Source organism: Lepisma saccharinum, chromosome 17 (assembly GCF_977018435.1).
Source record: "Lepisma saccharinum chromosome 17, izLepSacc3.1, whole genome shotgun sequence".
NCBI lineage: Eukaryota > Metazoa > Arthropoda > Insecta > Zygentoma > Lepismatidae > Lepisma > Lepisma saccharinum.
In genome coordinates this window covers 60,936,494-61,008,582 of record NC_139245.1, presented here as the reverse complement: position 1 = coordinate 61,008,582, position 72,089 = coordinate 60,936,494, and the positions used below count along the sequence as shown (strand labels likewise).

The window sequence follows — 72,089 nt, the reverse complement described above, 5'->3', positions numbered from 1 at the left end:
AGACAGTCCTTACCTCCCTAATATGTATGATAGTCTTTGAAGCATTTGGGATGTAACCCTACATCACACTTTTGACACATGTATTTAGCTTTTCCTGCGCAATAACGACACAGGAATGATCCAATGACTGCATTCGTCGAAACGAATATCTGTATTGGGAGCACCAGGCTGTCTTCCTCTTCGTGATTCTGTTCCGTAGCTTTTCAGTAGGCTGACACGAAGACTACTAAAAGGAAAGGCTGGGGTCAGACATGCCTCTTTTCGCAACTGCCGCGGGTGTGACGTCATGGGCAGACAAAACCCAGCTGAGTCTTTACCCCATACGGAAAGAAACGTGGAAAGACTGATCTGTTTTGTTCTTTTCGCTCCTTTTTTCTTGTATTTCTGGATTGTTGGGTTCAGGGTGCGAAATCCTGGAGGGGACGAGGGTGATTTCCATCCACCAACAATCTTGGCCTCAAAAATCCCCCCTTCTAAAATTTGCCGGGGGAAAGAGTTTTAGTTATAACAATGAAAATATAAGCAATTACTTTTAATTTCAAATATACTTTACTAAGAATAATATCGAAAACACACACAAATTAGTGTGGTTGTGCGTGTTGAATGCTTTCTGTTTCAAGAGATCATTAACAAATCTACATCAATACGCACAGTAAAAGTAAAACAAGAATGCAAAACAATAATAATTATGAAATCTAATTGATTTATATTAACATAGTGCACAAACTAAACAAAAACTTACACATAGTAAAACCACTTCAACTATGTCATAGTTTATTAACATCTTTAACCGGTTAGTAATGCAATTAGTTAGCTGCTTTACACTATCTGATATGTATGACAGTAACAAATTAATTTCTAATTAATAATCATAATAATTATTTTAATTGAGTAATTTATTTTTACTCTTAATAACATTACAAATATGTACATCGTATAATTCACACATATGTTTGTGGGGAGGGGGTTGTAGGTTAAGAACTTTCTCCCCCTCTCCAGTTTTCAATGATTTCACACCCGTGTGGGTTGTGAGGTGTTGCAGTTCACAATGCCTTCAGTGAGGTGTTGCGACTTTAACAACACTAGTAATACATAGTTACTGTTATAATTCCCTTGGAAATATGCAACTTGCTATTTATATACGAGTGATGCTTAAATGACAACGTAGTTCAACTTCCGTCCTCCATTGTTCTATTATTTATTCAGTCAAATTTTCATCATAATCGCCCCCCCCCCCCTCCCTCAAAGTTAAGTGGACTCAACCAGCCTCTGGGCACCCCTGTTCGACATCCCACTGATTATACATATATACGTATATAAAGCGAGCCTCGACTTTCTTCAGTTCTGTCTCAAGTTTTCGTTCAGTCAAAAGTTGTTTAAAGTGTTTGTGACATAATACACACGGAACTTCCTCACATTCCTCCCTGTGTAGTTCAAAGATTCATAAGACTCAGAATTGTAATCTGAATAAGGAAAATTAATGAAGAAATAAATATCAATAGTCGAAGCAAAGTTACCAAATTTGAAGAAGTTAAGTAAAAACAGCTCCTCCCTCACTCCTAAAAGAGAGCAAGAGATGAGGTTGTTTTGTTTTACATATTCAACTTATCCATAATTTTGGCTTTCTGCTTTTCTTTATTTAACAAAATTATTTTACGCATTCAACATATATTTTTCTTTCTGCCATAACAAAACGCATTACTAGGTGTATTAACCGCAATTTTACATGAAACTAATGTTTCAGAGAGGAATGTGACGACATATAAGCTACCGATAAAATGTGTGCGTAAATGGCTGTGTAATCCAACTGTAAGGACATACGTTATGTCGGATCCTAAGTAAGTCTGTGTATTCACTCCCAATTAGCTTCTGGGCATAATTTCGGCTCTTTTTTGTTCATAATTACTGCTTTGATTCGGCTGCGAAACTGGAGCGTAGAGCGATCTGTCCGCCCGTGACGTCACGCCTGACGTCAAGGACCACGTGATCAGGTATGGCCCCAGCCTTCTCCTCTACTAGTCTTGGGCTGACACACACATCCCTCCGAAACTTCAGAAGACTTTGAGATTTTTCATTAGATGGTATCACTTTCCGCATAAGCAACCATGCATTCACAATTGAAACGCCAAGCATATAAACAAAAATGGGCCAGTACCATTTCTTTTGGCATATTCTTGTTCTGTATTTTGCAACTATTTGATCAGTGAGATCAACTCCACCCATTCCTTTATTGTACGATCTAAGAACCATTGGCTGTGGTACTGTTATTTTGCTTTTCTTCTCTTTGGACCATCTTGAGCAGGTACCCATTTCGTTATTTTCATAGTTCGTTGCAACAGTAACAACATTGTTATCTTTCCACCGAACAAAAAGACCATCATCACAGGTACGAGAATCAACACTTCCACATGGCAGCTTACTCATGTCTTTTCTACTCATTACAGGTCACTTTTCTACACTCCTTTCCTGAACAGTCCCTGTAGCACAAAAACCTTCCTCTGCCAGATATCTTAGCAATATTACAGATGTAAAGTAACTATCAAAATAAATTTTAAATCCCTGTTTAGATGGTATTTTAGCAAGCTTGATCAAAGAAACAACCGTATCTCCCCCCACACCAAACTGTTTTTCTTGAATTTCTTCCTTGCCAGTGTATATTTTGAAGGCCACCATATAGCCAGAAGCAGTACACAATGCCCAATTGTTGAAACTGAATCTAATCTTTTTACCTTTTATGTACTGTTTGGCGTAATGTTTCCCATAATAAGGAATCATGCTTTCGTCAATTGATAAATGCTCTTCTAGACCTCCATGGATCTTGAAGTTCTTGTTCAGTTCCTCAATGAGTGGTCGCAACTTGTATAAACGGTCTGACACATCAATTTTGGAGTTGTCATTGAAATGTAAATAGTGTAAAATTGGTTCGAATCGGTTACAACGTATGCTGTGTGATAAAATGTTGGGCACATCATCTTCTGTGGACCAGTACATCCGCTTGTTCGGGTATTTCGCACACCCGGATAAGATCAATCCATCAATAAAAACCCAAAATTCAGGTTCGGTTAAGTTGAGAGCAAAGTTTTTCTCAGATGCATATCTGTTACTTTCTTCTATAATAATATCAACAAGGCGTTTTGAGAAGTTGAGCTGAAAAAACTGCAAGGGTGTTTGACAGGTTTCAGCATCTGCAGAAATGGGCTTTTGCGAGCATTGTACATTTAGTTTTGAATTTAGATCACCTTTTCTCCATTTCAAGCAAGGTTGTTTCATCATAGAAAGGCTTCTTCTTTTAGTTGCTGGTTCCGCTTCACATTCAGATGATGTACTTGCTATCTCCTCAGGCCTGTCATCGACAATCACGTCTTCTACTACGTTCTGCTACTTCTTCCTGAAGCTCACACTCACTCAGAAAAAGTCTCAGTTTCATTGTCATCCTCTGGCGGGACCACATGCAAAACATGTTGACTTGCAACATTACGAACATCATCATCTTCATCTTCTAACGTCTGAATAATATCAGCAACAGAAAGCCTAGAACAGAAGATAGAAAATAACGTAGGAACGGCAGAAAAACAGAAAAATGTAAACAATTATAAACATACTTATTACTGCCTAAATAAAGTGTAAACAGGGTGGCGACAGACCTGGAAAACCTGGAAAACCTGGAAAAGTCAGGGAATTAGAGGTGTCAAAAAAAGTCAGGGAAATGTCAGGGAATTTCGTCTTCATTGATTTTTTTTTTTTATTTACTTAATTTAAAGATATTGTTATGGAACTCTGCACGGGAACAGGAAATCTCATTCGTAAGTTTCGGCCTCAACTTTTAGGCCCCCATTTATGCGCAACACAACCACGGCGTCAGAAACCAGTGATGGCAGGAGGAGAGAGAGAGAAATTTCTCTCGCCCGGGCTACTCGGCTTGAATTTTAAATTCGAACACTCTTTGGAGGAAAATTGTCATAACTCGGGCACTATGAGAGCAATGTACTTCGGATAACTTTTGTTTTGCAGCTAGAACATCAGCGCATGCAACTGTGTACAATTCAGAACACCGTACCGAGGAAGGTGGGCTTGGGGGTGGGGGGGACGTCCCCCGAATTTCAATGGAAAAAACAAAAATCTGGAGTTTGCCCCCTCTTCTCCCGCTATTTTGGGGAGAGGGCGTGAACTTTAGTATTCTTTTCAAAGAATGGACATTTCTCAAGAGAGTGAAACATGTTTCATGTTCTTGGGTGCCATGCAAGTTGAATAATAAGCCAAAATGTGGATTTTTCTTTTTATGAAAAATACAAGGGTCGTTCAAGGTTGACCAGGACTTTCGTGCGTAAAATATTAATGAATCAATGTAGCGCTGCATTACTAGGGCAGGACAGACCATGATTCCTTGCGAGTAACCATGATCCTTTGCGACACATTTGGCGCATGCGCAGTAGTGTAAACAAAGATGGCAGCAAGTAGTGTATCTGTTGCTGTGAAACAGCGGTGTATAATGAAATTTCTCGTGAAGGAGAAGGTGAAACCTGCTCAAATTTGGTGTAGACTGCAAGCACAGTATGGTGAACAAACACTGTCACGGGCAAGAGTGTACGAATGGTGTCATAAAAGTTCCCCTCCACCCAAGAAAAGCAAAGCGCTGCCATCTGCCGGTAAGATTTTGGGAACAGTCTTCTGGAACATGAAAGGTGTTATCCATGTGGATTTTGTGGAGAAGGGTGCCACAATTAATGGGAAGTATTACTCAACACTGCTTCACGGTGCTGTACGCGGGGCTGTTCGGAAGAAAAGACCTGGAATGTTGTCGAAACACGCCATTCTTCTCCATGACAATGCCAGGCTCCACACGGTCCATTTGACTCAAACAACACTGGCCAGCGTGCACTGGGAGGTTTTACCACACAGTCCTTACAGTCCAGATTTATTCCTCAGTGATTTCCACTTGTTTGGGGCACTTAAAGAGCATTTGGGCGAGACTCACTTCCAGACAGATGAGGAGCTCAAGAACGCTGTCCTGCAGTGGTTACGACACCAACCTACTTTTTTCTACGCCAAAGGCACCAAGGAACTTGCACAACGACGGCAACGGTGTCTGGATGTTCAGGGGGAATACTTTGAAAAACTGACATAGTTTGGTGCTTCTATGTATGTATATTTCCTGTCTAGAAATAAAAGTCCCGGTCAACCTTGAATGACCCTTGTAGGTAATTTGCATTTTTGGAGGAAAATTGTTATAACTGGGGCACTATGGGAGCAATCTACTTCTGATAAGTTTTGTTTTGCAGCTAGAACATCAGAGCATGCAACCTTGTACAATTCAGAAGGCCGAACCGAGGAAGGGGGATTTGGGGGGTGCGACCCCCGAATTTCAATGAAAAAAACAAAAATTGGAGTTTGCCGCTATTTTGGGGAGAAGGTGCAAACTTTAGTATTTTCTTCAAAGAATGGACGTTTCCAAAGAGATTGAAACATGTTTCATGTTCCTGGGTGCCATACAAGTTGAATAATGAGCCAAAATGTGAAACTCTGTTCGTAAATGTGGCATGGATATGTTGCGGAGAGGGGGGGAGGGGAGGTTGGCCATCAATGCGTATTTCCCAGGCTTGCTCCACACATGTGTCAGAGTTTCCACCCAAACAAGAGTATGAAGGTTCAAAATTTCGTAATCAGTACCATGATACCATATGGTATCATCGGGGGATTAAAGGTTATTCCTCAAAATATTACGTGGAAAATGCATTGAAATATCATTTTTTTTCTTGTCGGTATGGGAGCAGTAAGGGAACTTGTCAACAGATGGAAGGGATAAGAGCGGGTGGCACCATCCTATAGTTGTCGGACGTCGTAGTAAGGCATTTTGTTGGGCAAACTGAAGGAACATGGAAACAAATAGGTTCCATTGATACATACGATTTTTGTCGAATATCGTCACTACAACATGCGACAGAAATTGCATGGAATGCAACATCCAACAAAAATTGAATGCATAAACAAGAAGAGCTTTAGACTGCAAATATGCTGCTGGAATTTTATTACTCTTCTGGCTCACTTCACCTTATTTAATGTAGGAGTGCTTATGAAGGTTTTCTTTCATCATCCTGACGTATTACTGGTTTCGCACAAGTTAACATACATTTACAATGACATTGCACTATTCTTAGATATCAAGAAGAATCCAACCAAATGGCATATATATTGAATAATATCACGGAAAAGTGAAACATAAATCTGCATTAGTGAACGTTATAAAAATTGGCAAGTGCATGCTAGCAACCTCAAATTTACTGCAACACTAGTATTGCAATGAAATTAACGCCACTCTCTGTCCTGTCTGTTTAAACTCATGAGAGATGGTCATTAATCTCTCACTGAGTAAGGTTAATGTCGAATATTATGAAATAAAATACTAATAATAAATACGTAAATATTTTAATATCATATTTACTCTAATCATTCAATCATAAAAGCAAATCACTTTCTTCAAGAATTGACTTTTCCTTGCCAGCCCTGCTAAATTTTCATTTTCCATCTACTGATTTATACGAGGGGTGGCCAGAAAGTAATTAGAAATGTCCTAAAACAACGAAAAATTATATGAAATCGAACATTCTTGTCTTTTCTAGGCCATGTTTGTGTACATAGAACATGCAAGTTTTCCAACATTTTACTCAAGAGTAAACTATAGAGTTATACGTACATGGAATAATTCAGACAGCCACATTAAATCATGTATTTCCCACGATTTTTTCAACTTCTATCAAAACCATTTGCATCACAGAGAAAAGTGGCAGGGTTCTAACAGGAGATCGAGTACGTATCTACCGTCCCACGGGAACCACATCTTCGTATTTGTCGCACGAGATATATTTTGAATCACCAAGCTAAGTGCGCACCATCGGCATTTGTCGAGCGAGTAATAATGGAGCTCAAGTCGTTAGGGCGTCTGACTACTGTGCGAAAGACCCGGGGTCGATCCCCTGCGGTGGAGAACCAGGATGTTTTCCACCTATTCAAACTGCTCTGACACCCACCCAGCATCATATGAAGCTGATACCTTGAGGAAACTTTGAGGGATAAAGGTAGCCGGGAGCGTGGTGCTGATCAGATCACCCCTACCTTCAGCCGTAATCAAGAAAGTGTGGGGCCCTAACTCTACACCCCTACTATACATCTTCATGGAAAAGTGCAGGGGAGCACTTTACTTTTACTTCCTCAAAAATCTGTTCCAACATATCAAACTGTCACGAAAATTCGTAGACCATGTGACCTACAATTTAAAATAATAGTTTAAAAGCACAATGGAGTATTACGTTTCGGTATATATGGCAGATAAATGTTCTAAAATAAAAATGCAAATTATGGGAAACATAACACTAACAAGTCAAAAAAAGATAATGTCAATTTTTGGTGCCATAATATATCGGTATCTGTCGCGTGAGATTGATTGATTTTAATTTTTTGGGTGCATCGCCACTTATGGTCATTATGCACCCTTGAATATATACGGGGAAAATTCCATTATCTACAGTCCTAACTTTAAAATTAAAAAAGGGGTATGAAGAATAACTTTCCCAAAATAACTTTCAAGATATCAAACTGGGCCTCCCCCATGGCGCAGTGGTAGCGTCATTGCCTTGTAATCGAGGGGTCCCGGGTTCGATACCCGGTGGAGGCACAAGTGGTTCGGATTCCACTTTAAACTGTAGGTCCAGTCCCGATTAGCCTTACTGTGCATAAAGTGGACTTAAAACATCAACTCAAAAACCAAGATATCAAACTCTCACTCACGAAGAGGCATAAGCCATGTGACTTACAATTTGAAACAGTAGTTTAACACCATGAAGGTATAATTTCAGATATTTGCCAGAAAATGCGCTAAAATGAAAATGTGAATTTTGGGGAAAATAACACCGTAGAGTAAAAAATAAAAAAAATAAGAAAATACACCAATTTTTAAAAAAATAACAAAATATCTATGTCCCTACCGATTAGGCATAAATAAAACAAGAATATCAATTGTAATTTATTGCATTAATAACAGTGAATCCTAACCTAACTTTTGGCATAATCATCACCGTTGTTCTGGCATTTGTCGTAGCATGGCACTAAATTTTATATGCCCATGTTATATGTGTCTGACAGCAAAGACTGGAACTATCTCTACCGCAGTGTAGCTGTCAAATCCTTGCCCTGCCAGAAACCTCTTCAGTTAAACAAAGAGATGAAAGTCGGTACATTCAAGGCCAGGGCTGTACAGGGAGTGGTCCAAGATCTCTCACCTGAAGTGATGCAAAAGGCCCGTGTGTACTCGGCTGTATGGGGTTGTGCACATTCGATTAGCCTTCCGTGAATTGTCTGCACCATCGTCTGATCATACTATCACTCACGACGTCCGGTCTGCACACCTCACACGATTGCTGGTGGTTCTGTGCCAAATTCTGAGCGTGCAATGTAGGCTACATCGCAGTCGGTGGGAGACTGTACGAGAGCTGCAATCTTTAACCTAGAACTGTCCTAAAACGGCTGCAATGCAACTGTACCAGATTACAGCTACATGCCACTTCTTCCTGCCTGCATGTGCGTGTGTCGCTCTCCAACCACTATTGTCGGGATGCACTAGCAAGCAGCGTGGGACCACCCACTCTGGTAGCGACACGCTGTTGCCGGATTGACCTTCTTCAGGATTCTCGCGAGCCCACAGAAACATGAGGAAGGCTGAACTACTGCAGCTCCTTATGTTATACAAACCCCAGTTCCCCATATATCGAATAGACAAGCTTGCAGAAGAAGCGGGACATACGGTGGTCCGTCTCCCGCCTTATCATTGTATGTACAATGCAATCGAACTTATTTGGGCACAGGTCAAATGGCTGGTAGCACAGAGGAACACTTTGCCACCTTTTACACCGTCTAAAATTTTGCAATTGACAGAACAGGCTATCGGGGATGTGACAGCAGATAGGTGGCGTTCGGCTATAGAACACGCAAGGAAGATTATTTCCGAAGCATGGGAAAAGGAGGGAGTTGAAGAGCAGCAAATGGAGGATTTTGTAATTTCACTTGGGCGGGAAGACAACAGTGACAGTAGTAGCTCAGATGAAGATGTTCCTTTACCAACCAACAATGAAGATGATCTTGGGATAGCGCCACTGCAATGGTAGCCGGTAAGCAAAAACAACTGATTCCGTAACTACTACTTCTGTTCTTTCATTCATTTTTTATGTTTTTACATACAGGTAGCTCAAAGCATTAATAACACATGTACCAAATGTATCATTAATGTTAAGGAAATCGAGCAATTGCCAAGCGTTTCGTTGTAATTTATTGAACTCTGTATTGCCAGAGCCTGTATTCTCATATAGCTCCCAAATTATCTCACTTCACACACCCACATGTGCCTCCCCGATTGCACAGTGGTAGGGTAAGTGTTGTCGCCTTGTAATCAAGTAGTCCTGGGTTTGATACCCTGTCGAGGCACCTAGTGGTTCGGATCCCACTTCCAACTGTAGGTCCATTCCAGATTAGCCGTAGTGTGCCTAAAGTGGACTTTAAAACACCAACTCAATCAATCAATTCACACACAATTGATTTGTTCTTGATAAATTCTTCTTCGTAATACAGTAACTCAGTTCTGTAAAATTCTGTTTTGGAGGTGAATTTTTGTAGGTTCCTTAAAATATAATTTAAAAACGTGTTAACGAAACAAAGTTGTACGTAATTTGTTTATACGTAATTTGCCCTAATTTTCAAGAAATACATTTCATTTGTACGTTCTGAAGCTTCAACAATCGTGGCGTGACAAAGAGGCAAAGAGAGGCGGCATGAAATCAAAGGAGAACGATTTGCCACAGTGTTGTTCATAACACAAGACGCATTTTCTTTTGTTGGTAATTGTGATACGATACAATGTAAGTAAAAAGATGCCGGTAGCTGATGCTTGCAATTTACAATAATAAAAACACAACAAAGGTTCTTTCAGTGAAGGTTTTCGGTTGCTGTGTAGAGCAGGAAGATAAAATGTTTCATGCTTGCCAGAATGCCCGAGCTTGCCAACAGCTGATTAGCCTGTCCGTGTGTTTGTGCGAATGTGGCAACGTAGAAATCCCCCAGCCACATGGCATCCAACAAGGAGACAGAATTTGGTCACGTTCTGCCGTTCTGCGTTCTGATTGCACGCCGCTTCTTATCGCGTCTACAATAGTGCTGCGTATAGGCATCATTGGAGCTTTTTTCAGGATGCCCCTCGTATATGAACTTTCAGGTGCTTTAATTATTAGAGTGTTCGTGTTTTAATGTGTGGTTAGCTAAATCAGGTACATATACAATGCAATTCTATAAATTCCTTGCGTTAAATTTCTAATACCTACATACCCTTTTCATCAGCATTAATGGTATAACTGCATGTTTTCAGATTCACAGTACTTCACTTGGATATACTGTACTGAAGCAGAAATCCCATTGATAATAAATATAAGGAAATATGACACTTTATTTTGTTCGATTCAATTGTTTCACTTAAATGCAAGAGTTAAGTTGTTTGCTTTACAGAGAAGAGAGAAGTAGCTTTATGCATTGAAAAATGAGTCCGCACATGGTTCTTGCAAGCAGAGGGTTCCAAACCTCAGTGGAAATATCAACATATAATACCGAGAATGTATATGGAGATTGATAAATTACAAATTGTATTTCTTTATCACTCTTCACTCTTATCTCATTTAGTCGTAACTTTAAAAATAATCAACTATTTTATTTTAAATTTACTGCGTATGACAAAATTCCGTAATGCTTCCCTAGCTTGTGTATTGTAATAATTTTCTAAATTCACTATTTTGCAGTTTGAATTCAAATCATAGAGAATAGAGAAATTAAGTCAATTTCATAGAAGATAATATTGGTACTTAACAAAACCATACATGGATCTGTAGAGTTTATTATTTCTATTTGCAAAAACATCGAATTAGTTTAGTTTGTAATTGTCAGGGAAAAATGTAAATTTTGTCCTGGAAAACCTGGAAAAGTCAGGGAATTTCATTTCTGCTTGTTTGTAGCCACCCTGGTAAAGAGTCAAACCTACGTCTGTATGCATGTGATACGATTTTTCGGATCGTGCCGCATGAGCATGAAATGAAGTGTAGAGTCAAACCTAGTTCTGTGTGCATGTGATCCGATTTTTCGGATGGCGCCGCATAATCACTTACAACATAATAACAATACAAAGCTCTTATTTCACAATAATCAGAGAATAATTGACAATGTCTTAAGAACACATGTACATGAAAATCAAAGTAAAATCCCTGTGTAAGATATTTAATTTCAACAATGTACTTAGCCTCTGCGATAACGAGTGCTAGTACAAGCCACCATACTTCCTCATTTTGCGTCTGGGAAACAGTGTTGATAAGTCCTGACAACACATGAATCTGGTTTTCATTGTTGAATGTTCAAAGTGCATATTGAAGGAAACCAGTAGCAAAATTATTTGTTTTTTAATTATTTACTCAGGAAACAACATATATGTACTGATGAGTTGAAGAAGCTCATATGAAGGAAATCTAATATGCTAACTGTAATCACATTTAAATTATCTTGATTTAAAAATCAATAATATGTAAAATAGCCAATATTTTGTGCAGAATAATATACAAAATACTAATCATATTACCAGGTAAACATGCTGTAAATAAGCATGGCAGCTGATATTTTACAATCTCAAATAAAAAATCACCAAAATTAAGTTACAAAAACTATAAAGAAATATTTTAAGTTACAATTATAGAGTATATCCAGAATGTCTATATTCACTAGGAAAAGTTACTCAAATTATTATTATAGTTCCATTAACACACTGAATAAACATTTTTGTGGTAGATTTATAAACATGCTGCCAAAAGTTAAGCATGCAATGGTAAAATCAACAAAACTGGAAAAGTAAAGCTTTGATTATCACAAAATTGCACATGAAGGTACCAAATGTGTTTATGCATTAAAGAAAACAATAATTGTGTACATATATTTTTAAAAAATATTTACTCTTCGAAAGTTATTTGATGACATCACATTTGGGTCATTAACATAATGATGTTTAAAGGCAAACAAACCAAACAAAACTTACATTAATATGATAAGTGACCACCCTGGACCTTCAAACAAACTTTTCAATGATTTTCCATGCTTTCGATGAGGTGATCAACCATCGCAGATGCAAGCAATGGCCATTCCTCCATTAGGGCAGTTTACAACTCTGAGATTTGCTGGAGGAGGTAAACATGCAGAAAGAGCATGCCCGAGGGCATCAGAAAGATTTTCAATGGAATTAATGTTGGCCACTCCATACGAGAAATGCCCTCACTTTCCATATACTTGTCAAAGATGTTGGCTCGATGGGATGGGCATTATCGTCCATAAGGAGGAAATCAGCACCAACTGCTGCAGTGTAGAGTCTCACAATAGGGACTAGGATTTCATCCCGATACCACACAGCAGTCACAGAACCACCTTTACAGATGTGCATATCTGTGCAATATCCCATTGAATTTCCAGCCCACACCATGATGTTGCCACCTCTGAGTGTGTGATGTTCAATTGTTCTTAGCCTGATTGCCCGTGCCTCGTTCTCTCCAGACCCTTACATGCTTATCATCTGATTCCAGAGCAAATCTGGACTGGTCCGTGAACAGAACATTGCACCAATCCGAGACAGTCCAATTGACATGTTGACAACACCACTTTAATCTTGCCTCTCTGGCTTCGATGGTCAGTGCAACACAAACACAAGGCACTCTGGCATTCAATCCCTTCATGTGGAGCCTTTGGCGAACAGTACTGACAGATATTGTCTTACCAAGTGCCACTGCAACCATGAATGTAACAGTTGTGGAGGTCGCTCGTTGATTCTGCCTGGCTACTATAGCAATATATTGATCATCAGAGGGGGGTGGTAAACCTTGGACGACGAGGCATAGGTCTCCGGACAACTGTTTGACTTGTTCGGAATTGTTTCCATAATCGAGAATTTACCGAATGATCAATGCCAAAGAAAACAGCAACATTTTTGATTGTCCTGCTTCAATGCATCTGAGTGCTCACTATCTGTCATTCGTTTTCTTTCAGTCGTAGAAACAAGAATATTATCAAAAATAATCTTACAAAAGTTATAAAGACTTAATATCAGCTTTTAAATGCACCTCAAATCCTTCAGAATGCTGGTGTCTTCAACGAAAGTGTGATGATTCTTGCACGAAATCCTCGCATTTATGCTATTTCAAGAGCACAGAAGAAGCACCTAAACCTCACGTCAGGTTAAGTTTGCAGCAGGTTTTTGCATATGTAGATCCAAACGTGCACGCAGAATATAGTTCCGCTGAGACGGGTTCCATTCCCTACACAATTACACACTTGCAACAAAACATAATTTAATGTGTACAGCCAGCCGCACACCGGATCTGACGTGATGAGTTATTTTGTTGCAAACCGACTCAAGGGAACGTTTAACATGGTGCTCTTATGAGCTGCTGCACACCGGACGAAACATTTGACTCGAGTCATACAAATAAAAACCTAAATTCCTGAAATGACAGATGTCGTAGATCTTCTGTTTATAGATTTACTTTAGATGCAATAATAATAAAAAGCAATGCTTTTTTCAGGTGGTACGCAAGAGCATGCCATACCGGTAACCTTTATATGTGAGAATGAAACTAATAGAATCTTATTTTAATGAAAGAAGATGTGTGTGTGTGTGTGTGTGTGTGTGTGTGTGTGTGTGTGTGTGTGTGTGTGTGTGTGACTGCATGTATGCATGATCATTAGACCTCGGATTTTTAGGTTCCTAAAATGTACTTTTAGATTCCTAAAATAGGTTCCAAATATCCTGAAATAGGTTCTAAAAATTTTAAAATAGCTTCTAAAAATCCTAAACTAGGTTTTAAAAATATTAAATTAGACTAGAAGAATCCTGAAGTAGGTTCCAAAAAACTTAAAATTGTTCATAGTTCCTGAAAAATAGTAATTAGATACAATTGTTAAAAACAAAATTTCAAAGGGACCGTGAGAAATTGTAATAGATATATATAACCATCAAAAATATTAATTTTCTAACCAAATGTTTATTTCTATGCATCATTTTCAAAATAATCCACTAATTGTTGTAAAACTAATATTTGTATCATTAGCAATTTTGCTCTCTAGAGTATGTTTCTAACAAGTTAGTCATTGAATTATTTTCGATACGAAACTGAACAAATACCTCTGTGATGTAACAATAATATGAAACCTTAATAATATACAAAATCCTAAGAAAAGGTGTGATTTGGGTACAAAAACCTAAAATAGGTTCTAACAAGCAAATTAGGTTATTTTAGGCACTATAAAACTTCATCAGTTGTTGCATCTTTTAATGAAACACTGATGTAACTTTTTATTTCTCATTTACCTGCAAAGGAAAAAATAAGTTAAATAGCTAAAATCCGAGGTCTAATGATCATTTAATATACCACAATATTTAGAGCAGTTCTTATGATAAGCACAATAACAAATAATAACAACAAACTAACTTGTACCGAAAACTTTCTTTCCAGAAAAAACCCTGAGAAGAATAATTAATATTTGTTTTGTTTTGTTGGAAGCAAAGTGACTCGTCGTGTTGCGTATCGTCACGTCGTGACTCGTCGTGTCAGATCAGGTGTATGGCTGGCCTAATACACAGACAAAATGATACACCCATTAGCAGGTATGGACTTCATCAGTTGCAATCACTGTTCAGACGAACTTGAATCTGCAGATTCGCCAACTGGGCAGTCGATAGCGCTGAAGGAACACAAAAGCTCAAGAGCGAGTCGAGTGAGACTGAATATGTTGCAAATCGCATTGAATCAGTGATATCAGTGTTGCATATCCCACTATTTTAACCCTACTTTTATTGTGATTCATTGCTATTCGTACTGTACAGCGGCGAGAATGGCTGAATCGAGGTCTCCTGTTTAGTGTCCGACTTTGCCCGAGTGTTATTTTGAGCATCATCTGAAGGAGAAAGCTCTTCAAAGTTAAACAACTTGTTTTAAATACATATTCCTCCTTAGAGCAACAAGACCAAAGTAAAACAGGCCATGTTCTGATTTGCTGTCAATGCGTGCACAAACTGTCTCGGATGTTGAATGATTTGCAGTTGAGTTTAGTAGAAAACGATTGTTTGTTGTTTGAAGACAAAAGAATCTCTGCGGTATTAAAAGATATCTGCTGTAAAAAAAAAAAAATGGATGAGACATGCGTCAACCTGGGTCGTACATTGATTCAACTGTGGGAGCGTGCAAACCCACCACCAGGGCTGAAGCAACCAACGACGTGGGAGGGGGTTATTGGTTCATGCACTGGCGCAATGAAGGCTTTGCTGAAGATGCATGTTTACTGTTCCGTGCAATGAAAGAGAAGGGTGATTATCACCAAGAAATGGACAGACCAACGTTTGGCTCCTAGTTTAGTGAAGTGATTCATACATTGAAACCAAACAGAGAAATAATAGCAGACAATTGTACATTGTATATATCACCAATAACAAATCATGTTTTTTTTGGTAGTGTAAACTTGAAGGGCGTGTATCTTATAGTAATGTATGTATTGCGTACGAAGCAACCAAGATTTTCATAAATTTCTTACTTTCGAAACGAACAATAACTCATTAAATTCAAGAAGGACCTGTCATTTATTTTTACCTTTGCTTTTTTCTTTTCCATGTGCTCGACACATACACAAATGCCCTCGAAGATATTTCACGATTTATATTAAGTAGGGACACATTTATTACATAATATATGTGCAGAAAGTACTTTAAAATTTGTATGGTTCAGGAGACAAAAAGAAGCAAAAATGCGTTCCGCTTGATATGCATGCATGGGTTTTGATATATTAAAGGGTTGGCAATACTGCTGATTCTCTCATTGTCTGCAATATGAAGAGCTCGGTGGTTCAGTCAAGACTGGCACGGATGATTCTGAGCGCCATTCTCGTGCGGATTAATACATAAAACCTGCTGCAAACTTAACCTGACGCGGAGCTTAGGTACAGATTATCCACTCTCTACTTACAAAAACGAAGCTACACATAGAAACTGACTTCTACATCCGCAGCGATTTTCAGCCACTCAAATTCATGTACGCTTTCGAAAATTTGCATTGCGTGCTTAACTTTTGAAAGGCAGTGTATGTACAGTATCAGAAACAGATAAATGTATAATTACACATTTTTGTTATTTGTTTTTATCAAACTGTTCAAATATGTTACAGGGCCAGAAGATGCTTTTCTATAAAAAAAAACATATTTTTGTCTATGGTGCCATAAACCATACAAGCAATTTTAAGTTGTTTTTTTAGTAGATATAAAAAATAATCAAAAATTATTTTTTAAAATAAAATTTATGATTTTTGTCCACCCTGATTTTATCTAGCATGCATTTCATACCTGTATCAAATTACTACATATTTTGCAGTACTATTTTATTTAGCACTAAAATAATGCTGCAAAGATGTCAACACTGTACATTTAATTCTTACAAAGTACATGGTACAATGTAATCATCATTAAAGAGGAAAATAGCACCAAGTCTTCAATTTATTAGGTATCTCATGCAAACGATTCACAATACACTGTTGTACATAATTCCCATACAAAATTATCCCAATTGTCCTTACTAATGTGTTCAAACACAGTATTATTAACATCTACTAATATAATGTACATACTCTAACATCTGGTGTTATGGCAGAAATATGACCAATAGATGACTGAAATGAGGAGGTATTGCAATTGTTTCTTCAAAATCTTCCTCTCCTTGCAACAGCTGATATGTACATATGTAGCCAATATGGAGCTTTTATCTTGTCAGTTATCCTGCTTTTAATTAACTTGGTAGGTGCCCCTCCTGTGACTGGTTTCCAGTCATTTTCTTTTGCACCTCCATTACCTTACACATTAATGAAAGAGTGAAGACTACATTTAGTGGCATTCATTGACCTTTATTGAGAAGTTTGTAAGAAGTTAAAGACTGCACAGATCAAAACTTAGGTCCCAGCTACAACTCATCATCCAAAGAAGTTTCAGTATTTGTGGATTTCCATATCCAGTCTCTTGCGAACGCTCTGCCTCCTATCTTTATGACACCAACAATTTACTCCAGAAAAATCAACATCCTTACACCATTGCCCCCAAAAACAATCCTTGCTACCATCGATGTAACTTCCCTTTACACGAACATATCTCTTTCCGTCATACTCTGGCTGCCCTCCATAGTGGAGTAGTTAGCACATTGTATTATGGCACCAAGTGTCCTGGGTATGAATCCAGGCCTGGGCATGGATGTCGTTTGTGAGTGTCTCTTCATCAATTTCAACATATCATTCATTGTCAGGATTAGCCAAAAGTGACAGAAAATGAATTAAAATAAACCAAATGAATCAAAGCCCTCAACCTCTTCAGCAGCAGACGAAAACCCCCACAACCCCTACACTAACTTCTTCATCCATCTAGCCACCTTGTCTTCATGTGCAACAGCTCCACCTTTGAAGACCAAGATGACCTATAAATCCGAGACACAGCCATGACCATTACAATGGCTCCATCCTGTGCCAACCTCTTCATAGTCAAACTCGAACAAGAGTTCCTAGTGACCCAACCACTAAAACCCACTCATATGGCTCCATTTTATAGACAACATCTTCATGCTCTGGACACATGCAGAACCATCTCTATACACTTTCCTGGACCAACTCAACCACTTCTGCTCCATCAAGTTCACCTGGGCCCACTGCACCATCCAAATTGCCATCCTGCATATGCACATTGAGGAAAGTCATTTGAAAACAAGCATACATGCCAAACCCACCAAGCATCTATAACACCTACACTTATCCAGCTCCCACCCATTCCACACCAAGAAAGCCATCCCATTTTATCTGTCCCTCAGGAGACAACACCTGAACACATAACCAATCTCCTGACAGAACTACAACTTCTGCCTACATGAAACCTGGTCAACATTGGATATCCTTTACATTTCACCCCAAAGGGACCTAACACACCTCAAACCTTCTCTATGTCCTCACGTGGAACATGTGTGGTGTCTTTTTCCTGGGGGAATAATTCACAACACTCAAACATCAAGATGAACAACTGTCACTCCACCCACAATCTGGAATTAACCTTTGCCATCCATACCAACCATCACAATATGCCTTTCAATTATTGCTTCCGGGTAGCGATCATCCTCTCCTTACACCAATCTGCCAACACGTCAGTATGAAAAGGATGAGAGGGACTACACATCAGCCATGAGTGCAACCACACCCAGTTGTCTGCGGAAAAAAAAGTCTCCCAACCCTTCCTAACCATCACATTAACAAGACTTCAATTTTTTTTTCAACCACTGAAGATGTCACTCCCAGCTGCAAAAATTTGAATTTTTCGTTTCTGGTACGTGTTTCCACTTTCCTTTTTTACTTGTTGCACATACACATCCATGCATACATATTTATGTATGTATTGTATATTGCCTTCAATTAGAACACCATCTGATGTTTGTGTGTAAAATGTATTTTCAGATAGAAAGTGCCTTATCTTCGTCAACACTAATGGAGTTTCACGATCTCTCTTTGTCCAACCTACTGAAGGTAGATCCTGACGTCATGAGTTGTTCAATCAAGAGTGAACCAAGTGAAGAGTCAACCGAAAACACTTGGCAGCCAGCATCATCATCATCAGTTATTCAATCTGAACCAGAGAAGGGACAAATGAAAGTCGAAGAGCCAAATGATTTTGCTCGGAGCTCCTTTCACATTTACTTGAACTCTTGTGCTGGGATGAATGCATTTTTGCAGGAGGATAGTAAAGATTTGGATACGAGTGATGACATTGCAAAGTTTGTTGCTGTTAGATGCAAAAGTGATGAGAGTGACAATGTTAATGTAGACCCTGAAGATGTGAAGAGTGAACTCACAATTGAACATGAAGGTCCATCTGCAGAGACAGAAAGGTGAGTTCATGAAGTATTTTCAAATTAATGAAAGGGAGTACCACAATACTTGAATCATAATAATGAAATAATGTAACATGTGGTTCCTCAGCCCTGGAAGGGCCTTGGCATTTATCCTGACTGTCAGTCTCCCTCCCACAATCATACCTACAGGTGTGGAGATCTTTAACCGGTAATGGGGTGACGTGTGGTCGGCACATTGAACCCTCAGCCATGAAAGGAGATATTTGGGACTTGGTTATGCTACTCACTCCTAGCTCCACAATTTCCTCACGATGGTGGCTTGCCACTGGTCTCTGTACACAGACCAAGAACCCAAGCAGACTACAACCCATGCTGTTCCGCAGTTGGAGTCCAAAGCACAGCACCTTAGACTGAATTGCCATGGAGGCCATACTTCCTCCTCAAATTTCCTCAACTTAAATATTTTGTAAATTTCAGAATTGCTTCTTGTATATGGACAGAGTTATGAATTCTTACATGTAGGACTTAAACAATGAAGCATGGATTCCAAGTCCCCCGGTTTCCATTTTTCAAGATCAAAATATGGTTGGTTTATGAAAATTTTGTTGCATATGAACTCTTTCTGTTGTTTTTCATAGATTGATTTGGTATATTACATCACCTTTCTTCCACTTTTGGCTAATTGAGAAGATGAGTGATGAAGTCACACTCACAATGAACACCCATTCCCAGTTAGGAATTTGAACCCAAGACCTAACTATCAATTTGCCATGGTGGTCTGCCTCTGTTGTTTTAGTTCATGGAGGTGTGTTGTAGCAAAGTAATGAGTGTTTTTATTTTATGTTATACTATTTATCATGTCATGACATCATTGCCAACTCCTTGTGATATGTTCTGCGTGTGGACTATTAATTATTATACACTGTGTTTCAAAATTATTTGAACAATTTCAGCTCAATGTATTTTGTTCATAAATTTTCAAAATAAGATGCCATTTCACACAAGTGTTATGTAACTATCCAAGTTAAGTGCCAATGGTTTTCGCAAACTTACCGTACAAATGCTCAATGTGTGCATGAGCAATCTTCTTTACTCTGCACATGTCAATATGATAATCTAACTCATCCAGACAGCTTTCAGGATGTTCTCTTCAATGGTTTGCACCTCAGCACTAATACAATAGAGTTCTGAGATATTGGATCTTAATGAAAGTGTGTATGAAACATGTTGCACACTCACGACCAACCTACTCTCGCAAGATGCTTTTTCCACACCACAGGCAACCATTTCACAACTGGTCAGCCTTTAACTTGTAGGCAGAATTCAGAATTTAGAACTGCTGGGGCCATTAAAAAAATACTTAAGGATGTGCTTCATGTATTTCTCAGGATATTCAATTGGTTATTATATTGCATTGCTCATGGAACATGTTTTATAGTTCAAATCATTTTGAAACATGCTGTAGGTGGTGATTTGGATTATTGTTCTTGCATCAGTAAGCTTGATTTCAAAGGAATTCATTTGTGCAGGCAAATTCCTTGCATTAGAGTGACTGCAGTGCTGATAGTACTTTCATGTTACTTAGAATGTTAGTTTAATTCTGTTAGGAGTTCCGCATGCACATGCAATGATATTTTATTCAGAAGAAATGTGAAAGTGCTCTCAGATACACTTAATTTGGCAAATACTTCTCACATGGACACTAGCACATATTCTTAAATATCCTTCAGCGTGTCACTGAAAGATACTTTTCTAACAGATAATTGTTTTTCTCTTCTTAGGGAGTGTTAGATTAAAAGGTGCTAAGACATTCATGTTGTTATGTTCAATACCAATCATAATTTTACTTCATATTAGGTTAGGTGTGTTAGGTTTGATTAATTTTATATATTTTTTAGGATTCTAATATTTGGTTTTGTGCCATTTGCATTTATACTACTTTTCACTTTTGAGTGTTTATAGAACCAGGTTTTGAGATTTAAAAAAATGGTGAAAATATTCTGGAATACATTTTTCCTATGTGGATCACATTTTGGACCAAATGTCTGTGCTAATTGTGTTTTGTGTACCTTGAAGTGAATATTAGGTTAAAAAACACATCTAAGTTCACTGATTTAAAAGTATTCATCACTATATTCTAGGACAGACGTTCCCAAACTTTTTCATTTCACGGCACCCTTAGTGTTTGAAGATTTTCCCACGGTACCCAAATCAGAATATATGCCTATCTAATACTTGCAACGCTCAGTTACTGTGGTTAAGTTGCTTGCCTTAAGTTCAGAAATAGACACTTATTTACAATTCAGAAACATTTTATGTGTAAAAAGTACTAAATAAGCACATATTTGAAAACATCACATCATTGATTGAATATATTGGAACATTTTGCGGTGCCCCTGTAAGCCAGCCAAGGTGCCTCAGGGCGCCGAGGTGCACACTTTGGACACCACTGTTCTAGGAGAAACAATCCATCACTTGCCCTTAAGTTGTATCTCAATATTGTAAAATTAAATTGCTACTAAAATATAGCAAATAAAAAAAGAATTGTGCAGATGCATCACAAGATTCAGCATTCCATTTTAGCTTCTACTGCAAACATCTCAATTTTGCCAACATCAACCTTGGAAATGATACTTATTAGCTTGTGAGGTAATGTTCTGTAGCTACAACTCAAGGTTAATGTTGGCAAAACTTTACTTTTGTTCCAAAGAAAGAGCAATGTTATTTATATTGTAAACATGTTAAACCGTTTTTTAATCAACAGCAAACGTGTTTTGAATTAATACAACACAAGAAAACTTATTTCATGGACAGATTGTTTCAGGAGGAATCTTGTTATATGCCACTATGCCACTAATTTCTTTAAACTTGGGAGTTGATTTTTTTTCATGCTTAGTGCAATATCATTTGATATATATGTATATATATATATATATATATATATATATATATATATATATATATATATATATATATATATGTGTGTGTGTGTGTGTGTGTGTGTGTGTGTCCTGACTAGTTGGTGTAGAATTGTGGAAACACATTGTGGATGTTATCAAGTAAATCAAAACCAGTCTGTCAGTCCCTTTGCTGTGTGTTACCTATTTCACAAATATAAAATAAGTGGCACAAAAATTGTCCAGTTTGAAACACTGAACAGGTTCTCTTCCACCTGGATATAATTGTCCTTACATTTGAATGCAATGAGACAAATTTCGTACAATTTTAGGTGAGATATCAGTAATGATATCTTGCACAATACTGCTACAACTCTGTAAATTGTGACTTTTCCTTGATCTGTGGTGAAAAATGGTTCACAAGTCTGGCACAAGTTTTTTCCACTGACATGAATATGTTTTACACAGTTTCTCCTTAGTAATCTCATGGAGCAGTTTTGTTAGTCCCCCTGTTATAGTTTTTCATCAAGAATGAAACATCATAGATTCAATCCTGCCCTCTCCTGTTTCTTTTTTTCTTCTTATTTACCGAGTGCAAAGTGTTGTAATAATGTAATGTAAGATTATGTTATATCTGTAAGTATTTACGCATTCCCCAAGAAATGCTTCTGCTCAGCTTGCCTGATTTTTCTCTGGTGCAGTACTCATCGCAAGTTCAATGATTATTCAGTGATTTGAAGGATTTTAGGCTAAACCCTTTCTCTAATACAGCTGTCATAAATTACGTTAGTATACATTAAGAATTTATGACATAGATATCTGTTGTTAGCGTCGTTGACTTGTAATCAAGGGGTCCCGGGTTTGATGCCCGGTGGAGGCACAAGTGGTTTGAATCCCACTTTGAAATGTAGGTCCAGTCCCGATTAGCCTTTCAGTGCATAAAGTGAACTTAATACAACAAATCAATCAATCAATATATGATGTTAGGAGCCATTATTTTGAAATTCGAACTAAGTGAGATAGTTGTGTTTTTTTGTTTGGCTTCATTTCCTTACATGTTGAATAAGTAGGTAATGATAAATTAATATTGTGCAAATTTGAACCCCTGAAATAATTTTCCCTCCCCTGTAGAAAATGTTGAAGTTCAAGGTCACACGTTCCATTTTTCATGAAAAGTGAAACATGAGTAACTTTGGAGTGCTGTATCTTTACAAAGCAACACCATTCCAAACTTTTATTTTGCTATACTGTTAATATAAGACTGTTTGCTTAAATACATTCAATTGTTTTCATGGGACATTGTCGCTTTCCATTGTTATGCAGCAACAAGGAGGGTCCAAAATGCAATTTTTTTCCTGTTTTTGGTTCCTAGTATCTTAAGCAACAGTATCCCAAAGAATTGTTTACTGGGCATTGAAGCTCACTATTAGAACAGGCTACCTGTTAAAAAAATATTGAGGCCTCTTTCCATTCCCGAGAAAAAAATAAATATTAAGAAATACACTGGGGAACAAATAAAAGATTTTATTTTGCGGCATAAAGTTTAATAACAGTTTCAGCACACAAAACAGCTGTGATTGCCAATTGTATGATTGGTTCAGTTGAATTGACTCCAGTTATAAAAATAAACACACCATGGAAAATGTAGGAGGTAAAATTACTCTACGCTTTTCTCGGTAATATCAAAATTTGATAATAGGCTGACATTCCCATAAGAAACTTATTTATTTATTTGTAAATTGTTGCTAGGCAACTTATGAAGCATTGCTAGGCAATATATCGGACACTCAACAAACCTTAAGGAAGAATACCAAAACATAAAAATGGTTTTAGAAAAAAAATTTAATATGCTGAACATAAGTGGCTCGTGTGTGTGGATTTGAAGATGGTGAATTTTTTACTAGGACAGCAAAGTGGGTACACAAAGTATCTCTGTTTGCTATGTTTGTGGGATAGTCGTGCTAGAGAAAAGCATTGGACGATAAAAGTTTGGCCCCCAAGGGAAAATATTATTTAAAAAAGCTAATATCATTCATGAACCGCTGATAGATAGGGACAAAATCATTCTTCCGCCACTGCATATTAAACTTGGGTTGATACAACAGTTTGTCAAGGCCTTAGATACAAGTGGTGATTGTTTCAAATATATATGCCACACTTTTCCAGGACTAAGTATTGAAAAATTGAAGGCAGGAATCTTTGACGGACGACCACAAATTCGTACACTTATAAATGACGCCAATTTTACAACTTACATGTCTTACATCGAATCTGAGGCCTGGCTGAGCTTTGTGTCCGTCGTCAAAAACGTTTTGGGGAATCACAGAGCAGAAAAGTACCCCGATATAGTTGGAAATATGTTGAAAAATTTTGAGAAATTGGGAGCTAATATGAGTGTGAAGATACATTTTCTACATAGCCACATTGACAGATTCCCTGAGAACGTTGGTGATTTTAGTGAAGAACGGGGAGAAAGGTTCCATCAGGATATAAGGATAATGGAAGAAAGGTACCAGGGACAGTGGGATCGCCACGTGATGGCCGACTACTGTTGGAGCTTACAGACGGATTGTGCTAAAAAGCAATACAGCAGGAAATCCTATAGAAAACGTTTCACATAGTTTGTTACTTCATTGTGTACATATTTTCTTAATTATTATGATCATAGGCCTATATAAATTTATTTTTATAATAATTATTGTAATCACAAAAATAAATATTAAATTGTTGTTGGAAGTTCATTTATATGTATATCTTATGTTTCCGCCATTTTGGTTTAGTTGCATTTATTTCATAAATTAGAGCCAATTCAGGAAATATATTATTATATCATTATTCAGCAGCATGAAATTGCCCTAAATTAGCTCTCAAACACTGTGCCGCAATTTCACTGTTCCCCAGTGATATCAATGTAAATTATCACACTTCCTCCCCTATCAGAATGTGGGACAGCCCGTTTTCCTCCATTTCCTTGTTCCCAGTTGAGCAGTCCATGCCTTGAGAAGTTGTGGAACATTTTTCGTTTTTCTTCCTTTGATGGATAGCGTAGTGGTAATGTCGCCTCCTTATAATCAAGGTGTCCTGGGTTTGACACAAGGTTGAGGTACGAAATGTTCAGATCCCACTTTAAACTGCAAGTCCCCAGTCGCAATTAGCCTTAATGTGCATAACATGGGCTTAGAAAAAGCTCTACCAAGCTCTATATAGAGTGGCATACCAAAGACTTTCGAAGGGGGGAGGGAGACTATACATTTTTTTTAGTAGCCAGCCATTTCTTTGCAGTTTTTTCCTGCCTTTTAAATTATTTTGTCTGGGCAAAAGTGGGTTTATGATCCCCACCAGCCAACCCTCTTTGGACACGCCAATGTCTGTATTGCGATAAGAGTATGTTTGTAAAAGATTCTGTATTTTTGTACCAAAGAAAACATAACTTTATTGTAAAAAAGTCTGTACTTGGCACTATGCTGTGTGTACGAGATTCCCAAAATATACCAATTTCAATTCAGGTAGGCTTAATTGTGAACCTTCGTGGTGCACTTGTTACCACAGCATGCCACAATGGCAGGGGTCCCGAGTTTTTGAATCCTGGGCTGGAGATTATTGTTCTTCGTGAGTGTTGCTTGAGCAATTTCATAATATCACCACTCATCCTCATTGTTGTGATTTGCCAAAATTGGCAGAAAGGCAACATAGAATAACTTAGTATTAAGCAATCAGTCTCAAATAGACCTTGGGAAAGCAGGCTTAGAATATTTCCATCATCTTTAATATTGTTACTGGAAAGAACCAACGTGCTTTTATTATCATCATGGCAATTGTTTTAAGACATTTTAAAACATAAAACGCAAATTTATATTTTAGGGTGCTTCACCTTGCAAGCATAATGGGGTACTCCAGATATGGAATGCCTTATACAATGTGTTTAAATAGTTGCACAACCCAAATTTTGACCGACTCTACAATGAAAACCATAAGAGAGATATCTACTGTACTTGAATGTATTGTTAGTGTTATACAAACAGTATTTTTTTTCAAAAAAATTTTCATTCATCATCATTTGTATCATTTTCAAATGTCGAATAATTGTGTTATACTTACTAATTGGTAATTTAAGAAAGTTTAAAACCATGTGAAGCAGTAGCACACTTTTTCTCAAATATCCTGTCATAAATTGTCTTGAACCCTTAACCAGGTGCGTCTCTTTCATCTTTTGAGAGTAAATTTGACCCCCAAACATAAAATATTATGTGTAATAAAGTAAAATTCATACGGATAATAGAGAATCTTAAAAAAATGTATATATCTGAAATAAAAATAAAACAGACTGCTTCTTTTCGCAGTTAGGTTGCTATATTACAACAATGTAACATTGACAACATTCATTATATAACGGATTATTTTGTTTGAAAAATTGCTAACCGTTGGTATAACTGTATCTTTATTCAAAATGAAAATAAATGTCTGATGAAGAAAGCGTGTGTTCTCCTGAAACATCACAATGAAAAACTGTTTTCTTATGCTTGTAATAACCGTAAACTACATGAGAATAATTCTACAATGCAAGCAATGCGTACATACAAGAAAAACTACCATTAAATATTGCTGCTTTTTTCGGAAAATCTTTTCCCCCACCATCCAAATGAAAGTGTACCTATTCAGATAACAAAAAGATGTTCAGTGTTGCATTGTTATCCTCATCCCTACCATTCTCTGCTGTTTCTTTTCATTTGTTTTTTTTTTTTTGATAACATGGAAATCTTTTACGGATATATATGAAGATTATTTTTAAAACTCCGTTGAACGAAACATCTTGATATCCCTAGTTCTATTGCTTCGTGCTTTTCTAGCCGATTTGCTGGGACTCCTCTGCATAGTGACTCAAGCAGCTTCAATATTCTCAGTCAAAGGCTAACATTTTTGGAACGATCACGCTTCGATTCCAGTACTGGTCCCTCCATTTGAAACTTTTCATGCAGTTTGTGAATCGTTTTTCTAGAGGGTGCCCACCGAATATTTAAATGTGCATGAATACGCATCTTAGTCACAACAATGCTTTTTGTTTCAGAAAAAAATAGCACAGTTGCATTTTTTTTTTTGCAAGTCTTCCTTAGTCTGCCATGTTGTCTACCCTAGATCCCTAGTGGCAGCACCTTGAATTATGCTTCACATTTCATGATCAAAATTTCCAATGGCTATTGCAACTGCTGTTGACACACATGATGCCATTCTTTATCTCAGATGTGAAAAAAAAACAAATAAATAAAAAAAAAACAAATAGGAATCATTTTGTGTGCCACCCTGTATAATACGTCACATAAACTTGATTTTTTACTTCTGTTGCTTTGGTCTATTTGACATCCTTTTCCTTAAATTCTCTCTCCGTATCATTTCTAGGTAGCAATTTGCATTTTCTACAATGATTCTTACAGTAGTGCCATTTATGAAAAGCTATAAAGTCTTGATAGCAGACTTGGTAATTTTGGCAGCTGCACATGGTCCAGGAAGCCAAAAAAATGTTAATACTTTGTGTACAAACATTCGAACATGAGCAGGAAATTTTTCCCAGCGAGTTATCTTGTCATTTCCCAGTAAATAATGTCTATTTTCTTTCAGGATATTTTTCTCTTCATCACCACTTGTCTCATAATTACTATCATGTTCAGACTCTCTTACATGATCTCTTGCATCACGATCTGATTCTTGAGTCAATTTTTCATCTTGAAACGCTTCAGATGAAGTATGTTCATCATCGTTTGAAATATCCACCAACTGCCGCCATATACACTCCACCTGTCTTTTATACATGATTGTTTTGATTGATTTCTTAAAAAAATGAAACATCAAGTTTAAAATGTGGTCACCAAACACAGCAAGAAAAAACTGTTAAAATAATTCACTCATAAAGCACAGTAAGCAAAAGTTTTAAATGTATTAGCAACAAAAAAATCACATGTTAGCAGGCACACAGGGGTAAATTTGACCCCCAGCAACTTTGGAACAGTTTCACCTTGCTTCAGTTACATATTGAAGGAAGTGATCTTGACATGTAAATTAGACTAATTTAGGAAGGTACTAGTAGGCTAGCAGTGTCACCAGCCCACAAATGTCGGGGCATAAAAGGATCTACCTGGAGGTCAAATTTACCCCCACATGCCTACTTAAGGGTTAATAACATATATCTCCTTCCAGGTTATAACTGGTATATATGTATATGTATCAATTAGAAATTTGATGTGCTCTTCAAAAAAAATTCTTAGATAATGCTACACATTTATATCTTACACTCATTATGTTTGAAATCAAAATTTCAGACCCAAATCGCTTCAAATAGGATTTCTTTCTTGCAGCTCGACAGTAGCAACAACATCCTGCTCGGCATCAAAGACCAGTGAAACTAATCTAGAATCTACAAGCGAAGGAGAATCTACAAAATCTTCAAACACTGAAGGTTCGACATGTAACAAATCATTTATGTGGAAGGAAGATCTTGAAAAAAAATTACGAATTCATACTGAAGACAGACCCTTTGAGTGTTCAACATGTAAAAAATCATTTATACTAAAGAAAAAATTTGCAAGACATTTAAGAATTCATACTGGACAGAGGCCCTACATATGTTCAACATGTAACAAATCATTTGCACAGAAGGATCATCTTGCAAGACATTTAAGAATTCATACTGGAGAGAGACCCTTTGAGTGTTCAACATGTAACAAATCATTTATACTGAAGGAAAATCTTGCAAAACATATAAGAATTCATACTGGGGAGAGACCCTTTGAGTGTTCAACATGTAACAAATCATTTATTCTGAAGGAAACTCTTGCAAAACATTTAAGAATTCATACTGGAGACAGGCCCTACCTGTGTTCAACATGTAGCAAGTCATTTACACGGAAGGAAGATCTTGCAAAACATTTAAGAATTCATACTGGGGAGTGGCCCTACATGTGTTCAACATGTAACAAATCATTTATGTTGAAGGAAAATCTTGCAAAACATTTAAGAATTCATACTGGGGAGTGGCCCTACATGTGTTCAACATGTAACAAATCATTTATGTTGAAGGAAAATCTTGCAAAACATTTAAGAATTCATACTGGAGAGAGACCCTTTGAGTGTTCAACATGTAACAAATCATTTATATGGAAGGATCATCTTGCAATACATTTAAGAATTCATACTGGAGAGAGGCCCTACATGTGTTCAACATGTAACAAATTTTTTACACAGAATGCAGATCTTGTAAGACATTTAAAAATTCATACTGGAGAGAGACCCTTTGAGTGTTCAACATGTAACAAATCATTTATTCTAAAGAAAAATCTTGCAAGACATTTAAGAATTCACACTGAAGAGAGGCCCTACATGTGTTCAACATGTAGCAAGTCATTTACACAGAAGGAAGATCTTGCAAAACATTTAAGAATTCATACTGAGGAGTGGCCCTACATGTGTTCAACATGTAACAAATCATTTATGTTGAAGGAAAATCTTGCAAAACATTTAAGAATTCATACTGGAGAGAGACCCTTTGAGTGTTCAACATGTAACAAATCATTTATATGGAAGGATCATCTTGCAATACATTTAAGAATTCATACTGGAGAGAGGCCCTACATGTGTTCAACATGTAACAAATTATTTACACGGAATGCACATCTTGCAAGACATTTAAGAATTCATACTGGAGAGAAGCCCTACGCATGTTCAACATGTAACAAATTATTTACACGGAATACACATCTTGTAAGGCATTTAAGAATTCACACTGGAGAGAAGCCCTATGTGTGTGCAACATGTAACAAATCATTTACATGGAAGGATGATCTTGCAAAACATTCAAGATTTCATACTGAAGAGAGACCCTTTGAGTGTTCAACATGTAACAAATCATCTATACTGAAGGAAAATCTTGCAATACATTTAAGAATTCATACTGGAGAGAAGCCCTATGTGTGTTCAACATGTAACAAATTATTTACACGGAATGCACATCTTGCAAGACATTTAAGAATTCATACTGGAGAGAAGCCCTACGTGTGTTCAACATGTAACAAATTATTTACACGGAATGCACATCTTGTAAGACATTTAAGAATTCACACAGGAGAGAAGCCCTATTTGTGTGCAACATGTAACAAATCATTTGTACAGATGGGAGATCTTAGACGACATTCAGGAATTCATACATCTTATAAGTCCCATTTTTATTCAACATTTAATATATTTTTCAACAGAATCCAATTATTTCAAGATATTCAAGGTTTCGTACTAGACGCAAACCTTTTATGTTCTAGCATGTATTTCATGTGCAATAAATAATTTGAAAAATGAGAAATTTAAAAAGATTTTGTAATATAAAGCATTTTGTGTTGCAATCCATTAGTTCTTTCACTTTACTAAGTGGTTCTTTCATCAGATTGCAACTTATCTTCTTTGGCAGGGACCACTCGAGGAATAACAGCCACTATGCCACCTTAAGCATGGACCCCTAGTTCTCAGGCTGTCCTCATTGATGCTTCCAGCATGTAGATAACAATTTCCTAGAAAGAGGAATTTTAAATTAGTTTTCGGGCACCCAACATCTAGCATGACGGAAAAAATCTAATTACAACTATCTGACGTCTTAGAATTGTATATCTTCAGATTAGGAAACATAGTAAAAATGGACTCGTAATCAAATTTAACAACTCTTATATATTTTAGATTATTAATACATTTTTGAATGATACATAAGTTGAGTAACATGCAGGCTTCCATGAATCAGCTCTCTTTATATGTACATTATACTTCCAATATCCAATTGATTAAACATTGGTTTACATCTCTTTTATTTCACACACCACTAACGATTTATATCTGTGGAACTTAAAAATAATATGTAAGTAAGAATACATACTATACCTTCCTATTTCTAATGAGATGCAGTTCCTTTGTACTAAACACTATGCATTTCATAGACTACTAAAAATTTTGACTTCACTAGTCATTAGGCCAATCTTTGCTGTGTTCGTAAATGCATAAAACTGTGTTATACGTATATGCATAATTGAAAATAGCTTATCTTGTGCATGACTCCTGAGACACGGATTGCAAAACTGAAGTAAACTCTAAGTAAAAATATTGAGAACATATTAATGGGGCTCAAAACTGACTGAAAACGTACAAATTTAAAAATCTTAAATTCGACTCACTGTTCAAGTAGTAAATGAGCCATTTTATGGAAATGTTTATTTTCTATAGCAAAGTGATGTAGAAGTTTTCAGCTTACATAGGATTCTGTTAGTTCCAAATTACATCAAAATCCAACAAAATGTAGTATTATATTAAAGCACAAGATTCCAAGAAGTCATAGAAGGTTATTTAGGTTAATTTTCACTTCCAGTCTTCATTTTTCAAAGGGAAATAAATCTTGTGAAGTCATCTCTTTGTTGTCCTCTATTTATGATATAGCATCTGCAGAAACTGTCAATGATCTTAATTTCCATCCTTCTGTCAAATAATTTTCACTGCCTGGTTTTTTGTAACAATACATATTTCGAAAGAGAAAACTCGAAATCTGGTTGTCAAATAACTTTGGGATTATGACTACATATAGTGTTATGTGATTATGCATATTCACTTCACGATTGCTACGATGCTGGTAAACAAGCATTTTTGCAACAAGAAAGACTGCCTAAAACTCTTCATGAAATAGCATTGTGAATATTTGGGAGGGTCTCACCCACTTATAGAACCTGGAAACCTCAGGTAATTTTAAAAATATAAAATTCTCAGTGAAAATCATCAGTATACATTAATTTTGCATCACTGATTAATTGATATTACACTTCTGTTTGCCAAAAGTGTTCTGTTCACATACACAGACAGTCTTACCACAGATACTATGAAAAGGTTTTGAATGAAATAACAGAAGAGTATTTGAGATATTGTAATAATTCATGCATGCATGCATTGTGAACTTAAAACACATATCATTTTCCCTTGACCTTTACACAAGCTGTAGTAAGTCTTTGTGTGGCCACTCATCACTTGTATTACGCCAGTGGTGTATTCTTCATGTTACCATATTTACCATTGGTAAACCAACTTTTTTCATACATATTTAAAAATTATATTTTACAAATTAGTAATTGCTCACTATTGATTATGCAAACTATTAAAACAAGCTTCTAAATCAGAATTTAAGTAACTTACTTAAAGAACTTAATTTGTGTACCCCTTCTGGTCACCTGGTTTCTTCCCCAATTGTACACAAGGATGGTGAGGGAGCTAAAGTATGTGGGTGTGTAGAGAGATATGATCTGTGTTGTTAATTCCACTGCTCAAAACAGCATTGGCAGGAGAAACAGCTTGTTCCTTCCTGCTTTTTCTGTTCCACTTGTGTGGGGAAAGGGAAAAATATTCCTTGGTGCAGGAAAACATTAAGTCCAATTTAAGGTAAGAAAGGAGATTTTATGAATAATTTAGAATTTGCTGGAAAATTTGAAGTTGTCGAACTTCTGTTTTCTTTTTACTAGCATGCCTGCATTGGTGTTTTATTTCTGTTACATATGATAAATCACCGCCCCCTGTGCTGTAGTGGTTAGCACATTGTGCTACAATGCCAGGAGTCCCAGATTCAAATACTGGCCTGGGCATTTATTTATTTATTAAACACTACTGGCAAATGCCTAGTTACAGTGTTTTGAGGTTAACTGAGTTCAGTTCACATACATATTGACAAAACAAGTAATTAAGAATTGGAAACAGAAAACAAAGACAATGAGAAAAGAACTACATATAAGATGGAACAGAATAATCATTACATAACAACAATATATAATACAAGGGTAGTATATCATAAAGTATACAACATATTTGATTACAATGCTATTATATACAGGGTTCACATAATATGTTTGCTTTTATGTCTAAATAGATCAATGTCAGGGGTATTATTGGAGACTATATTGTACAACGTGCACATCCTCCTCATGGGATCCGTTTCAGCCATCCTGGTTCTACCGCGTGAAATTTGGAAGAGGTCATTTCTGGGTCTTAATTTTGAATATGTAACATAAAAGTTTATTTTTGCGAGAAGTGCGGAGGAGTCAATTTTTCCATTGACAAGTTTGGAAAGGAAGGTTAACTGGTGCATCTGTCTTCTTTTTTCAAGGGACGGAACACTCAGCATGTGGCGTAAGATGTCACCCTAAGTGAATTTTGGATAAATGCCATCTAATTTATATACTAAATACCTTAAGAATTTATTTTGTAGTTTCTCTATTTTTTAGATTTCCTTTATAAATAACGGGTCCCAAACGACTGAGGCATTTTCAAGTTTTGATCTGACAAATGTATAGTAAAGTAGCAAAAAGGTTTCTTTTTTCTTAAACTGGCTACCCATTCTCATCACAAATCCTAGGTTCCTGTGCGCTTCACTGAGGATGCATGCAGTGTGTGTCTGGAAATTTAAAGCTTTGTCAAATGTGACTCCAAGATGAGTTACAGTATTCTCTCTTAGGAAATGTTATATGAGTATTGGATGGGATATTTTTTACGTGTGAATGATACTACTTTGCATTTCTTGAGATTAAGATTAACCTTGTTGTTTTTGCACCAATCAAGTACTTCGTTAAGTTCGTCTTGTAATTTCGTGCAGTCGTGATCGCTTTTAATTTCTTTGAAAATTTTGACATCGTCAGCAAAGATTAATTTTTCAGAGGTTTTTTTAGTGCATCTGGTAAATTGTTAATGAAAATGAAGTACAGCAGGGGGCCTAGGTTCGAACCTTGGGGGACACCGGAGCTGGGTATGTAATAGGAGGACCTTAGTCCTTGGTGCATGACATATTGTTGTCTATTCTGTAAATATGAAGCAAGTAGTTTTATAAGTTGCGGGGAGAGGCAGATGTAAGCTAGTTTCTGAATTAAAGTATCGTGGTGTACCGTGTCGATGGCCTTTGAGAAGTCCATGTATATTACATCGACTTGTCCTTTATCGTCAATTGTTGACGCAACGTAATTTGTTAATTCGATGACATTAGTCACAGTTGAACAGGTTTGTACAAATCCATGCTGGTGTGGCGAAAGGATAGGTTTGACATGCGAGTAAATATGGTTATAAATTATTTGCTCAAAGGGTTAGCTGGAGCTGACAGTTTCACAATTGGTCTGTAGTTACTTATGTCTGTGTTATCTGCTGCTTTGGCGATTGGACAAATCTCCGTCGTTTTCCAACTTGCGTGGAATTTTTCTGTTTTCAAGATTAAATTAAAGAGGGTGTGGAGAGGGAATTTGAGCACCTCTGAGCAACCTTTAATAATGTTAGGGGGGAGGATTAGGTCCGGTCCAGCTGCTCTTTTTGGTTTGAGTTTCTTGATGGCTTTTTCGATTTCTTTTAGGGAGATTTCTGGGATGCTTAAGATACTAAGTTGGGATTTCGGGAGCACGTTTGTACGTGTGGTTTCATAAGAGGATGGTTCTGTGGAAAAGGCAGATTCGAAATATGTAGCATAAAGATTCTGGATATTATTGTTACTAATAGATTCACCATTGAGTTTGGTTGGTTGGGCTGGTGGATGCTTTCTTTTATTCTTCACTAAAGACCAAAATAGATTTGGGTCATGAGTCAGATTAGCTTCACAGCTGTTAAGGTAGTTTTGGTAAGCTTTGTTTATTTCCGCTTTTAATTTCATTCTTAGGGCTTTAAAGTTAGCTTCATGATACCCTACATTCCCTTGTTTCTGTTTTCCATGATTTCCAAAATTCTACAATAATTAGTCTTTGTGATAGGAGAAATTATAAAACAATCGGAACCGTTACCGTGTCAGAATTAGGGCTGAGCCAATACCAATCTATCCGTTGAAATTTTGCACTGATACCATTGTTTATGATTCATTAGCAGCTTGTCCAAGAGCAACATGTGTTCCTTTTAAAAGGTTCCTTCACCCTTCCTTGTGACATCTGGGAAATTCTGAACAAATCCCCACCCTTGTGGGAACCAGATGATTGACAACATCAAAAGCTGAGACCAAACTTCTTTTGGACGTGTAAAGGTTGTGTGTAAATAAAATAAAGCATTAATTTCCAATTCCTGCTTACACACTTTTGCAGTAAGAAGGGTGAAAGTTTCTGAAACCAGCATTACTATCATGCTGTGTTGTTTCTGGGCCAGATGATTGCAGGGCTGTGTTTAAATTGACAAGCGCTCTTTCCCATTTAGTCCTTCGAATCTACATGTCCCCTTGAAGTATGGTTGCCACTTTCCCCACCAGGTGTCAGCTCTAACATCACCTACAGCGATCTGGGGTGCAGGCGTACACTACAGAAGCAGAAGGCAAACATGAAGCAAACATCACAATGATTTCCACCAATGTAGTACTCATATTACATATGTGGCATGTGATTTATTCTTTTACAACTTTTCTACATAGTGTTGCTGATAAAATGTCCAAGTAGCACAGAGTTTTACATAGTCTATTCAGTAAATGTTGTTTCATCAAAGTAAACATTGCAATTGCAGTATGGCTGCCAAGTGCAGGGCAACAGCAAGTTGAGACACATGCACCTTCCAACTCTTCCCTCCAACTTCATGTATTTTGCCAATTTAAACAATGGCGGTAGGCAGATTCTGCTGGTGGAACAATGCTCTAGGTGGCATCTGCTGCCAATTCGGATGCTGCCCAGAGCTCTTCAGACAGATGAAGAACTAGTGTTTACATGAAATTGAAGGAGGCACACATTCCATCGATTTTTTATGTGACTACAACACTTTTAAAATTCTTGCAACATTTCAAAAACTTTTATTTGCATCCTCTGGGTCTAGAGAGAAGTTCACATGAAATAAAACAAAGTGTCACAAGACATTTTAAGGTGTTGTAATGCTATATGAGAATAGCTTGGGAGTTACTTAATGTCCGTAAAGGAATGTGATGTGATCAGTAAGTATGACTGTCAATAACAAGCCTTTGTTTTTTTAAATCAGTATCGGTGAGAATCAGAATGTCAGCATTGGTTGAAATTGGTGTCAGCTCAGCCCTAGTCAGAACTGTTTAAAGTGACAATTTCACTTTCAAACATCACATCCCTTTGTTTTTTTCTGGTAGGTTCAGCTGATGGTAGAAGCTTGGAGCTGTCAAGCTTGGAGGAAAATGCAGTGTAAGTGATCATAGTGAGTAAAAACTTGCATTTGCTTCTAATGAAAATTACGAACATGTGGTTTCACAAGAAAGTTCAGGTCTAGTAGATTCATTACAAAGAGATTGTGTAAACCTCAGTGAACATATGTGTTTCTCAAACACAAAAGTAAAGTACAATTTAGTGAATGCAATAAGCAAGAAAGTTGATTCACAGCATATTGTTTAGAGTGACCATGCAAAGGTCATATCATGTGAAAGTAGTTCATTGACACAGAACAAAAAAAACTCAGCCATCCCTTTCTTACATGTTGACTTTTCTGAATAAAATATTTCCTTGTAAATGAGACCATGTCCAATATCAGTGTTCAGAAGTAATTTTTTTTCTTTTTTAGTAAATAACTAACCCCTTTTATTTGTATCACTAACTGCTATGTCAAATCAAAAATTATTTAATAAAGAAGAGAATAATGTTATTTTTTTTCTATGCACGTTTACATGGAAGCAGGAGTCCACAAACCTGCTTCTGGAGAAGTACAGGAAGAGGATACTTAAGTTCCGAGACCCCAAGGTAAAAAAGAATTTATTGTGGAAGGGAAATGCAGGATGGCTTCTGTAGCAAAGGTTACGATGTTACAGAAGACATGCTGAACCGCAAATTTTGCAATATGAAGAAGACCTTCACTACAATTTTAGATAATAAGGCTTCAGGGAGAGGAAATATAAGCTGGGGAATTTTTCAGCACATTCCTAGAAATGTTCGATACAGATCGAACAGTAAATTTTGGTCCTACGTTGCGGCCTCTTCCTGCAGCCTTCCTATGTCAACTTCTTCCTCTGGATCATTGGTGCCAGTGCCTTCCTCTTCCTCCTCCTCCTCCACCACTCCCCCCTCCAGCAGCAATAGCTCCATTTCACATGTAAATGGACATGTATCCAAAAGGCGGAAGCTTGACGTCCATTGGACAAAAATGGAGGAGCTAGCAGCAGCAAGGGTGCAGGAGGTTCAAAAATTAAGGCTGGCCATCCAGGAGATAAATGCTCTCAAAAAGGAGAGCAACGAGATTCAGAAATGCAGGAATCACATGTTTCATCAAATGCTCCAGAGACTTAGAAAATAAAGTTAGATACATCTAAATTTTTCCAATCAGTTTATCATTTTACTTATGTTCTTTTGCAGTTGTTTGTTTCCATGCCCTGTAATGATTTGATCTTCATTTTAATGTACCTGTTTCCAAGTTATTGACAAAAGCCGTAATGAGCAATCTTCGGTAGTTCCCGCAAAGCATAATTAGGGACTTTGATTTTTCGATGTTATTGTTTCGTCAGTGAATTTTTATTTTAGCACATTTTCCTGCAAATATATGTCTAAAGTTACAGCTTTATGTATCTTAAACAAGTATGTATTTGAAATTGCGCCTGTTTGTGACAGTTTGTTACATTGAAATTGATTTTTTAGGAAGGTATTTTCCATTTGTTCCGCAGTGACGAATAGGTATGTGATCCACAAATACGATTGCATGAGGCAATAGAGTCCACTGGCTCCTGCGAAAATCACGCCACTAAGCTTGTCAATGCTAAATGCTTCTGTGACACACGCCGATGGTTTGGCTCCCATTTTCTTCCATCAAAATCCCCAACTTTGCTCTGTGATGCAAAGCGTTCTGATAGAAAGTAAAAAAGAACTTTGAGAAGACAAAAATTTACATGTGATTTCATGGCGCTGAATTATTTCATATATTACATGCATTATAGTTTTCTGTTGGATAAGATGTTAGAAAACATGCACATTATAAATGCAGAATATTGTACACTTTGTACTTTCAAACCTAAAACACAAGAGTTGTAATAATGCAAACAGGCCACAATTCGCAATTTTATGGAAAATATGCATTATTCAATGGCTTCAAATATGCACGTTCATAAACACTTTATTGCAGCTATCATCATTTTTGGTGTTACCTTGCAAAAAATCGAAGTCACTGCCTATAGTATAGAGTTCATAAATATGTGTATGTAAAACAAGGAACATAGTAGTTTTAATTTTATCTAATACTACAGACAAGAATAAGGAAAGACCACTGAAATATAACTGTAAAAGGATTAGTTATTTTGAACTTGGTTAACATGGAATAGTTTTTTGGTTTGCGATTTCTACTTAACAGTCCATAGCACACACTAAACATAATTTTGTTTCTAACCATGTTCTTTCTTCTCTATCTGTGTGGTGAGACGAGTTGAGACTATACATGCAGTCAGATGCTTCAGCTTTGTAATGATCCCATTGTCATTGACTACACAGAAGTTGAGGTGAAACGAGTCTTACCAGAAGTCCAGCATGCTGGAGCACTAGAAGAAACATTCATAACATTATTTTGCTTACCTAACCATCATTCACAGGTGACAAACAGCAGCATCTTAGCATGACAGGCTGCACAAGACAGCTTCCTCAAACCACACAGTGTTGCATGTGGTCCAACATCATGCTCATTCACATTGCTGTATGTAAAGTGAGGTTTAATATTCAAAACAAATTCCTATCCGGCAGTTAAGATCTGCATTATAAATTTGCCAGATAATATTTGAACATCCCCCTCTGAAGTATTTATAAGACGTGGTGATCTATGGACACCAACATTTATGTGTATTTAAAGTCCCTACTCAATTTAAGGGTACTTGCCCTTTTCTTTCTAAATCTTAACACTTGATAATCGTCGAAGCAGCTTCTCACAAAGTGTTTGGATGCTTCCTGCATGAGGAAGATCCAGCCTTTTGAGTTATATGAAAATGGGTTGAAAGCATTGAAGAATTTTCTTTTTTCTAATCTCCATGCAAAAACCTTTCAGTTTTGTCATTTTTTATTTAAGTTCACTTTATGCTGAAGGCTATTCAGGACTGGACCAACAGTTTTAAGTGGAATCTAAACCAGTGTGCAAAACAAAATATCAAAATTCTTTGCGTAAAAGCTTATATTTTGGAGCTATTGACTAGCCTATGCGGGACTCAGCAACACACCGGTCACTCCTGCCATAGTGGCACTGTACTACTCGCCTCCAGTAAACAGTAATCCAAACCACTATCTGCCTCCACTGGATTATCAAACATCTTAATTAAAGGTGAAATTGATGGGATAAGTGTTCAGAACATCCTGCACCTCAAGTAGTATGTCTGAATACGTGAGATGTGGAAAATGTTGCTAATTTTAATCAACAGAATGCAATGTCCTGCTGTCACTGGCAAGAGTATCTTTCTATCTATGTGATGGAATTTCGAATGAAAATATTTTTGTATATATATTTATATCCACAGATTTATGCTGTTTTTGTAACATGTAAACATTTTTCCAGTTCTTGAACACATAAAAATACACTCCATAATAATTACCTAACAACACTAAAAACTGCCATGGGAAAACATTGCTAGTTTTTTTGTCTTATGTTCAAGGGCATGAAGCCATTATCTCTGAATGAATATTGTTTCTTAAAAAAATATTGTACAGCTTAACTATAACACAATTAAGATAAGTAGTAATAAGCATCAACCACAAGATATTGAATTGAACTTAGCAAGGTGAGCAATGTTGAGTGCAATTATTTTTTCATAATGTGTAGAAAGATGAATTGTGTTAGTCTTAGGCATAGTATGCACTTGAAGTTAGTCCATCCTATGACTCTGGATATTTGTAAAATCAAAACTCAATTGCTGTCAGGAGGCACCTATGTACAGTACACTTCCTTAAAAATGGCTGTCATATTTTACTCCCCCCCCCCTTTCTTACAAGCACCCAGATAAATCAATGAAGTGCCATAAGTTATCACTACATTTTCTGGTCTATTTATTTTTGCGTAAACGACAATACACTTGAATATAACCATGTCAGGGAGTCGTAACGTACCCAATTTGCGTTACATGGTACATTCCATTTTGTAGGAGGAAGAGTATGGTTCAACTGTTGGTACCCATGAAACGTAACGAAATGCAATATGTTATAGACTGACGTCACAAGGAACATAACAAAATGTAATATGGTAGATATTAACGTTATAAAGGAACGGAACGAAATGGGCACATTGGAACATAACGTAATATGCAATATGGTATATACTACCATTACAAGGAATGTAGTAACGAAATGCAATGTGGTATATACTAGCGTTACAAAAATGTAACGAAATACAGCATGGTAGTAAATAACGGTACATAGGAACGTAATTGAATGCAATCCTTCGTAACGGAATGAAGTGAAAGGCAATATGGTTAATTAACGTTACATAGGAATGTAACAAAACGTAAACCACTGTAGCGGAATGGAACAAAATGCAGTTCGGTACATACCATCTGCATAAGGAACGTAAATAAATTCAGTATGGTAGATGTTAATGTTACAAGAAAATAACAATTCACGAATGTTAGCTAGTAACGTTATAGGTGCGTGAAGAATATAATCTATTTAACATCAAGGGAGAAAATGGAATTGCCCATATCTCTTACCTTTCATTGGAAATTGCGAAAAATTACTCAGAATATCGTGTGGGATTAATGTGAAATATCTGTTAAAAATTTGATTGTTTGTAAATAAATGAATTTCAACTAGGGTTGTTAAAGGGTCAGGAATTTTAAATCAATTCAATTCCGGTTCAGCAGGGAATATTAGCAAGCATAAGTAAATGTGGACCGTAAAGAGCCTTTTTATGTTTAAAATATTTCAATTCATCCCAGGAACCTTTTCTACGGATCAATTGTAATACGGCACAGGGACCTTCTTCCCGGATCAATTTGAAGACTGTCTAAGTTCCATATTGAAATTAAACAATACACAACTTGGACCGAATTTAAACTGTGTGATAAAAAATATTCCGGTCTTGCTGCAGAACCCAATAGAACCCATTAGAATTTATGGGTTCGTGGACGTTTAACAACCCTGATTTGAAAATTACATTTTTAGCTCGAAATTGAATAAAGCTTCCAACTATTGTAGAAATGAGTAGCCATAGACGTGCGCAGGGGGGTGCAAGGGGGGGGGGAACATGCCCCACCCCCTAATCAAGGACGTTTGCTGATATTTTCGATGCAGGGACAAGTAAGGTATTTTTACATGGGGCATATCAACCCGATAATAGTGTTGCCCCCTCAAGGAACACCTCTTGAATTCGAAATTATCGCATTCCTGCATCCCCATTATAATAATTAATGTAAATTACTATGACTGGAATCAAATTATACGTGTGAAATATATACATTATCTGACATTCGTTTTCTAAAGGGGAGATGTGGCCATCCTCGCCCCCCTATCAGGTTTCCATGCCCCTATATTATTATACTTTAATCCAGAAATTTAGGGTAGTGGAATCTTATCGCCGGTTATTAAACGATATTATGCTCTTGAAGAAAATGAAGTATTTTCAAGCCGATGAAAGTTCACAAAGCAACAACGGCGGAAGGTGCAATGGCGCAACCACAGGGGGCAGGGGAGATTAGCACTTAAACTTGTATGGAAATCAATTCTAGGGGGTAAGGGGGAAAAAATTGAACCATAGAAAGAAAGGTTGCAGAATCTAAGAGTAGCAAGACAAAAGTATACTGAAGATGGATTTAGTTTTCACATCTGTCGTGCACTATTTCTTCCAGACAGCCAAGAGCACCTGCAAGGAGCCACAGAGGGACAATTGCCCCCTCTCGATTCCTATCTTTATACAAATATAAATAAAGTTATACAAAGTTGGACAGTTGCTGCTGCTTACGGTGTTTTGCCCATGTAAGGTAATAAATAGATGTATTATTAATTTTTGAAATCGCACCGTTCATTTATAAACACACTGTATATGAGTCATTGTGAATTTGAGTCAATTAAAACATTTTGCGTTGTGAGATTATCTATTAGGATAAAATTTGAACATAATGAATCTAAGTAGAGAAAATGCAACTTGTATATCAAAATTGCCGTGTCCAACTGATCTCCGAAAGTAGTGTTTAGCACGTCACATTTCAAGTATATGATTGATTGATTTAGTGTTTTGAGTCCACTTTATGCACAGTAAGGCTAATCGGGACTGGACCTACAGTTTAAAGTGGAATCCCAATCACTTGTGCCTCCACCGGGTATTGAACCCGGGACCCCTTCATTACAAGGCGACGATGCTACCACTGCACCATCGGGGAGGCCATTTCAAGTATAGTTCATGATTGTATCTAGTAGTATATGAACGAGATGTGTCCCTCCACTCAAACAATACGTGGCTTGTCCCCACCGAACGAAGTGTGTCACTTATAAATTGAGTTTCCGAAAGCAGGTATTATGCATGAACAGAACAAAAAATACTCCTGAAAAATTACAAATATTATAAGCCAGTTCGTGACGGGAGTTATTGACTTCTTCCCCACAACCTATCCACTTTAGGTTCCAGGTTCGAGTCCTGGTCTGTAACTATCCTTTTTAGGTGTGTCTTCATTAATTTAATCTAATTATCATCCATCTTCATAGTTTCGATTAATTATAAAAGTGACATAAAAGCAAAGCAAAATTAGAACAAATAAAATAATTGTAAAATGACTACTATGTCAGAACTACATTTGAAAAATAAAATGCGAGCAGAAGATTCGTCTACAAACAGGCGTTTGGGGAGAACTGTGTAGACAGACAGCACACTCCCGAAAGTTGCTAATCCACGTGTAGCATGACCTTCGAATACTGGAGTTGTGTTTTTCAGGAAAGTTTGCTCGACGCTCCTCAAGCATCTTATCAAGAATGCCTCGGTGTTTGCAGCATTGCCAACTTATTTTCCGTCTGAAAAGTCTTTTTTCTCCTATTTAATCTGCTGTTGGCTCTACAATACAGCATATTAATCAAGATACAACAACTGAATTACGGCGAAGTAGGTTAGAAACCCTGCATGCTCAAGAACAGCTTCGATAAGGCACCTGAATCGTCTCGAGCTGAACCATGAAATAGGCGATCTTTATTCCCCAGGCCATTTGGTAAAACTAATGCCACAAGAAGTTTTCTGTGTGGATTTGTGAGCATGAAGTTGTAGGTTGATGATAGTACTAGAAGACGTCAAGTGATTTTTTTTTCCTGTTTCGTTATTTTATATAGTTTTCCTACTAATATAGTTTGAATAACTAATTAATCATTTGATGAGCAGACAAACACGAAGCCGATCCCATGGCAAATTGGTTAGCATAATACACTGCAAAGTCTAATGTCGGATTAGAGCCTGGACTAGAAAATATGGATGGGTCATTGTCTTTATACCACTTCCATCACCTATCACATCCTTTATCATCGCGATTAACCGAAACTGGTAGACGCGAAATAAAAATAGAACCTTTGCATGGACGTCCGAAAGAGAGGCAAGGGGGAAGGGGGTGCACGAGCCACCTGGAAAATGAAAGTCAACCAAAAATTATATATATATATATCACACAATTCCATTTCAGCTGCAAAAATATATGTTAATTATTGCATGAACATAACTAACTACCTTCTTAAACCCGAAGGTTCATGGCTGCAGCAACACAGGCCTCCCATCTGTTCCTATCTTGAGCAAGATATATATATATATATATATATATACTATTTTCCATCCCTACTGATTTCCTTTAGGTCTATATCAACGTTGTCCCTCCATCTTCATATTTGCCTTCCTACAGGTCTCTTACCATCAGGTTTCCCAACAAGAATCCTGTAAACTCCTCCTTCCTCTCCCATTCGTGCCACATGGCCTGCCCACCTAAGTCTTCTTGATTTAATTATTCTAATAATATCTGGACATGAATACAAATTATGTAATTCTAAATTATGTAACCTTCTCCACTCACCTGTCTCCTCATCCCTTTTAGGTCCAAATATTTTCCAAAGGATCTTATTTTCAAATAAGATGAACATGATAACTTCAAATTGAAGCAATATTTTTTGAGGCGACAACACTGTTATGCACCTTGTTTGCCCCCCCCCCTGGAAAAAACTACATTGCTTGCCCCTCCCTGGAAAAAATCCTTCAGACGTCCATGAACCTTTGGTATCGACTTCGGAGTACGTATAAAGCATTGTTTCGTCAATGTATAGCATGGCAATAGACCGCGACAGCCTCTTACAGAGTATTTGCCAGGAAATATCAACACGAGAACAGGGATAGGAATTCCTCTTACTTTAGATTTTCTCAAACTAATTTGTAGTATGTGGTGAAAATGCCTCCTATTTAGTATGCAAATAAAGGTTTTTAATTTGAATGGTCGTATTCCTTTTCTCGGTTTTTCCTTAAGATGATACGAGGCATTGCGGATACGAAGGGAGAACTCAACATAGTGCATTGTGAGGGAAATGCGTTTCAAATTGTCAGGCACAGTTCGAGCTCAACAAAAACTTGGTAACAGTAGATCGGAATGTTTCATGCACGATTTTCAAATTCTTTTATGGAGTTCGCACTGTGCCTGGCAACTTGGAACGCATTTCCCTCACAATGCACTTTGTTGAGTTCGCCCTTCGTATCCGCAACGCCTCATATTTTCAATTACTTTAAATCATTTTGGACCATTTTTTATTTTTATAAGCAACTGCATTAATTGATAGAATGATCTTAAATATGAAACTGATTGTTTCTTCCAATGATTAACTGTTTTCTTTGCCTTCCATTATGCTAGGTCACTCAGCTGCTATCTTTGTTGTGAGCCTAGATTAAGTGTGATTGGAGCTTATCCTCTATGCTTTCTTCATACAGCATGGCTGTGGGCTACATGTTTCACATCTTAACACAACTTCTTTCAAACATCGCTCATGTTTTCACATATCGTCCTACGGGAATCAGAGGAACGTAACTACAAAAAGGCGGTTTTCAGTTTTGTTAAAAAGTTCCTCTGAAGAGTATTTAGAGTAAATCGACATTTTCCACTTCTAATGCTTATCTGTAAGGCGGAGTCACGTTTAAGAGTCATATTCCTAAGAATACATTATTTCCTCTCCTATAAATTTGATAAATTGGAGTTAAGATCCTCTGGTTCTCACACACGCTATCAGCATATTTTCCAAAATTTTGCACGTTAGGTATTACGCCAGATATGTCATTTGGGTATGATACATTCTTATTATATGCCTGTGGAGATTCGAACAGTGTTCTCAGCTTGCGAGCCAGGTTATATCGGCGTTAGCATCCAACGTTTGTAGCGCATATGTTGCTCTCATCAGGATGCTCTCTACCTTATGATGGGAGCAATGTATGCGCTCGAAACATTGGACGCTAACGCGGATTTAAGCTGGCTCTCAAGTCGAGAACACTTCGTCAGGAAAGCTACACTTTTTTACCCATGAAGATTATTGTTCGTGGTCTGCAAGCAAGGTTCTTGCAACAAACTGCCTCGAGAGAATTATATGTGTCTCTTTTCTGTTTCTCAGACCACGTGTGACTAGCTACCTACAAATTAAAGGTAAAGTGCTCCCCTGTGCATAGCACCATGCCGGGGCCGCTTCCATCGTTAGAAAAGTTCCTGGATTTGAACCGGCCGGGGATCGAACCTGGGACCTTTAGCATGGTAGAAGCGTTACCGACTGAGCCACCGCAGCCACCTACCTACAAATTATGTGAAACAATAACATAAACAACTTCCCGACCGATTTCCAAGGCTCGTTCCAACATCCACCCTATCTACAAACTATCACTTTGATCACTGCATGCACGAGGGAGTAGTGGTAGTGTCTTCCCTTTAATGCAAAACCACAATTTACTCCACAGCATGCTAAGATATTTGAAAGCAATACTTGTGTGTTAATTTAAATTTTGCCCTGTTCATTCATCTATACAGTATTTACTACTTCCAAATTTGTGTGCCTGTCTTGAGCTTGCATTCTCGTTGCTGCTGCTATATTGTGTAGATGAACGAAAAACACACTCAATATACCAAAATTGCTTTTATGTAGACATGAGACGATAGGAGATGAAACAATTGCAGCATACAATTGCCATCTGAGTATGAGAAACCACTTGCATTCTAGCAGGGTTCGATTCCTGGTGGAGGCACAGTGGTTCGAATTCCACTTTAAACTGTAGGTCCACTCCCAATTAGCCTATCTGTGCATACAAGTGAACTTAAAACAAGACAAACTTTCATTCTAACCTCAGTCACTTGTGGGAGCTGCTTAGAAGTAGTAGTGTTGACTGCCATGACTAAAATTTCTGGATCCAAGTTCACTTCCTTTCGACGAAATTATTTGATTTGATTTGATTTGTTGTTTTAAGTCCACTTTATGCACAGTAAGGCAAATCGGGACTGGATCTACAGTTTAAAGTGGAATCCGAATCACTTCTGCCTCCACCGGGTATCGAATCCGGTACCCCTCTCTCAACGATTTGACTGAGTCTGCACTCCCTGCGCTACACCCCACTGTCTATGCAATGTAGTTTTAAAAGTTGTAAACTGAGGTAGCCTAGTCACCAATTCCACCCCTGCCACCGGTTAGTCAAGGTGTGACTCATCATCAGCCAGGCTCGGACGAAACGCAACTCATTAAACCGTCGCGGACGAACTGTAGCATTTTTCTAGGAATTTCGCTTTCGAACAAAACGCTACTGAACCGTACAGCAGTCCCAATGCCTGCTCCAATTTGCACAACCCTTGGTTTGGGAAGAGGGTGGGGGTGAGGAAAGGGTCTTGATTTTTCATACTGAAGGTCGTTCATTTCGTTCTCCTATTTCTCTTGGTTGAATTTTCTGAGATACGGAATCTACCTCATTTTCCTTTTCATTACGTTTTATTGCATCACCCACGGTACGCTTACATGTACTTAACATTTTCAATTTCCCTGTACCTGCACCCTTTGGTTAGGTACGGTAAAAATAAATAGCTACCGTTCATCAAATGTTGTATTTTGTTTTTGTTACCCATTTTCCTCGTACTTCAGTCAGGGAGCAATGCAGCTACTGGTAACACATGTAGTCAGGAAGTAGCATGAATTGTTTCTTCCCCGCACTGTAGTTGACCGGTAAAAAAAACTACGTAAAGCCTCGTTTCTATTACCATAAATTTGCTGCGCAACATGACGCGCGGCATGCGACGCTGCAAGTGCCAAGCATTTGTTGAAATGGAGACTTTCTGCAACATGCCGTGGTGCAAGTGCCGGGGACAAAATTGCCCCAAACGATTAAGACACCCAACGTGCGCCGCGGACAATGGAAACAGCGTGCAGCAAGTTCCTGGGGCACGGGCATGCGCATTAGAGTGGAAACAGACGACGCGACTACAATCTGTGGTCCAACAAGATTTAATAACAATGCAAAATCACTTGCAGTCATTCTTACAAAGTTTTCGTATCCACTTTGAAGACGTAAGTCTCTCATCAACGAGTTTTTTTTTTCATTAGCAATCTAATCCACCATCTAGGTTATTTTCGCTCTTTTTTTTTTTTTTAGAACTTCATGGTACGCGCCTGCCATAACCACAAAACTCGCCATAGCTGTATTGTTCATCTTTACACAAGTTAAATCACCACCAAATTATTACAATACAAGAGAAGAAACACTGACTACTCTAAAGCACTGCACAACGTTACACTGCGATCCTGCACTCCAGTGTTGTTGCGGGCATATTTTGAAGAAGTAGTTGTGAATTGGAAACAGTGCACTAAATGACGCGCAACATGCGCCGGCATGAGTCTGGAACTTGTCAGAATGGAAACGTAGCTTAACAGAAACAGAAGGAATTCACGATTTGTCTGAATATTAAAGTGATATTTTTTCACACCCAAATATAAATAACTATTTTCAGATTTGAAAACGTAACAGGGGTGTAAGGGGTGACCTTCCACGTAGTACACCTAATCGTCAACTTCATTCCACGTAGTACACCCTGGACTGCTCTTTGCAGACTAACGAGGCTCTGGCGACTGACCCTATGGCCAGTATAATTCTGTGTGTTCTCCTGCTTTTTGTCATGTGTGCTGAGTGCCCCTTTAGAGCCTCAGCTTTTAACCTAAGTCAGAATATTTTAATATTTCAGTTATTCAACATTACAGTTATTTTATTTGTTATGGTAAGGGGCTGGACCCCGTATAACGTGGCGGGTGCAAAATAGCCTAAGTGCTGATGCACCCAAAATTAAAAGAGAAAAATGTAACTGGGAATATGGCTTTAATAAATGCGTATAAATATTTCACCATTGTTTATATTTATGTACATGTTAATTTTGAAATATTGTGAAGAAATGCAGTAAAATGCTACGTATTCGATTACTAATGTGAGCCACTGTACATGTTATGTTTTTATTTCATGAACAATGTATGGTCAAACATTACTTTGCAGACCTCCATGGCGGAGTGGTTAGCACAGTGCAATGCGACGCCACAGGTCCCGAGTTTGGATCCCAGCCTCTGTTTCTCTGTATTGTTTTCATTATTTTCTTTGTGATGTCCTTTCATATTCATATTCATATTCATATTCTATCAATTTTATCATTGAATCACCCATCCTCGTCTTCGCGATTAGCCAAAAGTGGTAGAAAACCAAAGTTAAATATAACAAATCAGAATCAAACATTACTTGGCATGACAAGAATGGATAGGTTATTTTGAAGCTGCTGCTATTAAAAGCAAATTGTATGTAGCTTTCCTAGACAGAAGTTTCAAACACAGAAACTTATTGATTGCATAAGGGCTGTGGATTCCTACTCGAGTGGAATATATTGATGAAGGAATTGGGAGCATAAAAGTCGAAACATTAATTTGCCTCCAACATCGCTCAGAAGCTCGCAAGTTGAACGCTCATTCACCCCACATTCCACCGGATGCAGAGCCGAGCAACGAGAATTTTCCACTCGGCTCTGCACAGTCAGCAAGGCAACGGCCCTCGCCAGCGGTGAGTGCACCTCCACTGTAAATTTCCATCTGCATCCAGGGATACCCCAGGTGCACAGTGGAGGTGCAAAGTCCACCAACCTATGACTCAAATCCAATGTATAAAACCGCTGGAGACAGTAAATCGATCTCTCACTTCGCTCCAATATCACCACCAAACTGATCGACGAGAAGAGGACGACGGCCTGCTGAGAGATCGCGACAGTACGAGGCGGCAACAAGCGAGAAGTCCATAGCAGTCCGGATTAAGCCAACCGAAGAATCTGCAAGAATAAAACAAGTCGCCGAATTGCCTGCCGTCTCTTGTCGTCATCTTCGATCTCTTCAGCGGACACCTGTCACCATCGCCGACGCCAGAAGCCGAGGGCCAGACCAACAGCAAGGGGTGAGTAGCGTTCAACAACACAGGCTCCCAACAATCCTTCATCAGCCTCCTTAAGGGTAGAGGTGGTTAGCCAAGTCAAACTTAAGACCTATTGTATTTATCTGAGCTACGTCCCGGCGTGACTCGATCCCGTACCTTACCCGACGTCACGCTACATGGTGGAGATAGCCGGCTCCACTCCGTGGATTTCCATAAAATTTTAATTTTTTTGTTACGTCACTCAAAACCCCATAATCTAAAATCCCCGCCGCACACAGCAGCAACCCTAGAAATTCTTCTTTTTCGATAATACACTTCGTATTATAAACTCCCCACTTGTAATTTTTTTTCTTCCGCTCACTATCTTTCATTTCTTGTGAATAAGTGCATAAAAAATTCCCCCTCCCTAAATTCGCATGAACGAATCCCAAATTATTCTTCACGAAGAGCTAGACCGTTCTCTTGACCAGATTCTCTCCTTAGCCTCCGCTATTAATTCGCCCGCTCCTTCCCCCAGAATAACCAGATCCAAGGCTCAACATCCCGATTATCCCCAGTTTCTAGGTGGTCTAGAAACACCCAAACGAAAAAAGAAACACCCAGAACCCCAAACCAGTACACCTAAAACTAACACCCCTACCATCAATCCATCCCCGTCAATAATGTCCGTAAATATACCCCATGGTTTATACCCCGCCCCCTTCACAGGAAAAAACCCTCAAGAAGTTGAGCAGTTTTTTGAAAAGTTCGATAGCATTGCGGGCGCTTTGGCGTGGGAGGAAAATAAAAAACGCGAAATGTTGCCATTGTTCCTCGCAGACATAGCGCTCACATTTTTGAACGATCTCAAGAAGCAGCCAAACTTCAACACCCTCACCTTTCCGCAAATCAAAAAAGAATTAATTTCATTATTTAAAGGCAGTCCCTTAGTCAGCATGCCCATCCATATTTTATTAGAGACAAAGCAGGAAATTAACCAGCCCATTCATGATTATGTAATTCGCAAGAAAAATCTTGTCCTTCAATTCTTCCCGCAAGCGACGAATCCTCAAATCCTTTCCTATGTTGTGTCGGGACTTCGATCTAAACACATCGCTGCGATAGGAGACAAAGAGTTCACCGACACAAGTTCTCTCATTGCACATCTGCAAAATCAAGAAAGGCAAGACATGCTGATTCAAGCTAGACGCAATGAGGAACAAAGTGAAGCGATGAAACTGATAGATGCCGCTAAGTACATGCATTCCATTTACGCAACAGCCTCCCCTCAGTTTACCAGCTGTACGCAACCTCAGGTCAGCAACACCCATCCTTTCCCCACACCTCAGCCTGCTTCGTCATTTGTGACGTATTCCCCCCCTACCCCCCTCCCGCAGATCTCTCAAGCTCCATACAACTTTCTTCCGCAGCAACCTTATCAAGCACCAGCAGCTCTTCCGACCAACTCGTGGCAGGTCCAAACCACGCCCACAGCCTCTCCTTCCCTCCCCTCAAGTCAAACTCCAAACACGCAGTCTGCTAGTTCTCCCAGCGCGGCCGTTTCCCAGTCTTGCAACGCAATTTTGCCATCTGGCGGTTCAACAGCGAATCAACTAGATTCAGTCACGAACCAATTGCAAACCTTAACATTAGAAAATAAAGTTGAAGCGTTGTGTCACACTGTCCAGAACCTGGCTGATCAAATACAATCGAATATCAGTAATCAATTTCAGACCCGGCCTACTTTTTACGGCCAGGGGAATGGTAATCGCAGAGGTTCTACTCGCGGCATGAGACGTAATTTCAGATCTCGAGGTGGAAATAATAATTCAGACGGGGGGCGACAAAATTCACAGTTTTCGCAATGCCAGATCTGTTTCCGTTCAAATCACTCTACCAGGGACTGTTTTTATAATCCCAACAATGAAAACAAGGGCGATTTAAACTGAAAAACCGTGTGAATCGATGGGACGGATCCACACGCAAGACAAAATTTGACACAGTTCCTATCCTTGAAAAAAACAACCTATTCTTCATTCAAGCTCATGTAAATAATAACCCCCTAGAAATTATGATTGACAACGCAAGCCAAATTAGTATTTGTCCTCAGCATTTAATTCCACCCAATGCAAAGAAAATTCAAATGCACAGCATTATTAAAGGCGTCACTGGTAACAGACTTCCTATCTCAGAAATTGTAATACTCCCCCTTCACATAGGAAGATTTAGGTACTCCCACCCTTTTAGAGTTGTGCAATCCAAAGAATTACCTCCTCTCCTTGGCAATGACTTCTTGAAGACACAAAATTGTGACATTTCACTTAGTACTAACCTGTTAACTCTTAGACGCTTAGGCCATATTCCAAACTATAACCTTCCCACAAAATCACACACCTACACCATCCCTGATGTAATTTTTTCTAAACTACACCCTACTAGCAACCAACACAGTTTAGTAACAATCCCAGAAAATGTAACCCTAAAACCTAGAACCCGAACATATGTTCCAGTTTCCATCACTCCCCCCCTCCCCCACAATATCCTACTCACACCCTCTCAGGAAACACTCCTTACATACGATATCCTCATACCCCATGCTCTCCTTAACACTTCTTCCCCTCTGTTACTAATTCATAACCCCTCAGAGAAACCAGTCACACTCAAATCCAACACCCCACTTGGCCAAGCAACCCCATGTGACATTCTAGTAGACATGACAGACACATCCAACACTGATATGACTACCACAACATACGGATGCACAGAAGACAATACAGACAACACAAGACTGAAGGAAAGTCAGAAAAAATTTGACCCATCTTGCATCAGTATTAACCCTGACTTATCAGAGGCAGACAAACAGAAAATCATACAGTTAGTATTTGATTATGCTGATGTTTTAGCTTGGAAAGGCGATAAACTCACCACAACCCCAATTTATGAGTACGACATTGACATTGGCAACAATCACCCTCCTTATATGAGACAATACCCCATCCCTTTGAATCTTAGAGAGCAAATGAAAATTGAGCTTAACAAGCTCTTACAAGATGGCATCATTCGCAGGTCAGAAGGTAGTCCATTCCGACACCCAGTTCTCTTAGTGCGCAAGCGAGACAATTCGTTCCGCGTGGTGTCTGACCTTCGGGCACTGAATAAAATTATTCAGCCCTCTTCTCTCCCAACACCTAACATTGACAACATTTTAGCAGACATGGCAGGCAAGAAATATTACACAACCCTTGACCTTAAATCGGCATTTTTTCAGGTAAAATTAACAGAAAGGTCAAAGAAAATGACCTCATTTGCAATTAGTAATTGTGGAAATTACGAGTATGAAGTACTGCCAATGGGATTGAAGACAAGTAGTCAGGTCATGAACAATGTAATGTCTATGGCTCTATCTGGCATAGATAGTTCCGAGATATCAGCATATACGGATGACATAATTTGCTACACAAACTCAGTTGACGCAATGCTACAAGTTTTACATAAAGTCTTTGCTAAATTACGTGCAGCCAATTTGAAACTAGGGCCAAATAAATGTAAATTTTGCTTTGAGGAAATTCCAGTCTTAGGCCATCTCGTGTCGCAAAAGGGATTTAAAATTTCTGATCACATCCTGCGTGCAATCAAAAAATTCCCTCCACCTAAATCTAAGAAGAATTTGAAATCTTTCCTAGGCATATGCAATTTCATCAGACGCTATGTACAAGGGTTTGCGGAACCCGCAGAATGTTTGTTCAAATTACTCAAAAAGAAAGTAAACTTTCATTGGCATGAAGAGCATCAGAAAAGCTTTGAAGCATTAAAAGACAAAATTATTTCCGCACCCATTCTTAGACCTTATGACCCAAAGCAGACTTCATGCGTATACATCGACGCGTCATACCAGGGTATGGGCGGTTGTCTTATGCAGAAAGATACTGATGGAATACTGCATCCGATAGCTTTCTGCAGCAGACACCTTACAGACACTGAGAAAAAAGCAGATGTCTTTTCTCTTGAAATTGCAGCTGCCTTTTATGTCCTAAAATCATTCAAATTCTTCTTAATCAACACACCTTTTATAGTTTTCACAGATAACCATGCATTGTCTTACCTTAGAACAACAAAACAGTTGTCCGGGGTCCTTGCTCGAAGATCACTCTTCTTCCAAGAGTTCGACTTCCAAATCCACCATATCCCATCGTCACAGAATGGTATTGCTGATGCATTATCGAGGAATCCTGTAGACCCAGCCCCTTCCTTGCCCAACGACACAGCACAAGACACTTCACTTGACACAGACGAGGAGGACATACTAAATCAAGTCTTCATGTTACAATCCGATGACTTTGACATAGGTACGGCACAAAGAGAGGACCCATACTTACAAGCATTAATCAAAATTCATGAAAACCACCCAGATGCCGATCACAAATTAGAGAAAACAGCCTACTCATTTGTTTTTGACAACGGAATCCTTTATAGGAACACTAAATGTTCACCAGGCTATAGAAGACAGTTATGTATTCCCCAAAAACTAAGAAAAGAAGTGTTTCAATTAATTCACTGTAACAAAATGATGGCCGCACATCAAGGTGCTGCTAAAACATACTCCCATCTCTCTTTACGCTACTATTGGCCTAATCTAAAGAAATATGTGTACGCTGCAGTACGCAAATGCAATGAATGTCAAGTAGCAAAAAGAGCTCACGGAGCCGTACAACATACACTGCAAACGAGCCCACCCGCTAGTCATCCCTTTAGCCAAATACATATTGACGTGTGTGGACCACTGACTTCAACCTCTGACACAGGACACAAATATTTTCTATCCGTTGTTGACAATTGTACCAGATTTGCCATAACTACAACCCTCCCCAACCATGATGCCAACTCAATAGCTAATGCTCTTGTCTCCCATGTTTTTCTCATTTTTGGTCTTCCAGAAACGATTATGCTTGACAGGAGCTCCCCGAACTGTAGCAAATTAATACAGGAATTATCCAAAATTACTGGTGTCACATTAAAATTTGTTGATACAGCTGCCCACTTCAGAAATGGTGTAGTCGAATCATCTTTTCACTACTTGAAATCCATCATGAAAACTTATGTGGTACAAAAACAAGGTAAATGGCATGAACTTTTGGCTAGCGCGACCCATGCCCACAATGTAAGTACACATCTTGGCATGAACAACTCCCCCTATTTTTTGCTATTTGGACAACACCCTAGGTTAATTGCAGATGCTGTTCTCCCTACTAATCCCAACACCACTATCCACTCTAATGAACAGAGAATAGAACAACTCCAAGCCGCTCGAGAACTAGCACACAAACATTTAGCAAAGCGATTTGAGCAGCAAAAACAATGTGCCGACAAAAAGACACAACAAACAACCTACTCCCCTGGACAATTAGTGTATATTTTGGACACTACCCCTCATCCCCACGTACCTAAGGCATTTTCCTCCTCCTACAAATTTCAAGGGAAAATAATTTCACAAAACGACACCAATTCCTATTTGGTGGAATACACCGATGGTCGTGGCAAACTGAAAACCGATGCTATCACGATTCACCGTTTGAAACCAAGGCACCTTGACTCGGACGAGTCTGTCACTTAAATATTCAATTTTTCCATTTTTCACCGTTGCACAGTCCATTCACACTTTATAACTATACTTTTCGCACCCAGATGTCAATATAATACTTGTATTTTCGCATTTTTTTTTCGCAACGCGATTTTTTCACCAAGCCGCACGCAAGAACGAGCACATGTAAAAACGGAAGTTCCGCCATTTTGATTCCCGTAGTACCCTCTTCTTCCTGTTCCCTCCTCCTCAACACTGTACACATAAAAGAGTCGGGAATTAACTTTAAAAGCAAGTTCGAAGACTAAAATAAACTTTTAATATTCCACAAAGTAATAATAATAAAGAAGTAGAAAGTAAAAACGGCCAATCAGGAACGTAGTCTCTCAACTGACTACTGGTTGAGTACGTGAATTTTCCACTCGCTAGCGACAACGCGATTTTTTTTTCTGTCTGCAGCAAGCAGATTGTACAAAAAAAAAACTCGCACAAGTATCTGCGCATGCGCGACCTACCCGTAGACGAATCTCGCACAGCTGACGATTTAGTAATCGCTTCGGCTCGAGTAAATACATCGCGGAGCGCAAAACGTAAACAAATGGTAATAAAATACAAACAAATAAAAATGCAGCAGTTTATATTATAAACTATTCAGTCTCGAGAATCTCTTGCATTACAATTTGTTAATCCTTCTCTTTTATAATTTTTCATTAGTGATCTTTTACCTTTTTATTTGAGTAGCTTACTCGGAAAACAATTTTTTTTCCATCACAAATCTCATGCTTAATACATGATATTTTTTTTTATGCAAACTCCGTTTTAAAATTGTATCTTTGTCCCTTTCAGGGTTCACTAACGACAATGGCAGTAATGTTACTACTTTCCCTTTTTTCCCTCATTTTTTCGGTCACCACGGCGACTGAACATGTGAAAATTATCTCGGGAATTTATCTGAAAGAACTACCAGGCACCATCCCTTATCATTATACCATCCCCATCTACTATAATGTGAAATTAGAAATGCCTAAACCCCAGCACTTCCCATCAACACTACATAATGCCATGTGCAACAAAGGCGAAGAAGATTCCAACCAATGTAAACTTGCGGTCCAACTCCAAAATTTTCATTCACACCTTTTTTCACACCTTTCCCTCTTCACACGACCCACCCCCAACACTTCCGTAGTTAGACAAAAGCGTGCACTCCTTGGCTTTATCAGTAGCATTGCTAACTATTGTTGTGATTTTGCCACTACTAAGCAACTAGAACCCCTATTCCAAAATGCTCATGAAGTAAAACAAACGATATCTAACATTAAATTACAACTGCAAGCTAATCATATTTTTTATCAAAATTTAACTGGTGAAATTCACTCTTTCCAACATCAGATTGAGGATGTTTTTACTGAATATGCTAACCACTCTGATAGTCTGGCTCGAAATCAGGAAGCATTGATTAATAAACTCAAAAATTTAACAATCAAAGATGCGCATCAAGCACAGGCATATCTCATCGAATTTATGACCCTAACCTTGCAGCTTAGCCAATTTTTCACCCTTTTTGAATATGAGAATACCATTAGCAATTGTAAACATCATTTTCTCTCTGAACATGTTGTATCTAAAACAACACTGCACCGAGACTTGAAAAAGATTCAAAAAAAATATTCTTCCTACTGGATTTGATATAGCGATTCCTCTCACACTTATTGACATGTATTATCAGATACCACTGTCCCAATGCAGAATTTCTGCTGATGCTGTCAATATTGAGTTGAAAGTGCCTATCACTTCCACTCAGAAGAAATACAAACTTTATTTAGCAATCCCTGTACCCTTTTCGTATCAAAATTTAACGTGCGTAGTGTCGCATAATCCATCGTATATCGCCATTGATGATTCTCATAATGTTGTCACTATTAGTGGTACAGACCTTGAAAATTGTCAGGTCCATACACAGAAATTGTGCCTTCTGCCTTCTCACACAGGAAGACACGATGGGCTCAATTTCTGTTTTTCCAAATTGATTCAAGCAACAACCGTGGCTGATACGATGAATGGGTGTACCTACGCATGTCACGAATCCCACCTCACTGATGTGGTCAAATTAGATTTAAATGTTTAGGCAATAATTAATCCTCCTCCTACCATCACCTTTTTTTATGCTAATGGCTCCACTTTACATTATAATCTTACCACTTTTCATGAACCCGGTGCAGTATTGTTACACGTGGCTTGCCGTACAGATGTACTTATCCCCCCCGATATCAAAATTCATGCTATCTTTCCTTGCGGTTTCGATCATTCAACAATCCACCGAACCATTCATATCCTTCCTGCTGCCTGGACTAACAATCCCAATTTTCTACTCGACACCCATTATAAAATTTCCCCACTTGTGAATGCAACGGCTCTTTATCATAAACAATGGACATTTCATATCCCTCACCTTAACCTCTCCCAATATAAAGTTCTTGACATCCCTCCCATAACTCCACTTTACAGACATGCGGATTTTCCCATCATTATAATTTTTGTCTGGCTCACATGCCTCACTCTAGGTGTCATATACCAATTTAAACTTCTCCACATTCCCCTTTTCTTATGTTTTACTTCTAAGGCTCGTGCACTTACCCCTCATGACCTTGTAAAATCTCCTGCACATACAATCTCCTATCTCTTCTTAATTTTCATAGCTCTCCTGCTTCTTTGTATTTGCATTACTTACATGTACTTACATCTAAAACGTCACACTTCTTGCTGTTCATGTTGTCACCGGCGAACCCCATCTCCTCCTAAGACATGTTCCATCCCTATTATTAGTCCTCCTATTTCCGTAACTGCTATATCTCAACGTCCCGCACATTCCCCACCACCCCCTCCCACTCTTCGTCAACTTACAACTCCCACTCGCTTAGCTCCTCCTCTTCCCACACGTATCACCTTCAATGATGGCTACTGTCTACCCACCCCTGTCATTTCACTTATGTCACCTTCGCCTCCAACCTTTACTCTTCCGCACTTAGGCGAACACCTTTTATTATAACTTCCCCTTCCCTACGCTTGTCGGCTCCCCCTTGCACAACGTCACCATCTGGCCATACTACACTCACGGCGTTTCTCAAGCATCTCTTCGGCAGTTCCGCATAGAGCCAGTCACCCAGCAGTCGGTCAGCGAGGAATCATCATGGCGCAGCAGTCATCCTGGAGCAGCTGTACAAGCAGCCAGCCAGCAGCCATCTATTGCAGACACCATGCAGCCAGCCAACCAGCGGCCATCTATTGCAGACACCATGCAGCCAGCCAACCAGCTTACATCTTATTGCAGACATCATGCAGTCTTCATGCGGCTCATCTATTGCAGACATCATGCAGCCAGCAGCTATCTTATTTCAGCTCATCATGCAGCCCGCCAGTCGGCCAGTGGACATCATGCAGACACCATGCAGCCAGCCTACCAGCTGACATCTATTGCAGACATCATGCAGCCAGCCAGCCAGGAGCCTTCCCATCGCAGCAATCATACAGCCAGGCAGCCTGCACATATTCCATTGCAGACATCCTATTGCAGCCAGCCAGACACCATGCAAACATCATGCAGCCAGCCAACCAGGAGCCTTCCCATTGCAGCAGACATCATACAGCCTGCCAGCCAGCTCATATTCTATTGCAGACGTCATACAGCCAGCCAGCCAGCACATATTCTATTGCAGACATCCTGATGCAGACATCATGTAGCCAGCCAGCCAGGAGACCTCCTATTGCAGCAGACATCATGCAGCCGGCCAGCCAGCAGATAGCTTATTGCAGCACACCATGCAGACATCATGCAGCCAGCCACACCCCATGCCGCCATCCTGCAGCAAGCACATAAACATGTAGCCAGCAGACCACAGGCAGCCTGCAGCTCAGCATACCACCAGCGGTCAGCATTCCAGCTGGACATGCAGCCAGACCCGTGCAGTACCAGCTATACCGACAGCTCCAACTTTTTTTTATTTTTTTTTTATTTTTACACATTATTATATACAGGGTTTTTATTTTTCTTTACTCAATGTACCTTCAATTATTATTTCAAATATACTCTCCATAACCATCTCTACTCTGCTTCGTAACCACTCACAGTGGATACATCTTGGCCAGGGGAATGATGAAGGAATTGGGAGCATAAAAGTCGAAACATTAATTTGCCTCCAACATCGCTCAGAAGCTCGCAAGTTGAACGCTCATTCACCCCACATTCCACCGGATGCAGAGCCGAGCAACAAGAATTTTCCACTCGGCTCTGCACAGTCAGCAAGGCAACGGCCCTCGCCAGCGGTGAGTGCACCTCCACTGTAAATTTCCATCTGCATCCAGGGATACCCCAGGTGCACAGTGGAGGTGCAAAGTCCACCAACCTATGACTCAAATCCAATGTATAAAACCGCTGGAGACAGTAAATCGATCTCTCACTTCGCTCCAATATCACCACCAAACTGATCGACGAGAAGAGGACGACGGCCTGCTGAGAGATCGCGACAGTACGAGGCGGCAACAAGCGAGAAGTCCATAGCAGTCCGGATTAAGCCAACCGAAGAATCTGCAAGAATAAAACAAGTCGCCGAATTGCCTGCCGTCTCTTGTCGTCATCTTCGATCTCTTCAGCGGACACCTGTCACCATCGCCGACGCCAGAAGCCGAGGGCCAGACCAACAGCAAGGGGTGAGTAGCGTTCAACAACACAGGCTCCCAACAATCCTTCATCAGCCTCCTTAAGGGTAGAGGTGGTTAGCCAAGTCAAACTTAAGACCTATTGTATTTATCTGAGCTACGTCCCGGCGTGACTCGATCCCGTACCTTACCCGACGTCACGCTACAATATATATGTTTACGAGGGTCACTATTTATATTTTGAGCCTTGGCAACACTGATTGAAGTTAGGCGCGATTTGACGTTTGCACGGAACGTACTTGAAATGTTTTGTCAATAGCTTCATTTGTGTTGTTTATGTTGCCTTGGAGATTGCGCGACAACAATAAAATGGAATTAACTCGTGAACATTTTCGTGCGATGATTTTTTACGATTTTCGACGTGGATTATCAAGACAAGAGTGCATCGATCAACTTACTTCCACATTTGGCGATGAAGCCCCATCCTTTGCCACTGTGAAACGCTGGTATAACGAATTTAATCGTGGCCGCCATTCACTCACCGATGAGATTCGCGAAGGACGTCCAAAATCAGTTGTTGTTCAAGAAAGCATTGATGCTATGCAAAACCTAATACTGCAAGATCGTCATGTGACATACTGTGAGATTGAGGCAACCATAGGCATTAGTTCCACCAGCATATATAAAATATTACATGATCATTTAGCTGTGAGAAAGGTATGTTCTCGTTGGATCCCACACAATTTGACAAAAATTAAAAAATACGCTCGCGTCAATTGGTGCAAACAAATGCTCAATAAATACAATCGAATGCTTCAAAAGACGTATATAAGATTGTAACAGGTGACGAATAATGGATATATGCATATGCGCCGGAACGTAAACAACAGTCGACTGTATGGATGTTTCAAGATGAACCCAATCCAACAAAAGTTGTTCGCGCTCGAAGCACATCGAAACAAATGGTCGCCTGTTTTTTCGGGAAAACTGGTCATGTGGCAACTGTGCCTTTAGAGGAACGTAGAACGGTCAACTCTGAATGGTACACAACAATTTTTTTGCCAGAGGTCTTTGGTCAAATGCAGAAAACAAACAAACGCCGTCGGATCATTCTTCATCAAGACAATGCCAGCTGTCACACATCTCGTCTAACAACCGACTTTATGAACAGTCAAAAAAATCGAATTGATGGGTCATCCGCCTTACAGTCCTGATTTGGCACCCAATGACTTCTTCTCGTTCCCGAATGTCAATAATTAATCGCGTGGACAACGATTTTCGTCGGCGGAAGACGCCGTTGATGCGTTCAAAAACCATATTATGGAGGTGTCTCAAGAAGATTGGAAAAACTGCTTTGACAAATGGTTCGAACTACAGCGCCTTAAATAACGTAGTGTGGAAAACGACCCAAGAAACTGGTTCCCCGAGACGATGACAAGTAGATGGCAGTGCGATCGACCCAGGTGCTAATTTCGTTATGCAAGTAATGCGGCTTAGTTAGTTTTTGGAATATATTGTGTAGATTTGTTTCTCTAGAAAGGCGGTAAGTGAATTGATGGAAACAGTTATATTTGTGGAGTGATTTGCAGTCACGAAATGGCATTAATTTGGAAAGAAAAGTAAAATAAAATTAATAAATAAATAGTATGCGTAACACAAGAAGAAACATCGCAATGTGATTCCGGACGTCAGGTCTTGGACTGTGTATTAGAGTTTATTTTTCTATGTTATTAGAATATAAATAGTATCCTGAGAGATATTTCATACCGAGGCGACAAACCACAAATGTCGCTTGAAAGCGAGCAGTCGGAAATCAATGCAGTCTTTCGAACCGTAGGGACAAAAGCTCTGACTGCACCGTTTCCTCAAGGAGATTTTACACCAAAGCGACACGCGACAAACGATACGAGGATTTCACACCAAAGCGACACGGGTCATTCTGTCCAGGCAACTTTCATACCGAAGTGACATATGTTGCAACATTTCACATCGTAGCGGCATGACGGGAAGCACAGGCTAGTGTTCGGTTGGTGAAAAGTAGAGCAGTGGCACGGGTTCAAAGCCCGAAAATGGGGCTCCGTGGGGCTCGCAGTGTTGCCAACTCCTCACTTGAAAAAATCACCAAGGTTTTTGTTTTTGGGTCTAACCTAACCTCAAGCAAGTAGCTGGCAATACTGCTTGAGGCTTTTCTCGCAGTGTGGCCAACTCCTCACTTAAAAAAAATCACCAAGGTTTGTTTTTGGGTCTAACCTAACCTCAAGCAAGGAGCTGGCAACACTGCTTGAGGCTTGTCTTGGAGTATTGCCAACATTTTATTTGAAAAGTCACTATGGTTTGTTTTTGGGTCTAACCTAACCTCAAGCAAGGAGCTGGCAATACTGCTTGAGGTTTTACAGTGCATAAAGCAATTTGCCAACCTACTGGTACTTTTGCCATAGCTTTTTTACAAAAAAAAAAAGAGAGAGAGGGAAGAGTTAAACAACCGATAGTGTTGCTAATATTTACCTACAGCTTTTTTTACTTGGCAAGGGCTTAGCTAATTTATATACTGGCGTAACATACACTGGGCAAGAGAGCCGGCAACAAATATATACTGCTGTAAAAGAGAGAGGGATGGATGGATGGTAGGACAGTATGTGTGTGCGTGTGTGTATAATATGTAGCATTATTAACTAGAGTGTGTTGGCAACTCGCTTATAACTAAAAAAATAGAGATGCCAATGTTGCTGTAAGATAAAGAGAGAGACTAAGCTGGCAACAGTGATGAGCGAATACGAATTATTTCCAAGTCCCGAGCGCCAATGTATATTGTGATTTTTGCAAACCTCTCTCGCGGCAACGATGCGCCACACACACACGTACGTACTTTTTTATTTCAGTATTGTGACGCAAACAAACAAATAATAATTGTTGTTTTTTAGGATGCCTGGCCCCTAACCCCGCCAGGGTGCGTGGTGCCCAACCAAAAAGGTTCTAATGGCTGCGGCTCTAGATAACCACACCTCTGTAGAGTTTCACGTGTTTTTTTTTTCCCCCCCAAACTTCCATGAAACCCTACAGAGGACCTCCGTAATGCATGCAACGTGTACTAACGACTCTAGTGTTATTTGATGTTGTAATATTTTTGGATATAGAGTTTTGTGAGATATAGATAATAATAATTATGTTTATTATAATATTTTTTGATGAAGATGGAGAATGTATGTGTGTGTTACAAATAAAGTTGCATGCTTATTTTTTCTAGTGTGTGTGTATGTGTATGTGTTCTTGATGTTCGACAGCATCTGAAACGATAAAAAAGAATTTTATTGTTAATTTTCTCATGTAAAAACAACAACAACAAAATTTTTGTGCAAAAATTCTGATTGTCTTGTGCTATAGTGCAAAAACTGATGATATTGTAATTCATAACTGATGAAATTAATATTGTAACTGATTTTGAACTAGTGAAATTTTCGTATTGTGCTATTGAAACTGATTGTGCTAGTACAGAAATTTCTTATTGTGCGAGAAAAAAGGTTAAAAACTTGTTAAAACTGCTCTGTGACCCTCTCGTTCTTCACGTCGTGGACGAAGGACTTCTCGGCGACCAGGATGACACTGCATACGGTATTCTCGGGCAACGGACTGTTGAACTCGCAGACGACCTTGATGTTGGTTCGATCGTTGACCACCACCTGCTTCCTCTTAGATGTGTTGATGACGAACATGGGTCTGCGGGTTTTGAATTCGCTGGGCGTGTAGTACATGTCCATGCTTCCCTCGGTCACGCGCTTGTAAGCCGTGTAAGCTTCGTAAAGTTTGAGGTAATCGTCTTTGGTCATGTCGAGGTTGTAATTCTCGCGCGGGAACACTTCGTTCCTTCCATTTTTCAGATAAACGTTCTTGATTTTGCAGTCGTCGAACTTGCTCGAATTTTTTTCCTGGTTGTTATCGCGCCCGGTCTGAAAGAGCACTACGACGAAATCTGGCATGTCGAACTGTATGTTGTTGAACTGTGTCGTCACGTCGAATTCCATGTGACTTCCCGACGCCATCTTCTGTATGCACTGGTAACTGTGAAAGTGAATCGGCACCTGCGGACTCTTCAAAATCTCTGCTTTGTACTTGAGGGCGTAGTTTGTTTCGTATTCCACGATCGGCATTCTCAATTCCATGCTCCGGATGACGCACTTGGCTGCTTCAGGTAATGTGTTGGCTATCGGCGTGCCGTCGGCGTTCAAGTTGGTGTATCGCATCAGTGCGTTGTTGTCGTTGGCTGCTCTTCGAAAAGTGACGCGCAATCCCCCCTTCCACATGATCTCCTTGTAGTCCGAGAAGAATCCCGGCAGCAGACGCATGGGAAAGAGCGCCGTGTGACTTGTCGTCGATATTTTGGTCCCTGCTTCGAATCCTCCCGCCTGGTAGTATGCTGCGTCTGTTTTGGATAATTTCAATGTTCCCACTGCCGTCGACGTGATGCCTGGATAGTCTATTCTGTCTATGACGGTGTTGTGTTTCCTCACCTCCACCTGCGAGAACAGGTGAGGCACGAAGTTGTCAACGAGTATCAAATTTGCATTTAGCGGAAACGCGTCTCCGCTTTCCTTCTTCACCACGTCGAATTGAAGGTAGAGGTCCGCTCTGTGAGGATGAACGAACCCATCCCCTACGTCCACGTCGTATTCGATCTCTCTGTTCGCTTCGTTCAAATTGGCGAACGTGCGACGGTTGGGAGGAAAAGATTGCAATTCGTAACTTTCGATTTGCTCCATTTTTACTATGTGTGTTATTTATTATACGTTGATCTCCACGATGGCAGTGGTCGTTGCACCTGCGAAATCCACCACGTCTCCTTTCTCGTTTGTCACCACCAACTCTATGTCGTCTATGCGGTTGCGGCATACTGGAAAATAGATCGGCGAAGAGGGTGTGTAGATGATCGGTTCCATGAATTCGGAACTGGGTTTGAACGTGGCTATGATTCCCGTCTGCTTGTGACTTCCTAACAATCCGTTCGAGGATTTCGTGATCATGCCTTCCGCCACGTTGCAGTGAACGTTTAGAGTTTCTATGGCTAGAAATTTAGGAATGTTGGTTGCCGTGTGTTTGATGCCAGCTTCGAGTTTGGTGTTGTTCTCGAAACCTAAAAGTTCTCCCATGGTACCCAGGTTTATGGTTTCCGTCGCCGATAGGATTTCCACTCTGTGCGTGACCGAATTTTGAGAAAGGTACGTGCCTTTGGGTAATTGAGCTTGCAAAGTGGAAAGATTGTATTGGCCTGGCGTGACGACAATGTGTTCGCTTCCGACGCTAATTTTGTTGTTGTGCTGCGTGACGTTAGGTATGAGGTACATGCTGTAGAATGCACGCAGAGCTACGGATTTAGGATAGACGATGTCGTCGTGCAGCGTGAGTTTCAAGATTGAAGATTCGCTCGTGAGATGGAACACGCCCATCGTGTTTTAGGTTCCACAATGCTTTCTGAAAATGTTCCACCGAGGGGTTATTTATTTTAGACATGTATGCGAGAACGGAAAGGCATAGGTGACCGCAGTTAACATCGGTGAAACCCTGGATGCGTTTGTCATTGTAGTAGAGGTTGGCAACACTGAGATACTTCACCAACCTGGCAGGTGGTGTGCCACCGAACGAATCGAAAACAAATGCATTGTTATCGTCAATTTTGAGGTAGCATATCCAATGTGTACCAGGATTTTTGTAACTGTCCAGGTTGACCACGCCATACTCCCTTTTCTTCGCAGCAGAGGGTAGAGAATCGGACATGAAAACACCCCTGAAGTTTTTTATTCCCAACAGTTCGATCAGAGATTCAATATCGAAGTTGGACAGGGCTTCTTCTTTTTTTTATATTTCTTCAAAGCATCGAGGTTGCTTTTTTGTTTTTTGGTTATACCTTTCCCCTTCTTCTCCATAGCCAGGTTGTGACGTTTTTGTTCTTCCAATTCTGCCTTGTTCTTCTTCGAGTCGATGACGGTTTTTGCAATGGCGGCGCTACCGCCGGCCAAACTTCCAACGGCCCCTAATGCTGCCAGGATGGCTGGGATGCTGAATATGAAACCTCCGATCTTTTGCTGTTTTCGCGAACGCTGCAAGCGTCTCAATTGAGGTGTGCTGAGAAGTAATTTCATTCCGTGTCCTTTCGTCAAGCAAGAACGTTTCTTCTCGCGTTGTTTCTTGGTGAGTAACCCATCGAGGTCACCTAGATTTTTCAGATTGGAGTATGGTATCTGGTACACGACACCCTTGGGCTTCATGATGATGCTTTATATGCTATTTTCACGGTATGTTATTTATATATATGTTCTGAGATTTTTTTTGTTTTGTGTAATTTTTTTTGGTATGTTATTTATATATAAATGTTCTGAGATTTTTTTTGTTCCGTGTAATTTTTTTCAAGGATATACTCGCGCAGAGCCGTTACACAAATTCTATTACATGCTTTGTTTTCTTACCAAGAAGTTCCTTTGTACCCTTGTACACGATTTGAGTTTTGTTCTCGATTAAAATAGCTAGCTTCTCGTCGGATAACATGTTAGCGTATCGATCTGGTAAAAATAGACTGTATTGTGCGTTGAGCAACAGACGCGCCTTGGGTCCATACTGGGTAGAAACAATTGAACCGGAAGTTATCGTGTAAGGTTTGTCCACTTCCAATTCCAGAATTTTTACATATTCGACTGATGAATTTAGCATTTGTTTTAATGCTTGGGCGTCTAGTGATTGTTTACTCATTTTTTCATAAATGACAAACACAACTGGAGTTTTTTTTTTTTTTACATAGTGTTATTTATATACCGAAGAAATTTTTTTCACGGTTCGAGAATTTTTTTATTTCTACACACCCCATCCAAGTTTTTGTTTCGTGTTCATGGCGATGGTGGTGCCCAGTGCTGCAACTCTTTCTCCCAGCGAAGCGTCTCTGCTAACGAATCTTTCGAAAGCTGCGTGCTCTAACTTTCTGTCTGCTTCGTGACGTGCATCCAGATTGGTGCAAGTGGTGTTGTAAGCGATGTCGTGATCTTTGCATGCGGCGTCCAACGGATTCACACCCTTGTCTCCTCTCTCCAATCTTTTCTCGAGTTTGGTACCTGGTCCGCAGTACTGGTAGCCAGGTAAATGCATCTCGAAAGGTAACTTGTTGATGATGTCGTTCACGAGACCCTTTCCTTCGGCCACGTTCCATAATCTCGGAGGCAGCGTGTTGATGATTTTAATGAGGTACCCTATGCCCTTGTCGTCGTTTACGATGAAGTTGGAAAGTTTTGTGCTGATCATGTCCACGATGCCAACCTTCTCGTTGTAGAAATTACGATTGCCTGCATTCTCCTCTCCTGCAATAACCAACAACCTGTCTATGAGCTTGCGCACGTCGTCCACCCAAACGAATTCTTTGGGTAACGTGTTGTAGAGTTTGACGCCGCTGCCTGTTTTCACCTGGTTCCATATCGGCTTGATGAGATTCCTGTATTTTTCGCCGCTGCTCGATTTCACCCTATTCTGCGTAGCGTCGTTGTTCTGGTACAAGGCATCCGTCATGATCAAAATTTCCTTGTAACTCTGGTAATCTTCTTCGGTGTAATCCTTCGGCTGCTTTTTGGCAACGAGTTCCCACAGTCCCACCGTACCCGGATACCTGTTCCAGCTATTCTTATCGCCTAAATTGACTTTAATGTCGTTGCCTTCGAAGCTCACCTTCGATTTTCCAATCTTCCAAACCACACCACCGCCTTCGTTGCTCTCCATGCTTGGATACAATCCGAACACTTCATCCTTGTCGAACTTGCCCGTGCTCAGGTAGTCTCGTGCCAAAGGTCCCAACTCGATCTTATCCAAAGACGACGACGTGCTGCTTATGGCTTGACGTCGTGGTATTTCCTTCAGTTCGAACGGCGTCGAAGGAATGCTCGAAATGGGCGTGGGTACGGTGTAACTTTTAGCTGCAAGTGGTACGAGTTCGTTGATCAAATTTTTATTTTGTTCTGTGACGCCTTTAATTTCTTTACCTAAATCGCTGATGGCATCGATCACAGGTTGATCTTGACGTTTCTTCTCTTCGTAGAATCCGCGATTCTCGGATTTCCAACCTTTGAAGCGTTTCGCGAGGTAGTTTCGCAACTTGAGATTTTCGTCTTCGATTTTTCGTTTCGCCATAACGTTATTTATACACGTCGTTTCTCACAACGTTGCAACGTTTAGAAAGTCGTTGATTTTGTTTCTGTATTTTCCGTCGTTGGGTTTCCTCGTCATGTCGATCGTTGCGAATCCGAAATCGTCACTGTTCCAACAGTGGGAGCAGCAGCGTTCCGAAAATTGATTGTAGTTCATGTCTCCGCCTACGTAGTCATCGTACGCGTGCTTGAGGTTGGTGTGATCTTGATGAAACAAACATATGAAATTAGCGTTGTCGCGTACTAACTGTTTTGGAATTTTGGAAAACGTTTGAGCTAGGAAGAAGCAATCCATTCCTTTGTGACGACCTTGCGTGAAAAAGTTGCGAATTTCATTTTGATTTTCCAGGATGACATCGTCGAACACAACGACTGAATTTTCACGACAATCGTCGAGTGGTTTTATTTCCGAAGCGAACGTTGCAATGTCCAGACCATCGTACAGTTTTATCAGTTGCTGGTATTTCGCTTGTTCGAGACTTTTCGAAAATACGTAGAGGTGCCTGTTCTTCCAATCTAACCAATTCGGTGCGAGGAGAAAATTGTCCACGAGCAGTGTTGTTTTCCCACACCCTGAAGGACCTACGATTAGACAGCGGATGCTGTCGGGAAGCAACTCGCCGTTTCTTTTCTTCGTTTGACTTTCCGAATCAGGTAGACGTTTCACGACATTCCACGCACTCATAGAATCACTTCGTTCGCGTCGATCCAACTCTTTTCCGGAAGCCCCAGCCATTTCACCAATAGTTTGTCACCTTTTCTACGCAATACTTTCTCGATGAGGTACGTGTCGGGATGTTTTGTTTTAGAGAGTTCCTCTTCGTAAAATCTTCCTTTCAAAATCTCGCCGCTACTATCTTTTATTATATACGTGTGTCGGTTTCCGGGTAAAACTCGAACCACCGTAAAAAGTTCCGTGCTCCAATTTTTTGTGAATCCCTTCTCGAAGGCGCGTTTGAATTTGCTGATCCTCACCTGGTCTCCAATTTGACTTCTTGGTAGTCGCGGGAGTGTACTTTGGACAGTAAACTGTAGAAATTAAACGCTGCTCGTCGGATTTCGTAACGTCAGCTGGCTTCATGCCTATGGTTCTGTGTACTGTATTATTATAAGTGTCGACGAGTTCCGGCAGTATGTCGACCCATTTGTAATTTCCCCGAAGCGTGAATCGTTTCCACATGTGTGTTTTCAAGGTTCGATTAAATCTTTCCACGATGCTGGCTTTGATGTGACTGAAGGTTGAATAATGCCGAATGTCATGTTTTTGATTAAACTTTTGGAATACGGCGTTGTAAAATTCTTTACCGTTGTCTGTTTGCAAAAACCGTGGCCGTCTGCCGCTTTCGCGAAAAATTGTCTTGAATGCTTCCGTGACGCACGTTCCCGTTTTGGCTTTCAAAGGTAGAGCCCATGCGAATTTCGAAAACGTGTCTATGACGGTGAGGAGGTACTTGTTGCCTTTGTTCAATTTATGTACGTTTTTCAAATTGCCGCTGTCACTTTGTCACTTTGCCAGAGGTCATCGATTCCCTTGGTTACCACCGCCAAACGTTCGTAGTTGCGGCGTGCAGGTTTATGCAATTCTTCGACGATGGCTTGCCTAGACATTTTTAGAGATTACGTTTGAAGAGAAGCACCAGCGTGATGGGATTCAAAGAAGGTGGCACCTCGCTCGTGTTTTGAATGATCAGCTTATCGCCGGCACTCACGTCGAAAACGGTAAGATCTTCGTCTTCGTGTATTTCATATATGTTGCGCGTTTCGTTCCAACGTGCCAGAGGAATGTTTCCTGCTTTCTGGACACCGCGATTCGATATCAGGGTCATGGTGGGAACGCTAGCTTTTCTGCCATGAGACCAGTACGAAAATTCGTTTATCTGAATCGTGCCATCGAGGAGAAACTTGTAGTACGGATGATAAGGATGTAACATGTACAGTTTGTTACCTTCGACGAACGTGGAGATTCTCTGTTGATTGGGTACGCTGTTGATTTCGATGGCTTGCAGAGAATGCAGTTTAGCGAATTTAGTATCGACGCTAACGAGGTTGCTGTGAAGCTGTCCCAGTGTATTTTGTACGGGCAACAAATGTTCGACGATGGTATTCGTTACTGTAGAAAATGACGGTTTGATTTTCACTTCCACGTTCAACTGCTTGTAGTTTTCGTTGAGTTCTTGCAGCTTGGCACCGAAAGAGGCCAGCATCGATTCCTGCGCGGATTCCAGCACTCCAACTTGATCTCTGATGTTGACGACAATACTCTGAAGGTTCTCGACTTGATTTAATTTCGAACTTTTCTCGGTAAGATCGTTCACGATGCTTCGCATCTCGGTAAACTGCGTGTGAAGGTCGGCGACGCTCTGCGAAGTGGGCAACGTCGACACCAGCAAAGCAAGTTCGTCTCGAATCTGTTCCACGTTCGCCGTTTCCGTTTCCAGTCGTTTCAGCATACGTGATATGTTCCTTTTTAAAGCGTGTAATTCTTTGGAGGTGGGGAGATTGGCCACCCTACTCTCGAGATCGCTCAACGAACTTTTAACGTCGCTCGATTCGGATAGTGCCGTCACCGCCGTTTTCAATTTTTCCAAATCTTCGCTCGAAGGTACGCTCGTCCGTAACGATTCCAAGTCAGCCTGTATGTTGTCCAGCATGTGATGAAAATGAGCAAGATTCGTTTCGACGTTCAAATTTTCTAAATATTCTATCTTCTGCTGAACCGTGCTCAACGTGTCTTGTATGCTCGTCAACGCACTGGCTTCAGCGTGAATATTTTTAATTTCTTCGTTGATCAACTCCAGAGACGCCTGAAGCGTAGCGATGGTGGTTTGAATGTGTTCGAAATCTTGATAAGCCTCCAATTGAATTTTTATGTTCGCGACGCTTTTGCCGATGACCTGCAGTTCGTCCGACGATGGTAGGTTCGTCATGGTATCTTCCAAAGTCTTCAACTTGGATTTAATTTCTTCCAACGTGCCGGCGAATTCTTCTTGTAATTTGGAAACAACAACATGCAAGCGTTCTACATCAATATCCTTCACAACGGTTTGAAGTTCAGAGAAATTCTTTTCAATTGTCGAAGTTCGTTCTTCGATTTCGAGTTTCAATTTTTCCAAATCTTCATTTTTCGATTGAAATTGCTGTAATTTGGCCAAATCATTTTGAAGCTTATCCACGCTCAACTGTATATTTTGAACGTTGTCGTAAGAAGGTACGTCAACATAATTTTTTATGAGCGTTTTCAGTTCGGAATCGATTTTCAAAATCGGGTCGAGACATTGCGTTTGGAGCGTAGCGATCTCCGACTCTAAACTTTTGTTTAAGGTCTCCTGCAAAGCGATCAAATCGCTCCTCAACTTTTTAATTCGGACATCCAACATAAGAATCTCTTCTGCATGGTCTACACGCTTAGTGTTGCCGAAAATATCGTTAGGCATTTTGGTTAACGGTTATTTATAATAGGATAGACGATTCGTAATTCTACGAAGAGAGGAATGAGTTTGTCGTAATCTCCTAGGAGTTCGACGTACAGGTAATCTCCTGCGGAAACATCGTACGTAATGTTAGAAAGCATCTTGTCGTGCTTGATTCGAAAAATGTTCTTGCCGGTAGATATTTTGATTTCGCCTACGTTTTCCGGATTCACGGTGATTTGAAGTTTTCCATCGATCGGAATTTTGTAAAAATGTAAATTGTTGTTGAAGACGTAAAACATCTTGCCCACATCGTCATCCAATTTCGTCCAAATGCTGTTAAGGTGAACAATCAGTAGACCGTTGAGTTTAGTTAACATGGAAGGTAGAAATTCATGATCTGTCGTAGTGTGGTGTACAGTCTCCATGTTGGCTTGTTTTCGGAAACCAAAAAGATTCATATTATGCTGGTTATTTAAAATACGGTCAAAGTTTTTTGTAATAACTGTCAGTGTTTTTTTTTTGTTTTTTTTTGTGTTTTTTTGTTTTTTATGAATCTTCTGTTGAAGGGCATATGTTGCAGGTTTTGCTTTCTGCTAAGCGATAGTGCCCCCACGGCAGTGTGTGGATTCCACATTGGAGAACGCACCTCTTGTCGTCGTTGGGATCCAGGGCAATCTTCCTCACTTTGTTGGTGGTTAACACATGGTCGACGCTCTGGATACGCTGTTCTGCTCTTAGAACCGACGACCCGGTCTTGAGGCAATCCACGAAGTCCTCGAATGTGAGATGCTCCCGAACCACCTGTCTGCCGACACCCTTGGCCTTCTTGGTAACACTGCCCTCGGCTTTGATGGTATAGGCCTTGGCGCGAAGACCTGCAAACTCGAGAATCACGTCTCCGTCCTTCTCGTCTTTGAGTTTGCCAGGCACCTTTTTGTTGCGAGCCAGGATTCCGTACTGGTTCGGCTGGGGATAGCCTGACGTGTCAAAGAGGTTCACAAAAGATGGATCTGTGGCTATATCCCCGTATGCGTCGGCTGTGCGAACGTGGTACACCAAGCTGTCCGTGTCCGTGTAGAGAAGCGAGATGTTGTGGGC

The 72,089-nt window shown here is 39.4% G+C and overlaps 1 protein-coding gene across 1 annotated transcript; it reads left to right on the top strand.

The window, feature by feature from the left end:
* Nucleotides 1–14,703: 14,703 nt before the first annotated feature.
* LOC146001440 (uncharacterized) lies at nt 14,704–35,583 on the top strand. Its single transcript, XM_083138760.1, has 6 exons — nt 14,704–14,832; nt 18,582–19,012; nt 28,221–28,664; nt 29,085–29,202; nt 29,698–29,829; nt 35,383–35,583. Exons 1-6 carry the CDS (start codon nt 14,704–14,706, stop codon nt 35,581–35,583), a joined length of 1,455 nt encoding a protein of 484 aa, XP_082994886.1.
* Nucleotides 35,584–72,089: the final 36,506 nt, after the last annotated feature.

Excerpts from the sequence above, each read along its gene's own strand:
- LOC146001440 (XM_083138760.1), top strand. The coding sequence starts at position 14,704 with ATGATACACCCATTAGCAGGTATGGACTTCATCAGTTGCAATCACTGT. Across the intron at positions 14,833-18,581 it reads AAAGCTCAAGAGCGAGTCGA|ATAGAAAGTGCCTTATCTTC; the intron begins GTGAGACTGAAT and ends ATGTATTTTCAG. Across the intron at positions 29,203-29,697 it reads TTATTCTAAAGAAAAATCTT|GATGATCTTGCAAAACATTC; the intron begins GCAAGACATTTA and ends TTTACATGGAAG.